The 72,089-nt window shown below is 35.3% G+C and overlaps 4 protein-coding genes and 1 pseudogene across 4 annotated transcripts; 3 read left to right on the top strand and 2 right to left on the bottom strand.

The window, feature by feature from the left end:
- Positions 1-2,208: 2,208 nt before the first annotated feature.
- Positions 2,209-3,409, top strand: LOC120188061 (syntaxin-121-like). Its single transcript, XM_039191597.1, has 2 exons — positions 2,209-2,784; positions 2,901-3,409. Exons 1-2 carry the CDS (start codon positions 2,229-2,231, stop codon positions 3,341-3,343), a joined length of 999 nt encoding a protein of 332 aa, XP_039047528.1. The 5' UTR covers positions 2,209-2,228; the 3' UTR covers positions 3,344-3,409.
- A 2,642-nt stretch (positions 3,410-6,051) lies between these two features.
- LOC120188063 (RNA-binding protein CP33, chloroplastic-like) lies at positions 6,052-8,184 on the bottom strand. The gene is made up of 4 exons (XM_039191598.1): positions 7,707-8,184; positions 7,499-7,600; positions 6,444-6,752; positions 6,052-6,361 (listed from the first exon to the last, which is right to left on the bottom strand). The coding sequence occupies exons 1-4, from the start codon at positions 8,100-8,102 to the stop codon at positions 6,230-6,232; spliced, it is 939 nt and encodes a 312-aa protein (XP_039047529.1). The 5' UTR covers positions 8,103-8,184; the 3' UTR covers positions 6,052-6,229.
- Positions 8,185-12,447: 4,263 nt separating this feature from the next.
- Positions 12,448-14,641, top strand: LOC120188034 (putative phosphatidylglycerol/phosphatidylinositol transfer protein DDB_G0282179). Its single transcript, XM_039191584.1, has 4 exons — positions 12,448-12,659; positions 12,890-12,991; positions 13,436-13,596; positions 14,518-14,641. The coding sequence occupies exons 1-4, from the start codon at positions 12,560-12,562 to the stop codon at positions 14,623-14,625; spliced, it is 471 nt and encodes a 156-aa protein (XP_039047515.1). The 5' UTR covers positions 12,448-12,559; the 3' UTR covers positions 14,626-14,641.
- Positions 14,642-17,958: 3,317 nt separating this feature from the next.
- Positions 17,959-20,920, top strand: LOC120187985 (calcium-dependent protein kinase 26-like). Its single transcript, XM_039191557.1, has 7 exons — positions 17,959-19,012; positions 19,253-19,396; positions 19,508-19,660; positions 19,972-20,087; positions 20,159-20,326; positions 20,431-20,655; positions 20,734-20,920. The coding sequence occupies exons 1-7, from the start codon at positions 17,974-17,976 to the stop codon at positions 20,839-20,841; spliced, it is 1,953 nt and encodes a 650-aa protein (XP_039047488.1). The 5' UTR covers positions 17,959-17,973; the 3' UTR covers positions 20,842-20,920.
- Positions 20,921-22,111: 1,191 nt separating this feature from the next.
- LOC120188018 lies at positions 22,112-70,699 on the bottom strand (annotated as a pseudogene).
- Positions 70,700-72,089: the final 1,390 nt, after the last annotated feature.

The raw sequence follows: 72,089 nt of genomic DNA, 5'->3' as shown, positions 1-72,089 counted from the left end.
CATGTAAATTGTAATAGTAAATATAAAAGAATGTACATATGGTCCCAACTTGTATAAAATAACAGACTTAAACAAGCAAGTATATTTGAAGCATGGCGACCAAGGGTTGAAGCTTGAGACCTGTACTTGATTACGAGTTCAAAACACGTTATCATAAAAAAGAAGCAAGCATCCTTGCAATCCCATATCATGCTGTTAAAGCTGACCTAATTTTTCCTATTTGAGAACATAAGAAGCATTAGAATATTATAGCAATAAATATTTACGCATGCCATAGCTATGTCATTCTAACACTTCATAAGTACTCATGTCCAAAACATGCAGATATGAGAACAAGAACATAAACATCTAAGAACCCTCCAAATCTTAAGAAAACTCATGTTGGATGTATCCAACACTAACATCCGAGTCTAAAAAATATAAAATCAGTAATGCATATGTGAATCAACGTAGTTATGGATGTATGTATGCAGGCCACACAATATAACAAGTGGAAAGGCTCCTCATTAGAGCAAGTTACAACATAGAAACTTGGCTTTCTGCATGTTGATCAATGTTACTCAACTATGAAATCTCCTTAAAGGACAAACAAAAAGTTCAAGACGAGTAGAAATTAAACCTGAAGCATTTGCATGAACTTTGGATGTTGCTCTAATAGTTGGCGAAGTTTTTCTTGGTCCCTCAACAAAGACTACATTCAGAAAGACTAAAGATAACTTGTTATAGAAAAATATCAAACAGATGCATTCTCTTTTCATGTGGTTATAATTGCACGATACGTACCTGAATAGTTTCTAGAGACTGGAAGTACTCATGTAAGGACAATCCAGAATCTTGTTGCTACTGTGACATACCAACAGCTCGCGGTGGATCTTGTGGTTGCACAAGCTCAACTTGCAGCTATTGTGCTAAATATTCAGGCCGTTGAGGCTGATAATAAGGATTAACAGGAGCAACATGAACTTGTTACAGCATCTATAATCCAGTAAGGATGCTAAATTATATGGGCTAGATGCAAATGGAGGTGTTGAAGGAAGTGGCAATGGAGGTCTAGTAGTTCCATTAGGCGAAGGCATAGATGTTCTCATAAACTTGGAATTCGACAAGGGATGAGAAGATTGTAACAACGAAAGACTGCCATTAACTAAAGATAAATAATCGGATTGGACCTGCAAGAAAAAGTTGAAACTTTAGAATGTGCAAGAAAATAATCAACCGACAGAGGTGAAGAACAAATGTCAGGCTGGAAACTTACAAATGAGAACTACTAGTTAATTAGGAAACTTACAGGGTGGAGGCGACATTGGAGGCAAAGATGTGTTGACTGATAAAGTAATTAATAATCGTAAAAGGTGGTTCCGGTGGTGATTTCGGTGGTTCTAGTGTGTTGGTTTAGTTTTCATGGTTTAGAAGTGTTTGTCCTTTTGCCCTCAGTTGCATGACTACTTATAATGCCATGGACTTGTCTTCGTCGAGAGTTGTTATGTGATTGGTGCTGATTGGACGTCCTAAGGAGTGTTGGTCTAGACTAGAAGACCATATGTATTAACACGTGGTCACTAGTAATCATACACAGGATGTAATATGCATACACGAAGGTTTGCATAATTATAAATAATTAATATATTAAATCAAAATATTGTTAAACTAGAATTTTGTTAGCTTTTCGCTCATTTTTAGTTGTTAAACTAGAATTCAAACTCTTGATTTCCCCCAACAATCCTAAAATCTTTCCTAAAAAACAACCATAAAATCAAAATATAGGAGAGGAAACAAGTTACAACCAAATCAAATCAATTATCCAGAATTTTCACACACACGCGTTTTCCTAACCAACATTGAAAAGTTACGCAAACAGAAAGAATATGACTCGGTTCCCGACTGACTCAGCCGTCACCTTCGTTTCTTCCACTTTCCATGATGTTTCCTCGTCCTCATTTCAATTCCGTCCTATTTAAACCAATAAAGAAATTACACAAATCTGCATGCCTATTTCATCTTCTCCCTCCCCATTTTGACTGCTTCAATCTCCTCTTTTGTTTGAAACTCACCTTCTTCAACCTTCAAAACCTCTCTTTTACGTCATTTCTTCTCCATTTGAGCTTCGATCTTCAATACCCTTTTTCTTAAAATCTGATTTAATAAAAGGTATTCGTGTATATGATTTGATAAACCCAACATATTGCACCCATCAGTCCCTTCTGATCCTGTTTTTTGAAGCACTGAAGATGAACGATCTTTTCTCTGGCTCTTTCTCTCGCTTTCGAAGCGAAGAACCTTCCCCTGATCACCACGTAATCGAGATGACGCACTCCTCCTCCACCTCCGGCGGTGTTAACCTCCACAAGTTCTTCGAAGATGTGGAGTCCATCAAAGACGAGCTCAAAGAACTCGATCGGCTGAACGACGACCTCTCGTCGTCTCACGAGCGAAGCAAGACATTGCACAACGCGAGAGCCGTGAAAGAGTTGAGAGCAAAGATGGATGCTGATGTAGCCATGGCTTTGCAAAAGGCCAAGCTAATTAAGGTGAGGTTGGAAGAACTTGACCGCTCCAACGCCGCCAGCCGGAGCTTGCCGGGGTTTGGTCCGGGTTCTTCCTCGGACCGGACGAGGACCTCGGTTGTGAACGGGCTGAGAATGAAATTAAAGGATTCTATGGAAAGTTTTAGTAGGATGAGACAAAAGATCTCGTCAGAGTATAGAGAAACTGTTCAAAGAAGGTATTTCACGGTCACCGGAGAAAACCCAGATGACAAAACTCTTGATCTTTTGATTTCGACAGGTCAGTTTAATCTCTCTCTTTTTTTCCAGATTTTTTGATTAACCATGCTGTATTTGCAGTTGTTTTGCAAGAGAAATGTAAAATCTAATGTTGGGAACTTGTGTGTGTATTTGCAGGAGAGAGTGAGAGTTTTCTGCAAAAAGCCATTGAAGAACAAGGGAGGGGTAGGATTTTGGACACGATCAATGAGATTCAAGAAAGGCACGACGCCGTTAAAGATCTGGAGAAGAATCTGAGGGAATTGCACCAAGTGTTCTTGGACATGGCGGTGCTGGTTCAGGCTCAAGGTGAGCAATTGGATGATATAGAGAGCCATGTGAACAGGGCTAATTCATATGTGAGAGGCGGAGCCGAGAAGCTTCAAACCGCTAGGAATTACCAGAAAAACACCCGGAAATGGACTTGTTATGCCATCATACTTTTGCTGCTCATCATCTTGTTTGTGGTGTTGTTCACTGTTAGACCATGGGAAAACAATGGCGGCGGCGGCGGCCGTGGAAACAATAGTCCAACGCCAACGACACCTGCTCCACCACCACCACCTCCGGCTACTGCTTAATCATAGGTTGATATGTTAGCTATGCGGTATTGATCTTTGGGATTCTGAGTTTTTTATTATACATTCTTTCTTCCCCGTAAATAGTTCTTTTTTCTCCTTGTTGCTGCAGATATGTATTGTTTAAGAAATGAATACTATTATCATTATTATTGTATAGTTCATGGCTGACCTGATTCTTGAATATACATATTCGGCTTTCTTATATTTTATTTTATTTAAATGTACATGATTAATTACTTTTGCTTCAAAAACAAGTAAAGTGGATGTAGTTTTTATATTTTATTTAATTGAAATTTTTGTTATTTCATTTTCTTTTGGTATAATTATTAGTATATGATATATTGATCGACTAATCTAGATCGGGTATTGTAGAGGTGAGGACGACCATTCTAATCCAATTTATTCCATTCGTAATTATTAAGATTCAAACTCCTGACCTCCTGACCTTGCTTAAGGGATATAATGACTCTATTTTTTTAATTATTTGATGAGCAACTAATGGGATTATTTAATTGTCTATGAATATGTAATAAGGTTGAATATTATTTAAAGTTTTAATATAAAAATAAGTGTTCAAAATTATATCATTTTCTTAGATAAAAAATTAATTTTTTGATGCAGGGGGATCCGAGACAGATGATGATGAGCTGTCAGATTGCACGTTGATGGCGCTGAGATACCATGAGTTGGCAGATCAGCGCAAATGCGGGAATTGATTGTGACATGTTCCTTATTGGGGTCGTTTTGAGTATGTTTCAGTCTTTTGGCCATAACTTTGGCTACAGGTGTCAGAATCGCGCATAAGACACCAATCCGGAAAGCTCTTTTCGACGCGCACGCTCTCCACATGAGCTACGCTCCATGTGGCCTTTTTTTCAACCTCAAATTCTGCCGTTTTCCCCCTCCGAATCACTAGATTTAGTTATTTTTTACTATTTATGGTAATATTTCGATTGTTAATTAGGAAGTCAATTTAAATCCGATTTAGACCGGATTTTTGGGAGATTGCTTATTTTATTTCGAATTTCAATTTAGAGTGATTTTCGGGATTTTGCTATTTTTGGCAAAATTCGAATAAATACGATTTTTGCTATTTTTGGCAAAATTCGAATAAAGACGATTTTTTTTGCTATAACAGTCCGGCTTGTGGACTGCTTTTGAGATAGTTATTGATTTTATAATATTTTATTAAACCCTAGAGACTTTTTTCTCTGGTTTTTGGGCGAATTTTCTCTTGTGAATCGTCTGTCGGAGCTAGCCTACAGGATAATCACTATTCTGTCTGGCGTCATTTTTTTATGTGTTTAATGTCACAAACATTATCATTTTAGGTGTCTCAACTGTAATGACCATATTTTATTAAGTGACACATGTCACGTTCTAGTAATTTTAAAAAATTATCTAAAATAAAAAAAATAATATTATATTAAAAAACCCCAAAATTTTAAAAATTTAAAAAAAATCCCAAAACTTTCAAAATCCTATTCTAATCCCTAAACCCACATCAACTATCTTTGTCGCCGCCGAACCTCCACGAGACTGCAACTCCACCAGACTACGAATTAGCTGACAAAAAAATCACTAGAACATGAGCCAATCGACGTGACCTCAACGAACTTACAAATTGTGACACCACACTATTTCGATGGCCAATCGACGTCAAGGATGACAACATCTGACTAGGAAGATGGTAAGAAAAAAGTCGATAGTGGTGGGCGTGACCAACAAAGGAGGTAAGGTTAGGGTTATAGATTAGAGAATTGAGTTTTTTTTTTTGTAATTTAAAAGAAATTAGGGTTTTATTAAATATAATAACATTTTTATTTTTTGTCAAAATTATTTGAACATGAAACATATCACTTAACGGAGTTTTTTAACGGTCGTTAAGATCATGACACCTAAAATAGTAATGTTTGTAATATTAGGCACCTGAATTGATCGAAAAAAATTTAGACACCTATTAAAAAAAAGGTATAATTTGAATACATATTTTTATATCAAGACTTATTTAAATGAAGTTTGTAATATGATTTATTCATTAAATAAAATTATGTATAAATTGATATTATAATTAAGGTTCTTGATAATAATCATGCTTTTTTAATCAGACCATTAAATTAATAATATAATGTAAAATATACATGCTATATACTTAATAAGTTAATGACATGTACATAGCGTTATCGCGTTTTAATTTCATTTTGGGTTACAATAAGCTTTTGGATAAACTACATATTGAGTACCTAAACTATTATTTTTATTCACTTTTGACATTTAAACTTTATTTTTTTCAAAATTATAACTAACCTTTAATTTAAGTTTCATTTTGGTATTTGTCGTTAAAAATTCAATGAAACTGTTTTCTTTGTGACATTTTTATAGGTAAATTATATCATTCATCATTCAACTATCTTCTCACTTCTATTTTGATCACTGAAATTAATTTTTTTACTTTAATCACTTAACTTCCAAATTACTCCTATTTTAATCACTCTAACTTATTTTATTAATATAATCAAATGAATTAAAGGAAAAAATTGATACAATTAAAAAACAAAAAAAAAACTTATTTGAGTTTACTACGAGATAAAATTACCTATAAGCATAAAAACAAAGAATCGAAGTGGATTAGTGAGAAATTATTCTTTATATATTGTCATATGATGCATAACACAAAACACTATAAAATAACATATATTTCAAAACTTAAGAGTAGAGTGAATCATCTCCCTTTGCTCTATAATTTATACATGTAACACATTTCTAAACAGTTCTTGACAAAGGGAAATAAAAAATGATCACTTTCGACTCATAATCTGCAAGTGAACGGCAATATATCTGCATGATCTTCTTCATTAAAACCACATATTTGTTTTTGTAAGTCTATCAAACTGTGGCACTTGAAAGCAGTTCGCTGCTTTCGATACTATTTTCGGCATCTCCTTCAGTTTCAGTAGAAGGAGTACGGGGTGCTCTATCAGCAGCCAAATTTAAACGTAGAGGTCGACCTTCAACTTCCTACAAGTATGAGCACAATGGAACGTAAATTAAAAGGTTAAACAAACTTCAATCATGGTTTTATTCAGTAACTGAGTCTTACCACTCCATTCATGGCACTTAGAGCGGCCTCGACGGTCTCGGCTGACTCGAAAGAAACGAATCCAAAACCTCGAGATCTTCCTGTATCCCTTTCGTAGATGACTTTAGCACTCAACAAGCCAGGTTGGGTAGCAAAAGCATCCCTGAGACCTTCTGAACTGACACGCCAACCTAGGTTTCCCGCATAGATCTTGTAAGGGCTGTCGATAAAGCTGGTATAACCTCTACGAATCCTTGGTCCCATTACTTCCTTCTCACCTCCTCTTGGAACCTCCGGGAAGTTCACCTTCACGGTCCGACCTCCGACTTGCTGTTAGCAAATAGAAATGAGAACTTACCAGCAACTCAAAATGGATTAATCCACACAAATGATGCTCCAAAAAACAAAAAAAGAAATGCCCTTCAACTGTAAACCTAGCTAGCATTCACCAAAACTTTCCAGTACATAAGCAAAATTTGGAAAGGAACACAAATGAAATTTATACAGAAAAACCATGGCAATCGCATTCATTCCCATCCATCCAAAACTAGAACCAGATTGAAAAATACATAGATTTTGATGAAACAGTGTTCTACATATCGAAAATAAGAGAGCTCTTCGATTCTAACCAAAACTAAACCGTTCTTGGCAGCCAAGTAAATCAATTCCACCTCACAGAGACTTAAAGTCTGGCAATTATCATTTAGTCTTATTGAATCCAATGTCGAGGATCGAAGAGTATAGGATCTTTTTTTGTGTGGTTTCAGGAGTGTCAATGGTGGAAACCGGAAAGTTCTGAGTGGCGACAACTAGTAGAAGATGAATTATGTAGGATCAAAACATTAGTTCTTTAGAGCAAGATTTGGTCATAGTTATCCTGAGTTCAGATAATGGTTAAAACCTGAATTCAAACAGCAGTTCCTCTAGCAATAAACACCGAGTGGTTTAGTCAAGCAATGCAAATAAATTAGTGATAAAAAGCTATTTATGGTCTTTATGTTTATACATTCATCATATTTCATTGGGAATCAGAACATCATATTAAGGTTCAATCAATGGTTAATATATTAACTTACAGATCCATCAAACAGCCTAATTGCTTCTTTGGCCTCATCAATGCTCCCCATTGTTACAAATCCAAATCCCCTGCTCCTATCCGTGACTCGATCATAAACAATCTATTGAACAAGAGAAAGCCATAAGCAAAAAGAAGAAAGAAAATCAAATAGTATAAACCAAAATTGAATTGAAAAGAAAAATATTTAATTAAAAAAGAACACAAACCTCCACTTTAGCAACACGACCAGCCTCACTAAAAATCTCAGATAACTCGGAAGAAGTCATTGAATAAGGTAAATTCCCAACATACAACTTCCCTTCATCACCACCAGACTCCAAAACCTTTTCTTCAGCTTCCTCTTGGATTTCAGTTTCTGGGTATTGTTCTTCAGTGCTTTGGCCATCTTCGGTAACTTGAACGCTGTCAAAAGAAGCTGAAAAGCAAGGCAAACGTGGAAGAGATAAAGGAAGGGGATTAAAGCTTTGGGTTTTGAGGTTGAAAGATTTTAAACGCTTAGAATTGAGGATTGAAGGAAGAAAGTGGATGGGTTTGGTGGTATTGTAGAGTGAAGAAGATGCAGCTGCAACCGTTGCTGCCATGGAAAGTGTAGGAGCTGACATATTTCTGCAAAACAAAGAAGGTGAATGCAAGAGGAATGGAGGGCCAATGGAACTATTGAAAGATATGGGATATTTTGAAGGGGAGAGACGGATAAGGTTCCGACAAGATTTGGTTTAGTATTTCCATTTAAGTTGGTCCAGAATTCGGATTATAGACTTTGGGTTGGGCCATTACACGAACTGAGCCTAATAAAAATATGGGTAAAGTACACAATGGTCCACCGACTATAGGATATTATTTTGTTGAGTCCCTTGACTATTGAAAGTTACAAAATGATCCTTTGACTGCATGGTGTTGCTTTGTTGAGCCCAACTATTAAAAGTTACAAAATGATTACTCAACTATTCATATGTTCCAAACTCATTTTTTTATTAAAAAAATAACAGTCGTTTGAACTAGACATTAATGTGATGATGTGATATAATAAAATCTGACCCCATAACTGTTTCAACTGTATAGTCGTTTGAGATTTTGAAATCATATTTTATCATTTCCAGCCAACAAGCTAACGTCCAACTCGGACTATCATCATTTTTTAACAAAAAAATAATGAATTTGAAACATATGAATAGTCAAATAACCATTTTATAATTTTTAATAATCAGAGACTCAACAAGGCAACGCCTTGTAGTCGGAGGAACATTTTGTAACTTTCAATAGTCAGGAGACTCAACAAAGCAATGTCCTATAGTCATGAGACATTTTTGTACTTTACCCTAAAATATAAGCTCATTATTTTTTAATTTGATTTAATTCAACAATAAGTCCTTCTAAATTATACCTTTCTGAGTCAAGTACTTAAACTATAATACATTATTTCATAGACATGTTATCATTATAAACACAAACTTAAACTGTCAAGGCAATAGGAGATTATATGCTAAACTGCCCAGGTAAATAGAGGACATATCCAACGTTTAGTTTACGTTTAAAATTTGATACTCTGTCATTAAAAAAATTAACAAAACTACTGACATCATATTTTTTAATTTTTTAATGATGATGTGATATTACTTTATGATGACACATAAACATCACCATTAAGGTTTTAATGGTGGGTACCGAAATAAAATCAAAACTAAACGTTATGTATAGTTTTGAAAAAAAAATAAAGTTTGAGTATCACAACGAAATAAAAGTAATAATTTAGGTACTAAACGTGTAGTTTACCCATTGATCAAATACCCAACATTATTAAGAACGCATACCTCCATGGTGATATTGAAGAGGAAGCTTATATGGAAGATCCTTCTGGTTTTAAATCCAAGAAGAGAATGATGTGCATATTGAAGAAAATTCTTTACCAACTTAAACAATTTGCGTGATCCTAGTTTGAGAGATTTTTCAAATCAATGATCTCACTAGGATATAAGCAAAGTCAAGGTGATTACACATTATCTATAAATAGGGGTGTAAATGAACATAATATTCGATGAATTATTCGTGAATTGTTCGTATAACGTTCGTTTATGTTAGTTTGTTAAGCTAAATAAATGAATATGAACAAAAATTTTATGTTCATTTAATAAACGAACGAACATGAACAAATGTGTGTTTAGTTCGTTTATGTCCACGAACAAGATTATTTATCAACTTGTTCGTTTATGTTAATGAACAAGCTTGTTTATAAACTCATTTACTTTTTATTTTTTTACATTTTAATTATTAGTGAATGTATGGACTAAATTGAACGCATGGTGAAATTTGGAGTTTAAACTAGTGGCATAGTTTTACCATTTTTTAGCTTACAAATAAATATATTCGCGAACATATAAATTAACACTAAACGAATATTAAACGTACATGTCACGAACGTTAAACGAACATGTTCACGAACACTAAACAAACGGACATGAACATCTTAAAAAATAAATAAACGAACACGAACACAATACTAAAAATTTAAACGAACATAAACCGAACATAAACACCTTTAAAAACAAACAAACAAACATGAAAATACCCTTATTCGTTAAATCTCAGTTCATTTACAACCTTGTCTATAAAGCACTCAAACTTTGAATAGGTTACAACACTTATAGTGTTTGTAGATGATGTCATAGTTATGGATAATAACGTTGGAGTAAAGAACTTGAAAGTATATTTGTTGAAATAATTTGGAATAAAAAAAATTTTAAAGTTAAATATTTCTTAGTCATTAAAATAGCACTTTTGAAGTAAACAACTTTTGTCTTTTAATAAAAATATATACTTAATTTATTGAAAGAAATCAACAAAATGAATTGTAAACTGATTGCAACACTAATTGAGTTAAATCATAGGTTAGGTGATGTGAGAAAGCAGCCATGGAGGCTGAGAGTGATGAAAAGCAGGTAGTATGAGTTGGAGAACGGCAGTTGTGGGTGTTTGGATTTAGGTTTAAGAAATAAGAAAGTGAAAGGAAAGAACTAAAAGTATTTTTATCGTAACCATGACTTGTATCAATTACAAACCAAACTTGGGTATTTTATAACCCAAATATAACAACCCAATAACAACTCAAAACAGATTAATAAACTAACAACTAATTATAACTTATTTCTAACAGGTGATACATCAAAAGAACCTATGGTGGATTGAGAATTCTATCAAAGATTAATTGAAAAATTGACATACTCGAACTTAAAATCTCTTTTTATTTAAACATTATGTGAACTCATTATTATACTAAAAATATATACGTATACCGATTACACAAGATTTATCAACATTTGAGTATTATATAATCATAAATGAAACTCTTATAACCAAAAGGAGTAAGAAGTAGAATGTCATAGTAAGATCAAGTGATGAATCATAATTTAGATCAATGACTTTAAGAGTACGTGAGTTGCTCTAAATAAAGATAACTATATATAACTTAAGAATAAAGTGAGAGGGACATATGGGTTTTTACAATGATAATAAATTAACTATCAATATTGTTTACCGTTAGAATTTGACCCGGATTTGATCTAATTCAGATTGATTGAGAAAAGTAGGAAACCTAGTCTAGTTGAAAGTAAGATTTTATTTTATGTTAATTGAGAGTATAAAACATAATTTAAGTAGATTTTTTGTTATGTAAGTTTCTTTTATATATAAGTAACTGTCCATAAAAATAGATATTATAGATTATGGTTTGAAGACTGAAGTCAAGCTTTTCATGGAGATTCATATTGTATTATTTTATTTATGATATTAGTATAAATTCTCCTCTTCTGCATGTGATTTTTTCGAAAGAATTTTTCACATAAACTATTAATGTCTATCTTATTGTGTGATAACATTATGTTTTAATAAATTAGTATCAGAGTATCCAAATTATTTATCTTGATCACAATAATGACGTTCTTAAAGTATAAAATTTCATTGTTAGATTGCATAACTAAATTCACGTTATAATAGGTGGAGGTATGAAAATTTGTAAGGGCTCTCCCATTGTGATGAAAGGACATAAAAAATATGGAAAGTTTTATGTTCTACACAGTTTAATAATTTTTTAGATAAATTTATTATTTTCTCATTCGTGTCAGATAATGGCGTTATTGATTAAAACATCTTGACTGAATAAAAAAGAAGATAATTTCGTGTTTAGGAAGATAAATGTAGGTATAATGGTTTTAAGAAACAGAACAAAATTCAATTTCACGAGCATAATGAATTTGAGAAAAAAAAGAGAGTCCAATTTGTCACTTGAATTAACAACGAAAAAGATATAATTGACATAGATGATTAATATCGTATTGTGCATAATATTAATCGTGATGGTATAGTTGTGAGCAAAGTTGATATTCATGATAACTTTATCAATGTAAAAAGTAAATTACCTTATACATCTAAACTTAGACAAAGTTTGAATTCAATTGACAATCGCTTTTGATAAATATTTTTTTACGAGATTTTGTGGAAGAAACGAAGAATATATTTTGAAATTAGAAAATTTGTTTGTTAATGTAGATAATAAATTTTTATTTAGTTTGAGTATTTCATCGAATTTGAGATTTTTTCTCAAATTTCTCATACATTTAAATTCCATCAAGCTAAAAATTATTAAAATTTAATCCGAATTCGATAAAACTTATTTTGATTGATAAAAGTTGAAAATCTAATTTAATTAAAGAGTACAAAATTTATTATATTTTATAAAAAATATAATAATAATAATCGTTCACGAAACCGACAAGGACAGCGGTTTTAATTTAAAAATAAAAGATACCCTTCACCTAACGGTCTCTCGCCAGTCTGGTTCGTTGAAGTAACAAATCATATCCGTTTATCTTCCTGACAAACACAGATCAACGGTCCAGATCTCTTCGAAAATCAATTCACAACCTTTCTTCCCAAGGCAGACTTCCCTGTTCATACCAGAACTCTTCTCTCTTCCAATAAACAGAACAAATCCTCAAAATCTCCGCAAATTTAAAATTATAAATACATAAAACCCAACTTTAGTTTTCTGTAAAATCGAAACCAGATGAAGATGATCCAGTGCAACCGGTTTATTGCACCCATCTTGCTCCTGTCGTTGATTCTAGTTCTTCCCTTGGCCGTCGCCAAAGACGTTAAATATTGCGGTCAGTGTCTCTAAACCCTAGCTTCGCTGCTTTTGTTTTTGAAATTGAAGTTTTTTTATTTTATTTTGCTAATCGATGAAATTCTTTTAGTTTATAAAACGTTATCGTGCGTACTTTAATTGAACAACAAATTTATTTATTGATACTGTTTTTATTTATTATGAAAATAGTTTTCAGTGCTAGAAACAATTTTTTTTAAATCTGATAAACAAAAATGAATTGTAAAACAGATACGCAAGCAGAGTATGATGTACAGGTTCAAGGTGTTGAGATTTCGCCTAACCCGATCGCCCGGGGAAAGGCCGCTACCTTCAGTATCGCTGCAACAACAGGTAAAAATCAATGTTTTTCTATAGTCTCTTTGTTAATTGATGATAGATGTTATTTTTTTTTGGTACATTAATGATAGATGTTATTTTATGCTAGAAGAAACCATATAAGTTTGGCACTTGCAGAATATGGGTATAGTTAGGGCACGGAAGCAGGATTTTATGCTAGAATATATACAATTTTAGAGACAAAATCAGATTATCAATAAAAAAAATATAAGAAAATACTTAAATTATATGAAAATTTGTCTGACGGCCACCAGCCTTCACTCGGTCTATCTCAGGGTATGGCGGTATGATCCTCCAGATGTATGGAAGAACTTTGGAAACTTGTGTATATTTGTGTTAGACACATACTGATGATGGTGTTTGTCATGTGTAACCTAAATCTGTAGTGTTTTTAGCTTTTAATTGAAGGTGAGCTTTGTTTTCTGTAATGATGTACAGGTGCAGCGATAAATGGGGGGAAATTGGTGATCGAGGTTTCGTATTTTGGATGGCACATTCACAGTGAGACTCATGACCTTTGTGATGAGACATCTTGCCCTGTGTCCACTGGTGATTTTGTGGTTTCTCACTCTCAAGTTTTGCCTGGATATACCCCTCCTGTAAGTCTTAAACTTTAAGTTCTGATTAATCGTTGCTGGCAAGTTGGATTTTTCTTCTTTAATGTTTGCACCAATGTTCTTGCATATGCATTAGAGTTAAAATGCCTTGTTTGAATTTTTTTTGTCTAGTTTTGGGGTGATTATAAGATAGTATCTATTAATAATCTTTTTTAATCATTAACAACACACACACCTTACAAACGCAATTGTTCGAACTCAAGACCTCAAGAGAGAACAACACTTCCTTTAACCACTCAGTTCACTCAACGGATTTAGCAACAAAGCAATTAAAAGGATTGGAGATCAAAATGAAAATTGAACAAAGTCAATATGGATGGTCCTTTCCTTCTCTTTTGATATATTTCATGAAAATTTTGGACTAGTACTTCATAATTGCTACATTAAAACATAGGAAGATAGGTGTTATGTCATGTGATGGAGCTTTCCCTTCATTTGCTCTTCTTATTATTAAGCTTGGAAATAAGTCCCCCCCATTCTTTCTTTACTGTTCTTTGTTCATCATAATATGATAAAAGTTCTATTTTTCAAGATTTTCATATATGAGACTATGACTAAAAGGTTCCTCACCATCTTCATATTTATTTTATTTCTCTTCAAACAACTGCTAGTCGAGAAGTCTAAAATTTGCTTTTGTTCATGTGATTCGATCACCAACAAAATCAAACAATTTTAATTTCAATTGGCTACCTATAAAATAGAGACGAATGTAAAATTTTATGCAATGAGGGTAAACTTTCATAAAGTTATTTTAGAAAATATAAAAAAAAACTAAACTATTTTTTGACCGCTTACGAATACTCCCTCGGTCCATCTCTGATATGGAAGTCAATGAGATGTAATCTGATAAGGGACTTCTCACCATAATCAACCTTTGATCTGATAAATTTGAACGTTGTGCAGGGCTCATACTCTCTGAAAATGAAGATGTTGGACGCAAACAAACATGAGTTGACATGCATCGGGTTCGATTTTAACATCGGGTTCGCATCATCTGTGGCTGATATTTGAACACTAGAATTTGGAACAAGAACAATGCCTTTAGAACAAAATCCATGTATATGCTGTATGAATGTTCTTATCATGCACGTCTGACTTTGATTGCTGTCTTGTTATTACGAAACGTTTGAACTGTTATGTTGGTTATGGTAAATTGCATTGTTGAACGAAGCGGTTTTCTCGTCTTTATTATATTATTACTAGATGTGATGTAGGATATAATAATTTTTTGGGTAAACTAAACGTTTAATATCTTAACTATCACTTTTGTTCTGTTTTAGTCACTCAACTATTTTTTTCAAAATTGTACTTAACATTTAGTTTTGGTTTAATTTGGTCATTTGTCGTTAAAAAAAATAATAGAATTGTTAATGTGATATAATTTTTAAATTATAATTAAGATATCAATTTGGTAATTTTATAATTTTTAAATTATAGTTTTAAAAGAATTTTGAAACCATAAAAAATTCTTAATTTTTTTAGGTTCTTAAATGTAGATGTATTTATTGTATATCCTGAAATCCTATTTTTTTTTATATTTATTGTTTATTTTATTGATGGTGTCCACCTTGAAATCTGAATTTCTTTATATTTGTTGTTCATTTTACTGGTGGTGTCTACATGAAATTTTATTGGTGTCTGTCTCATACAAAAAATTTGATATTATTATTAATACATATGTGTCCACTCTGAAAAATATTTTTGAATCCGTCATTGGTTGATGGAGTGATAATCATATGATAACCCGATTTGTCGATGGATGAGTGATAATCATGTGATAACCCAATAACGTTATTGATCATAATTTACCTTTTCAAATATTAAAGATAAAAATGTAAAAGAAAAATTAGACATTACCATCCAAGGATGAATTATACTGTTATTCAATATTAGACCTTATCATTCAATAAGGATGAACCAACATGTTATTTGGTTATCTTACCACTTCATAAACTCAATCTAATGCATCGTACATTATGAGTGAACATGACATATCAACATACATCAGTAAATCATATATAATTACATTATGATTACGATAAATGATAAATGCATACATCAATATTCCTTACTCATGCTTATCATACAACACATATATAATTTACAACCATGCACTAAGATGATCCAATAGAAAATAAACACGATATTTAAAATATCATATCATAGTATTCAAGCATACAACATACATATATAGAATCAAATATATGTAGCACTAGGTGAGGAACACACTTCTCACACTCTACAGTATTGAACACCCCAATACATTGACATTATACAACGCATCAAGTATTTATCATCTTCGTCGGAGACTAGGTTTTTTGTACTTATTAGTATTGGTATTGCATTTAACTATTTTAGTTTGGTATTAATTGGTTTTTTTCTATTGTGTCGCGACATAGATATTGTTTTCATATGACAAAAGCAATACTACGTAATTGCACTTAGTCCTCGTAGGGTCTTTTTGCCCCTATACTTTCTAGGGTTTTATTTTGGGGCAAAAGACTCCTCTATAGATAGAAAACATTAGTTAACACACTATTAACGTTTTAAAATAGCGGACTTTTTATCCTAAAATAAAATGCTGATGATCAAAATGCTTTAAAAAAAGAATAGGGATCAAAATGACTATTTTGATAAAATTAGAAGTTAATTTTGATATTATGCCTTTACATTATCTAAAACCAATTATACACAGAGATGAAACTATGCTTCGTCTCGGGCCAGTCCTCCCCATTGTTTTCTTATTGAAAAAGTGCATGAGTAAATATTAAATTAGACTTCTTAATTTTAATTTATTTTAATTTTACCTTTCATTTTATGGTTGATTATACTTTGTACCTTTAAGTTAGTATATTAACTCTTTCTTGATCATACATAAATTATAATACATTGCATTGTGGTCAGTCGTAGCAAATATGGATAGAGAAAAGAGTTGAAATCGCTAGAATGATAAACATAATATCATATTGTGATGAGGGTTTCAAATCGCAGCCGCGATCGCACTTTTGGTCATTTCATGTTTACCGCGATTACGGTCATGGTGGGCGCTATTGCGGCCGTAGCGCTACTGCTATTTCGCAGGCGCTATCGCGGTCGCGGACCCGCTATTTGAAACCCTGATTGTGATAACTATTTTTATATTTTATGGGGTAAATATAAGACAATATCTATTTAAAGATAATTTTTAACCATTTGACATTGAACGTTTACACCCTTGATATTTATGGTGCTTGAACCCGAGACCTCAAGTAATAGTTATTTAAATTACGAAAATACGCCAAAGAAATATAGTACTAAAATAGCTTATAGACAAAGAAGAAATAAGAATAGCATTATCCATCTTTGACCAATTAAACCTAATTCCACACTTTTGGGATTATTGGTTATTTTTTTTTCTAAATTTATACCTGATAAAATTATTATAATTTAATATTAAATATTTAGATTCACTTTTTTTAATCCAATTAATCTAGGCCAATAACATTTATTATTCTAAAAAATCACTAACATTATTGATACAATTGTTGTAAGTGATATTTTTCTTATATTTTAATATATGATTAACCATAAATTAAATCCACTTTATTATTTTTAGCCACTCCGATAACTTAGTTTAAATAAAGAGAATGTATATATATTATTTACTTCTTATTTTTATTATTTACTATAATTAGTTTATTAATTAAACTTAAAGAATAATCTCAGCCGTCGATGTCCATTTAGAGTCAACAATCTTATTGTGATAAGTGGAGCATACAATCGTATTGTAACGGAAAAACCTGTCTTCTTTCTTTTCTTCTCATCTCTGTTTTTCATTTTCTTTCTTTTCCCTCTTGAAAGGGGAGAGGAGAAAAGGAAAAATAAAACATTAAAAGCCACTGTTTATTCTTTGATTACTGAAATTAATAAAAGCCTCAAATTCCCTCTTCTTCCTTTCCCTTCCCCTCCTTTCCATTTGCCATTTTTTTATGTTTTTTTCATTCTTTTTTGTGTGTGATTTGAGATAATTGTCTTGGTTTGTGATTGTTTATTTGCATCAGGTTCTTGAATTTTTTTTTGGTTTTTTGTTTAATTGGGATTGAAGGGTATATTAAATTTGTTATTTTGATGCAGTTGTTTGGTTGGATCATTGGTTTTAATTGCATCGTTTTTTCTTTTGTTTTCCGTTGTTGAAGGTGTAGGGAGGGTGATTTAGATTGGCGAAAGCTCCGTATTGATGATATTTTGCAGAAGCCAAAACAACTATAAGGATCAAGCAGAAGAGGAAATGAGGATTTATATTGTTACAAATATTGGTTGGTTTTAGATTTGTTGGATGATTGGAGAAGAAGATTAAGGTGTGAGAGATTTTTTTTCCAGATGGGAGGTGTTTGTTCAATTTGCGGTTCCAATCCAGCCGAAGAGGAAAAGAAAAATGAAAACGAAGGCGAAAACGCCGAAAATAAAGAAGGCGAAACAGAAGCCGAAGCCACTGCTGCTACTGCTGATGCCAACGCCGATGCCGCCGCCGGCGAAGCTGCGGTTCGAAAGGACCCTCCTGAAGAGATGAAGATTGTTAAGGAGGAGAAAGGACCAGGAGAGGAAATCCAAATCCAAACACAAAATTCGAAAATGAAAAAGCAACAATCGACGGTTTCGATGTCTATGAAAAAGCAACAATCGACGGTTTCGATGTCGATGTCTATGCAAAGACAACAATCCAAGGCTTCCCAAAGGCAACAATCCAAGTGTAACCTTCAAAGACTTGAATCCAAACCATCAGAGATTGCAGTTGCAGCGGCAGCAGCCGTGGTGGCGGGGACGGCTAACAAGGAAGAGCCTAAGGGCGAAGCCGCAAAACCTCGGAAGCCTCATAATGTGAAGAGGCAAGCATGTGCAGGGCTAAAGGTGGAGTCTGTGTTACAAACCAAAACAGGTAATTTGAAAGAATATTATAACTTGGGGAAGAAGTTAGGGCAAGGCCAGTTTGGGACAACTTTCCTCTGTGTGGAGAAAGGTACAGGGAAGGAGTATGCTTGTAAATCTATTGCCAAAAGGAAACTTGTAACTCCAGAAGATGTTGATGATGTCAAGAGGGAAATTCAGATAATGCATCACCTGGCAGGCCACCCTAATGTTGTCACCATCAAAGAGGCTTACGAGGATTCCGTGGCGGTTCATGTCGTCATGGAGCTGTGTGCTGGCGGAGAACTCTTCGATAGAATCGTACAGAGGGGGCATTATTCGGAAAGAAAGGCAGCTGATCTAGCAAGAACTATAGTTGGTGTTGTGGAAGCTTGTCACTCCATGGGAGTAATGCATAGGGATCTCAAGCCTGAAAACTTTCTTTTTGTCAATGAGAAAGAGGATTCACCCCTGCAAGCCATTGATTTCGGATTATCAATATTCTTCAAGCCTGGTACGTTCGAAATTTTAAACTGATGTAACAGTTTAAGTGTATAATCTTCATTTTCTGTCAGACATCTCAATATACATAGATGGAAACAAAGCAACTAGTAAAGCACTGAAGATTAAAACCAAATGAAAATTTAGAATTCTTGTAGGTATAGTTTGAATATGATATTCAGGATTGAATGCATAGCACTTTGATGCATATCAGATGGTGCCATTTTCCTGATGAAGGTCTTTAAAATTTCAGGGGAAATCTTAAGTGATGTGGTTGGAAGCCCATACTATGTTGCACCCGAGGTTTTGCGGAAGCATTATGGTCCAGAAGCCGATGTGTGGAGTGCCGGGGTGATCGTTTACATTCTCTTAAGTGGGGTGCCTCCTTTCTGGGGAGGTAACAGATCATCAGTTGCCATTTCTGTTTCTGAAACTTGTGAACTTTGCACTTTGAGCACAATTGGTCTATTTCTGTTTGTTTCATTTGTTCTTTTCTTTTTATGTGCAGAAACTGAACAAGAGATATTTGACGAGGTTTTGCATGGTGAACTCGATTTCACATCTGATCCTTGGCCTAACATCTCCGAAAGCGCAAAAGATTTGGTGAAGAAAATGCTTGTCAGGGACGTGAAAAAGCGGATAACTGTACACGAAGTACTGCGTAAGTCTCTTTTACTAAGCAGCAAGCTAGCATGAGTATTAGAGAACTTGTATGTTGGTAACATGGTTGAGGCTTGTTTTAATTCTCAGTCGATGTTCGTTTTTCGACCTTTCTCATGTACTTTGTTGATTACTAACACCTTTAGGATCATCTAGCAGGCATTAATTTCATTTATTGCTAATTCCAATCAGCATCCTTGCTCACAATTGCCATGGCATAGTATTACAAGACTTAGTTTAACTAGATGACTCTCTTTGGTGTTTCACTATGGAGTTTCAGGAATTTGCTGATTTCATTCTGGTTCCTTTCAGGCCATCCTTGGGTACAGGTCGATGGGGTGGCTCCGGACAAGCCACTTGATTCGGTAGTCTTGAGCCGTATGAAGCAATTTTCTGCAATGAACAAGCTAAAGAAAATGGCCTTAAAGGTAAGCTTTTGCCTCTGAAACAACTTTGGTCTATAAAACTTTGGTCTTAGCTCCTTTTCATTTTTTTTCAGGTCATTGCCCAGAGACTTTCTGAAGAAGAAATAGCTGGGCTGAAGGAAATGTTCAAGATGATAGACGCAGATAGCAGTGGACAAATCACATATGATGAGCTCAAAGTTGGATTGAAGAAATTTGGTGCTGATCTTGATGAGTCTGAATTCCATGCTCTAATGAAGGCCGTAAGTTCCATTTCAGTTATCAAGATCATGATGTATATTCATAGGTCGTTTCTACACATCTAACTAACCTAATTTGATCCTTTCTGTTTGCTCTGGAAACACAGGCGGACGTTAACAATAATGGCACGATCGACTACGAAGAATTCGTAGCTGCAACATTGCATCTAAACAAGATCGAAAGGGAAGACAATCTCATGGCCGCCTTCTCGTATTTTGACAAAGATGGCAGTGGCTACATTACTCAAGATGAGCTCCAGAAAGCTTGTCAGGAGTTTGGTATCGAGGAGATCCACTTGGATGAAATGATCGGAGAAGTCGACACGGACAACGTAAGTCGAAATTTACGCATGATGCTTATTTATCATTTGCATGTATGCAGCAGGACTGATTTTGTTGTCTTTTTGCAGGATGGTCGGATAGATTACAATGAATTTGTGGCGATGATGCAGAAAGGGAACCCTGAATTTGGTAAGATGACACTTCTAACCAATGGGGTTAGAGGGATTGGCACATAGTCGACGAAATACAATCGTTTAGGGCCTTCTAATTTAGTGGTTTATTCTTTTGTTTTTTTTTTTTGGTTTTGCTGCCCCAAAACACATAAAAGTTTGAGGCTCATCATTCCATTCATTAATTCATCAGGACCCAATCTATTTGAGTTTCCTTGATGTTCCTGAAAATGTTTGTACATTTTTTCTTCTTCTTGAAATCCCTGCTGCATTGCCTCCTTTTCTTGTTCATCCATTTTTACACTATAAATATAATAATAAAAAACCATTTTCTTGTTTTCCTTTTATTAATTGTAACTTTATTGAGTGGTCTTAATGATAAAAGAGGATGTTGTTCTTTTTAGAGAATTCGGATTCAAACAGCTGTAAGATGTGTGTGTGTTTTTATTGGTTAATAAATAATATGGAACTGAGCTACAATTAGATCATATTCTTCAATTAGACCAATTGTACGGAGTTTTTGGATGTTGGAGCCAACAAAGGGCCAAAATAGCTTCATCCTCTCTCTCTCTCAACAATCTACCATATAAATGAGTATATTAGGTCATCATAACATACAATAATCACCATTATTGAAAATTATCGGAGGTGATTATTAATTAAGGATTAAATTATAACTTTTCAAGAATTTTGGAACTTAAATATAAATAATCATATATTAACAAATTTAATATTTTAAAATCATAAAATATCACTTAATAATAGAATTAGCCTCAAGTGAACTTGGAACATACAAATTACACTTCTATAATACTTGTTATTAACTATGGATTCTATGATACTTGTTATTAACAAATTTAATATTTTAAAATCAAATGAATGTGAGAAAATAGATAATTTTCCAAAAATGTAAAATAAGATAATAATTAACAAATTAGACCATAAATCTTGCCAATTGACTTTGAAAAGCTTCTCCCAAATGATAAAATAGTAAGACATGAGAATTCGTTATAGAATAAATTATGTATTTAATCATTCAATTATTAGTATGATTTTATTTAGGTTATCTAATTATTTTTTTCAAAATCATTCATAACATTATATTTTGATTTAATTTTGATAATAGGTTGTTAAAAAATTAACAAAACTACTAACATATCATTTTTTATTTTTTTTAATAATGATATGACATTAACTTATGGTGACATGTTGATATCATCGTTAAATTTTTATCAATAAATGACCAAAATAAAACAAAACGTAACGTTAGGTGTGATTTAAGAAAAATGTTGGATAACTAGATATGAACGAATAGTTGGAGGAGTAGATAACTAATTTACCCTTGGTTATATTTGGTAATAAAGTTGCGGTGATGGGGTATTCCAATGTGGTAGAAGAAAAACAACATACCTCGCCTCTGCTTTGAGGCAACCTTAACAACTGTCGGTTTCCTAACACTCTCACTCTCTTCTTCCGGGAATAAGACTCCATCAACCCCTGCACCGAAATCCGGCCATCGATAAATATCAGGGTCAAACAAATAAGTCGAACCCTCACCATGTCCGATTTTCACTGACCCGTCAGCTTCTTCACCCACCACTTTATGCGGCAAACGGAGGGTGTCATATCGGACTTTCCCAAACTTTCTCACCGCATTGTACATACTCTCATCCGTCTGATATTCGGGGATGATGTGATAATAGATATTCTGTTCCAGAGCCTCTGGTTTGCTCAGCTGATCTGTAGTGAGCTTTGCCATGGCTTCATCGTTTGGAGCTAACATTGTTATTAAATATCCTTCGGAAACCAATCTCCCTATTTCCGTCGCTAAGGAAGTCAAATTCACTAGAATATCAGCCATTTCGTTATACCCGTCGTAATGTAATAAAGTTTGGATGAAATCCTTGACTTGGCTCTTGTCATCGAAATGATGGTGCTCTCCGTCGGTCCCGGAGCCGGCGCTGACGCTAGGGATGGATATGGAGCCATCGTGTCGTAGATTGGGAGTACCGGCAATTCTCTAACTACCATCGGAACTGGCTTCTTCAATTTGTTGGTACGAGGATCCACTTCGGGTAAGTCGGCAGATATTGCCCGCAAATTACGTCAGTTGTTGAAGTCTTCCATAACAGAACGAGGAATGATAAGTTGTTGGATCTCGAGAATAACACCGTCAGGTCGGAACATGTCGTCGGTTCGGATCAACTTGACTGAGTCGATAGTCTTTGTGGTCATTGGATTTGGAAGTCAAGTGTAGATGGTCGTTGCTGATGTGTTAAGAGTAATGATTCATTGTTCAAGATTAGTTATTCAGTTACAAAGTTTAGTTATTCGGTTACTAAGTTTGTTGTTCACGTATAGAAAACTATTTAATTGTTCAGAAGAAAGTATGATGTTTTTGGGGTTTCTTTTCAAGATTTGTTCATAATCTTTCATGGCATCAGAGGTCTTTTCCAAGAATGGCGAAAGGAAACACTGTGACAAAGCCTTTTACAAACAAGACTATATCCGTTAGGCTTAATGATTCAAACTATCTATTATGGAGGCAACCAGTATTGTTTGCCATAGAAAGCTTAGCTCTTGTCAACCATGTTGACGGAACGGAACTCTTGTTGTGCCACCGCAGTATGTTTTTAATAAAGGTTCTAAGGATGTTAATTGTGAGTAAGTCACATAAGCAATAAGACAATGCTCTATGTTCTTGGCTTCTTTCTTCCATTAGTTCATCGATATTGTCGTCTTTAGTGAGTTGTAAAACTGCGTTGGATATTTGGGAAAGAATTCAACATCTTTTCTCGGTTTCTTCAACTACAAAGACAATTCATCTTCTTTTCTCTTTGAAGAGTCTTCGAAAGATAGATTAGAGGATGAAGGACTATTTAGTTCAAATTCAAACTATATGCGATAGTCTTGTCGCCTGTGAAAATTCGCTAACTGAAATCATGCACATTTCTGCAATTCTTTCTAAGCTACCGTCGGAATATGAATCGATAGTAGCTGTCATAATCTCAAGTCAGCAGCCCTATAGGATTGATGGTGTGTGTGATGTTCTTCTTGATACGGAAACTCGACAACAAGAATTCTTGAGTCAATTTGTTTCGATTAATATAGCTCAAAGACCGGTTCATGAAGGGACCGTGATTAGGTAAAATTCACAAAGTCCATATGGTAATACAATAGGTCAAGTGTATTCTGATCAAGGTGTTTACACTAACTATGGTAATCAGGTAGCTGTGCACAACAACACCTATAGAGTTACAATCGGTGGTTCACCAAATTCTTTACCAAAAATTCTTCAAGATCAAGGCTTTTCGTTAAGACTTCATAATCAAGGCTTTTCGTTAAGACTTCATAATCAAGGCTTTCGCCCTCAAGCAATGTTTCCTTTATATCACTCTAATAGAGGTGTCGAAAAATTCAATGATGATGCAAAATGAGGACTCAATGCATGTGGTAAACTCAGAATTAAATGATGTAAATAGTACTACTATTTCTGATGGATTTGGTGTTTATGGGTATAGAGATGTGGCTCGGTATCCACACTCTGAAGCCACCACCCATTTAACCCCTGATGCATGTATTGTAACTAACTCTATTCCTTATTTTGGGTCGGATAAGGTTTCATTCGCAAATGTTATGACTATTCCCATCTCAAAAGTTAGCGAAGCTGTGTTAAATTGTCAGTCAAAATCTATAATTTTAAATAATTTGCCGCGTGTTCTTACTGTAAACACCCTTTTTTGTCCGGATCTAAAAAATATTATCTATTATTATTATTATTATTACTACTACTACTATTAATAATTATTTTGTTTACATATTTTTGCAGGTCACTTGGAGCCCAATAGCAGACAACATACAAGCCCAATTATAACAATTACCCCAACCAACCCGGTTACAACTCAACCCAGACCCAACTGGAATCCGACCCGACCCAGCATACCTGAGGCCCATGATTCGTTCCTTTTCATCTGACCCGACCTGACTTACCTAGGGTTTCATCATAACCCTAGGTAGTTGTTGTCGCCGCCATCGCTGTTGCTCCTGCCAGAGTTGTCTCAGTCGGTCGCCAGCACCAACACAGTGACAACCATCAATCAACTTTTCAATCATCAATAAGCTAAACCAGTCAGAGAAAGAGAAATGTGGTACAATGATATCCCGAGGGGATTAACCTCAATATATCACATGCAAGAGAAGATGTCAAGGGAGGAGGGGAGAGATATTCAGAAATATTGGGGAACCAAAAGAAAACCCGAGAGATTTTTTCAAAACAGAAGAAGAAAAAAACTGAAAAAAATCAGAGAGAATCAAAAGGAAAAAAACTAAAGCAAGAAACCAAAAGAAGAAAGAAGATAAACTTACTTTGGTCGGAGGAACGTCGGGAAGCCAAGGGGTCGTCGGAGTTCCACGTTTTTTTTGAAGATAAAGACTTAAATCTAGGGCTCTAGGAATGTTTTTAGGCTAAACTAGTTTAGGGTATGAGTTGAGGGTGAAAGGAGGAGCATTTTGGGTTGGTTAGTGCTCTTCGGCCGCCGTGAACTGCCGTGAGCTCCACCGGCGGCGGCAATCTCTTTCTTTCCCGACGAGGGGAAGTTGAGAGAGTCTGGTTCTCTCTGTCTCATCTGGGTTGGATGAAAACGAGCAAATGAGGAATATTACTTGTTTTGGCATTTGTTTGTTATATATATATATATATATATATAATACGAAACGACGTCGTTCTGAGGAAGGGCTTTCAGTGTGTGGGTTAATTATAGTTTAGGTCCCTCATCGTCAGTAACTTGGTGTTTTAGCCATTAATGAAATTTGTGATGTTGTATTTCGAGCATCTATTTTTCAATATTTTTATTTAAGTCACTAGTTTATATATTATGCTATGTTTGATGATATTCGAATTTGGCCCTAAGATTTATGCATATTTTATTTTGGTCACTGATCTGGTATGAATGTTTAGGGTTTAATTAGTATTTAATCCTTCATGTTTCTGATTGAGTTTATTTTGGTCCCCAATGTTGTTTAAGGTTTATTTTCATTTCCAGTTCCTATATTGTTTAATATATTCGATATTAGTTTTGGTTTGTTTTTATTTGTGATTCAGCCTTTCAAATTTCCGTTAGTAACATTTTGGTCCTTAAATTTTCAAATGTGTTAATTTTGTTATTTATATTTTGATATGTAAATTTTCTATTATTTTGTTTTAGTCCCTTATGTATGTATATATTTCACATGTTATGTATTTTATGTACAACAATAAATGAATAATATTAGTTTTATATTATAAATATTTTATTTTATTTTATTTTTACATTTACAATTATTTTTATTCTCATCTTATTTCCTTATTTAGTGATATGATACTCAAATGTTTTTCAAGAACAACTATTTGTAAAATGAGCGTGGAAAGTTTCACTTGGTCGAAGTGATGCGATTTGATACGAAATTTTAACAAAATGTGAACTTGAAATAAATCAATTTTATTTTGCTAATTAATTCATTTCGTATTTTAAATCGAACAATGCAATGCATGTTTCTCTAAATAAAAATTTATTTTATTTCATGTAAATGTCGATTTTTAGTTTATATTCGATACATATTTTTTTAGGAGGGAATATTCTTTACGGAAAAAAAATAGGCGAGATAGCTTTCCCGATGGAGGATTGCTAATCTTAAGATTTCTTTTCAAGTTAAAGAATTTGCCCTAATTAAACAATTTGAAGCAAATTAATTAAATTGTAATAAATGGATCGTATTTTAATTTTATATTTGATTCCTAATTTCCACTATTTACGACAACGTGTAAGTAATTCAGTACCAATTTTTGGGCGTTGTGGGGGTGCTTACCCTTCCCTACACGTAATCGACTCCCGGACCTATTAAATCAAATTTTTGGTAAATTCAGACAAACTTTTGTATTAAAAAACGATTTTGCTTTAAATTGTTTTAAAATACATTTTTAGGTATTCGACCTACCTAACCCAAAGGTGATGCAACTCCTATCTAATTTCATCCAAATTAATTCCAACTCCCCAATTTTAAATAAAAATCATAATTGTTTTTTTAAAATAAAATTTGTTTTGTTTTCCAAAAAAAATGGTCATGACACTTGCTATTAAAAAAGTTACTTTTAATTTCTAGGTTTACGAAAGAAAATAATGTTTCTATAGAATTTTATCCTAAATTTTGTGTTGTGAAGGACTTGAAAACTCAACAAGTGATTCTACGAGATTTGGAAAATGAAGGTTTATACGAGTTATCTTCTATTGATGGTGTATAACGTGTTAACATGTCTACTACTTGTTCTAATGATGCTAAACGTGATTGCATGGCTTCTACCTATTCTTCTAATGGCGCTGATGTTAAAGATTATGCTTGCTATAATTCTACGCTAGTGTCCACTTGTGAAGTTCCTACCACTGTTGTTACAAGTCTAAAGGCTACTAAGAATATTGAAACTAATTTTCTAGTGTTCTAAATGCTCTAATGTTGTAATACAGTTGTTAGTGAGCTTGAACTATGGCGTAAAAGACTAGGACATCTTTCTAGTGAAATTTTAGCTAAATTTCTAAAGGCATGTAATATCTCTAGTAATAATAATACATCATTTTTTAATGAGCTTGTCAGTTAGGGAAAAGTCGTAAACTTCCATTTCAAAATTCTTTGTCTTCTTAGGATCAGGTTATGCTCATGGCACAAAAAAGGGTCAAAAGTGAAGCACAAGCTCAAACCAGTGGAAAGGATTTTTCAATGTCTTCTTTGAGTTGCCAAGCATCTTCTTCTTCATTGCAGGGGGTTAAACGTAATTTTGCTCAAGAACAACCCGCTTCTTCTTGAAGCGCCAATGATAGCACATAATCTGGAGGCAGCAAGTTAAAGAATGCATATCACATGGTAACTCTATCAAAGGTAGGCATTTTTAAACCTAAGGTGTTTCATACTGAAGTAACAACAATTGAACCAAAAGATATTCATCAAGCCATCAAACATAATGATTGGCAAGAAGCGATTGAAAATGAGGTCAATGCTCTTATTCAATAAGAAACGTGGGATTGATACCTTTACCTTTTGATCGATTTCCAATAGGGTGCAAATGGTTATTTAAATTCAAACGAAACCCTGATGGAAGTGTTTTCGGTATAAAGCTAGGTTAGTTGCAAAGGGTTACTCAGAACAAGCTGGTTTCGATTACAAAGAAACATATAGTCCAATGGTAAAACCTGTGACAATAAGAGTTTACTTAGTATAGCTCTTAGCAAAGAATTGGTACTTAGACAGATTGATGTAGACAATGCCTTCTTAAATGATGATTTAGTTGAAGAAATTTATATGAAACAACCATATGAATTTGAGAAAGTGGATGAGAATGGAAATCAATTGGTTTCCCAGATAAAAAAAATCATTATATGGTTTTAAACAAATTCTTCGTACCTGGTTCGAGAAGTTTAAATCATTTCTTTTGAAAATCTTTAGTTCACTGCATCTTGGTACTTAGTATAGCTCTTAGCAAATAATTGGTACTTAGGCAGATTGATGTAGATAATGCCTTCTTGAATGGTGATTTAGTTGAAGAAGTTTATATGAAACAACCATATGGATTTGAGCAAGTGGATGATAATGGAAATCAACTGGTTTCTCAGTTAAAAAATTCATTATATGGTCTTAAACAAGCTCTTCGTACCAGGTTCGAGAAGTTTAAATTATTTCTTGTTGAAAATTTTAGTTCACTGCATCTTTGACCGATACTTCTCTGTACTATCACGAATATAATGGACAAAAAATCTATATCATGGTATATGTTGACGATATTGGGGCTATTGGTGATGATGCCAAAATAAGTTGATGCAGTGATCAAGAAAATCAATTATGAGTTTCCTTTAAAAGACTTACTATTCAACTTGTTGAACTAGGAGTAATTCTTAGTCAAAAGAAACATATTATAGAGTGTCGTAACCGTCCTTCGAGTGGGTCCGAAATTAGGCTTCGACTTAAATAAAATACTCTAGAGCCACCACCGATCATTTTTTTTAAATTAGGTTGATCAAACACCTTAATTTATCATCTTACATGATCTGCGCTTTACCAGAAATATGTCGGGTTCGGGAGTCGGTTACAGTCAAGGAAGGATTAGCACCCTTGCACTGCCCTTTCGAAACTAATTTAATTTCCCGGTTGTCTTAATTGTAAAAATTAAAAGTTAAATTAAAATTTAAAAGTTTGATCCGAACTACTTATCATTGAAGGATTTGAAATTGACCAAAAAATATAAATCAAATCAATTTTAATTATTAAAGTAAAAAAAATTAAATTAAGAAAATATAAAGTAAAAGAAAACTTTAAATTAAAAGGGTTTAAATGCAACAAATTTAAAATTAAGGACCAAAATGTCAATATTTAGATGCTACAAGAAGAAATAAAAAGTTAGGAGGGATCAATTTGTGAAATATAAGAAAATTAAACAAGGATTAAATTGAATAAACTCGAAATTCATGGGCAAATTTACAAAAGGTGACCAAAACGAATTACGCATCAAAAGCTTCGGGACTGCAGAAATAATTAAACTATTTGCTAATTATCCTTCGGTCCCCTATAAATAGCCCAAAAATCCTAAAAATATCTTTCTATTTCATTTCACCCAAAAACTCTCTCAAACCAAGCCTTAATCAGCCATGGGTCGACCACACTCCGGCGAAGCCCCCACCTTATTGGCCGCCGGCCGTCGCTTCGGGTGGTCGGAAAAACCAAACTCACCTAAAGCGCTCTCCCCAACTCAGAGAGCCCGAATCCGAGGCTAAAATCTCACAAAAACCCCCGAAAAGCATAGATCTCCGTCTAAAGTTTCAATTTTTTACCTTGAAAACCAGCATCCCTTCAAGTTCCAACGACTCCTCTTCTCTCGAGCCAAAACTGATGCAAGCACTGATATTTTTTTACTTTTTTTTTATTTTCGAATGTGGCTCTTGGTTGATTTTGTTTGTTGTGTAGTTTCGATTTCTTCATGTTCTTTCTTGTTCGACTTGCAGGGGCTTTTATAGTCGTTCTCCGGTGGTTATTCGACCGAAAAATACGGGAGTGTTCCCCTAATTTTCGGTTTGCTCGGATTTTGAGGATATATTTCCCTCTTTGCCGAGGGTTATAGAGACGTGGTTCTTGTTTGCTCCGATTTTGCTGTGATTTAAGATACCGTAAATCTCAACCGGTTGGTCACTGGAAATCGACCCGAGATTTTCGGTGCTGCCTCACCAGCGCGTGGTCCTCACGCGCTACACCATGTCGCACCCTCACTAAGTATAAAACCCTAGTTTTGATCTTGGGCTGGGTTAGGCCCCCTAACAAGGTTTCCTGGGTCAGGCCCCCTAACAAGGTTTGCTGGGTCAGGCTACCGGGTTAGACCTTGGACTTGGGCATTTGGACCTTTTTTACTGTATTAGACTTGGACCCTAAAAAATAAAAAAAATAATATAAAATAATAATAAGCTTAATATATATATTTTGAAAAGGAAAAAACTATATAATATATTATATTTTCAAAAATAATATGTTTTCGAAAATTATATATTATATATTCTTCCAAGAATATTTAAAAACTATATATACGTTTTTGAAATATGTTTTCAAACTATATTATATATGTTTTTCAAAAATGTTTTTAAAACCATATTATACATTTCGAAACTATTTTAAAAAAATATTTATTATACGTTTTCAAAAATAAGTTTCCAAGAACTATATTATATATTTTTAAAAACTATATTTGAAATTATTATGTATATTATGTTATATGAAAAAAATCCCCGAACGAAAATAAGTGTCTACAGCTGCTCCTTTTTGCCAATTTATTGTGTAACGAAAATAGGGCAAAGATACAATGAAACATATTTTCGTTCGGTAAGTAGAGAGTCCAAAAGAGAATTTGCTCCTATGAGTCTGATATCTTTCTCTGTGATTGAAATTCAACTTATCGAATATCTTCTGCCACGGAGTTGAAATTCGACTTGAAAATTCTAATAAATCATGGATCCCTGTTGTTGAACTGAATTGCGGGTGACTCCTTCGTCATGAAGTTGAGTCGATCTTGGGTGCTTCGATCATGATATCCTTCACTGTGAAGTTGAAATCTAGTTCAAAGCATGAACTGGAAAATGTCTTATTGTTGCTAAATCGTAATCAACCTTGGTCTTTTCCTTGGCTTAAAGATCACAGTTTCAAAATTCGACCGGAAAGTAGTTCCTTGCTGCTACCATGTGGTTGATATGCACTCGAGTTGAATGGAATCGAACTCGAGAGTTTTCGTTGATAGATAAAATTTCTCGTCTTGAGCTATACTGTAAATTAGGCTGAGAGATAGCTCCTTATTGTTGCAGATGACTCATTTGTTGTGAAATTAAGTTGATCTATTGGCACGATATCGTTCTTTGTGAAATTGAAATCGTGGACGTCTCTTTCATTATGAAATTGAGTCTAGATTAAATAAACTTGCCTTGGGTCAGATATCATTCATTGTGAAGTTGAAATCTAACTTGAATAGGATGTATTGTTTTTAATTTTGAGCTTCCTTTGAATTCAATATTCTTGAAATTGACTCTAAAAAATCTACAAAATCACGCATATATGCGATGCTATGGACGAAATATTCTTATGCATGCCTAAAATACATATGTAATATGTTCTTTTAGGGTTTAAAGAAAAATCTCAATATCTTACGGTCATTTCAAAAAACTCTTGATTCTGAAATCTTGAATTTATGATTCTTGATCTTGTATTCTTTGGTCTTTAACGGGTTTTAATCTGACACCCACTCTGTGAGTTTGCAAAAAAAGGTTTACTTTTAGTCTTGATTTAAACAATGCCTTTCAATGAACTAGAACCCATTATCTCGAGTATGGTGCATAAACCTTTATCGACTTTCAAACACTTGTACCTTTCAGAAAATCTTTGTAGAGTAATACGCACTTGTCTTTTCAAAATTTAATAAATCATTCTTATTTAAATTCAATCTAATATGCTTAAAAGGAATTGGTTTTTTTAGAGAAAAACCCATATTTATTTATGAGGAAAAAGGATAAAGAATATATGGCAAACATTCTGAAAGGTAATACATAAAAGAAATACAAGTAGATGCCCTAGATCTCGACAATGCAGACGCCTTTGAACTGACACACCGTTAGATGAATTTTGAGTACAACTTTTGTCAAGGGGACTTAGAAGATGTGACAATGTTCAGGAGAGTACAAAGCTCCTCTGAATTGTTAGGTCTACAAAAGACTTGAATGCCGTGATGCTTTACTGCTTTGATCCAGGACCCTTTCCATGTGCAAATCCTTGATCATTATCCAAGCTGCCCTTTCGAGTTTTCAACTTGGATCTATCATTGGTTTCAATATGCCCTTTGAGGGTTTTCATCTTGGACCCACCTTATTTTTGTTATTATTTTTTCTTTTTTATTTTTCAATTTAGATTACCCTTTCGAGTTTTCACCCTAAACGTTTTTTTGCTTCAACTTAGGGCACCCTTTCAGTTTTTCCCTTAAGCATTTTTTTGGCTTCAACTTAGGTGCCCTTTTAGGTTTTCCCCTAAGCGAAATATTTCTTGACTGCATCAAAATTAACGGGATTAGGTAGTTTCGGCACGTCCATTTTAATGAGGATCAGTGCTCCTCCAGAGAAGGCATTTTTCACTACATAAGACCATTTGCAATTTGGCATCCATTTTACTTTGAAGTCCTTTTGAATTTGCCAAATCCTCTTTAGCATAAGATCTCCTTCATAGAATACTCTTGGGTACACCTTCTTATTATGTGCTTGAATAATTAATTTTTGGTAGAGTTGACCATGATGAATGACTTTCAACCTCTTTTCTTCTATTAGGTTCAATTAATCATATCGAGTTTGCATCCATTCTGCACCATCTAGTTTAACTTCTGACAAAACTCAGAGTGACGGGATCTCTACCTCAATGGGCAATACTGCCTTTATCCCATATGCTAATAAAAATAGGGTTTCCAGGTTGAAGTTCATACCAAAGTTCGGTAAGCAAACAAAGCCAAAGGCAATTTCTCGTGCCAATCATTGTATGTCTCAGTCATTTTCTCCACTATTTTTGATATTTTTGTTTGCTGCTTCTACCGCTCCATTCATCTTCGGTCTATAAGTAGTAGATTTGTGATGCTTTATGATCTCTTTTTTCAAGAACTTGCAAATAATGGACTGAGTGACACTGGCATATGATGTAGATTTCACCCATTTGGTAAAATAGTTAATTGCTACAACAATGAACCGATGACCATTTGAAGCTTTTGGATGGATTTGTCCAATGACATCCTTTCCACATATAGAAAAGGGTCACGATGTTGTCATTACGTGAAGAGGTTGAGGAAGAACATTTATTTTATCCCTATAGATTTGGCACTTATGATATCTTCAAGCATAATTGATGTAGTCCTCCTCCAATGTAGACCAGAAATTTTTGCATCTCATAATTTTTCTTGGCATCATATGTCCATTTGTATGAGTTCCACAAACTCCATCATGTACCTATTCCAAGATCATCTTTGCCTCTTTTGCATCTGCACATCTTAACAAGACTTGATCATGACTTTTATTGTATAAGACTTTCCCATCAAGAACATATTCAGCCACCATCCTTCTGATTGTTCTTTTGTCAGTTTCAGTGGCTTCTTCTGGATAGTTTTGATTCTCAATGTATTATAAGATGTCATGGTACCAAGGTTTGGTATCTTTTATCTCTTCGATTTGGTAGCAATGAGTCGGGTACTCATATGATTGCATGTCAATTGGCATCATGTTAGATTCCCCACCAGCCTTGAATGCTGCTGTCAATGTAGCTAAGGTATCATCCATTTGGTTTTCTTCTTTAGGCACATAGTGTAAAGTGACTTCATCAAACTATTTGAGTAGATCCAATATGAGTTTTCTGTATTCCACCAATTTTACATCTTTTGTCTTCCACTCTTCTTAGAGCTGATAGATTACTAAGACAGAATCTCCATATACCCGTAAGGTCTTTATATTCTGTCCAATAGATGCTCGAATCCCTAAGACACAAGCTTCATACTCCGCCATGTTGTTAGTGTAATCAAAGTTCAATCTTCTAATGAACGGATAATGATTTCCTTTGAGTGAGACCAAGATAGCTCCAATGCCATGTCCTAACGCATTTGATGCACCATCAAAATGCATTTTCCAGGAGTCACATGTGGAAATGCTCGTTTCTTCTAAAGATATGGCCATCAAATCTTCATATGGGAATTCGAAGTCTAGTGGTTCATAGTTTTTAGAGGTTCTACTTGCCAAAAAGTCAGATATGGAACTTCCCTTTATAGCCTTTCAGCTCACATATTCGATGTCAAATTCAGATAATAACATCTACCATCGGGCTAACCTTCCAAAGAGAGCATGCACACCCATCATGTACTTAAGTGGATCTAACTTGGAAATCAACCAAGTGGTGTGGTACAACATGTATTGTCTGAGCCTTCGAGTAACCCAGACTAAAGCGAATCAAACTTTTTCAATATGTGAATATCTAACCTCGCAATCGGTGAATTTCTTTCTCAGGTAGTAAATGACCCTCTCTTTCATTCTGGCCTCATCATGTTGGCCCATGACACATCCCATTGAATTCTCAAAGATGGACAAATACAAGAATAAAGGTATGCCCTGGATGGGAGACATTAAGACATGAGTACAAGATAAATACAAGAATAAAGGTTTGCCCAGGATGTCAGTCCTCATCCCATGTTCCAGAGTTGTTCTTTCGAAGAAGGTGGAAAATTGGGTCGTACTTGTCGGTCAGCTGAGATATGAACCGCACGATATAATTTAATCTACCCAGAAAACCTCAAACTTCTTTTTATATTCACGGGGGAGGTAAATTCTGAATGAATTTGACTTTATTTGGATCAATCTCAATGTCTTTCCTGCTAACCATGATGCTTAACAACTTTCCAGATGTTACTCCAAATATACACTTGTTGGGATTTAGTCTTAACTGGAACTTCCTTAATATTTGGAAGAGTTTGTGCCTTGACAATCATGTCGTCCACATAAACTTCAATTTCCTTGTGCATCATGTCATGAAACAAGGTAACCAAAGCTCTTTGGTATATTGCCCCAGCATTCTTTAATCCGAAAGGCATCACCTTGTAGCAGAAAGTTCCCCACATTGTGAAGAATGTAATTTTTTCCATGTCATCTAGATGTATTTTAATCTGGTTGTATCATGAGAATCCGTCCATGAATGAAAAGAAATCATTTATTGCTGTGTTGTCCACCAAAATATCTATGTGTGGTAAGGGGAAATTATCTTTAGGACTTGCTTTATTGAGGTCTCAGTAATCGACATATCGGTAATTGACGCAAATGCACACTTTTCCATCCTTTTTTGGCACTGACACTATGTTAACCACCCATTCTGGATACATGGCTACTTGAAGAAAGCCAAAGTTAAATTGTTTCCTGGCTTCTTCTTTTATTTTAAGGAGTATTTTAGGTCTCATCTGCCTTAGTTTTTGTTGTATGAGTTTGCATTATGTCCTAATGGGTAATTTGTGGACTACCATATCCGTGTCTAACCCAGACATGTCTTGATATGACCATGCAAACACATCTTTGTACTCATGAAGAAATTTTATCAAGTTTTTCCTTGTTTTCGATGAAAGTGTCATGTCAATTTTAACTTCCTTCTTTTCCTCTTTCGTGGCCAAATTTATGACCTCGATTTTCTCCTCACGTGGTAATATTTGTTTGTCTTCTTTCTCTACCATTCTTAATAAATTGGAAGGTGTGTTGCACTCTTCTTCATTGTCATATTCATCAATTTCCCCAAGACAAATGAGTTGCTCATAATCCTCATCCGGGTCATAATCATCATTGTCTGCATCATTAATATCTAGGGACCTGAAAGGGAAATGAGAAGTGAAATATGTATAAGCGAGAGAAAGGCATCCCATATAGAATGAAGAAAAATTAATCACGAAAGAAAAAGAAAAAATAGAAAAAATATTTGCCAGAAAAGAAACTGCATCTTTTATTGAATGTGAATACAAAAATTAACCATTTAAAAAAGATAACCTATTACCCCGAGTATAGGAAAATAGGGAAAGTTTGAGTATTACTCTAAAATAAATTTGTAAACCACAAGTAGTTCTTCAGCCATCCAATTGTTAAGTACAGAACATGGTGGTAACAAACAAATTCCGGATCTACCAACATCTTCAGTGTTGTTCGTTGTTATGGCATTGATGCTCAAGTTTTTCAAAACAACCTCCAAGTCTAGTAAGGTCATTTCAAACACATAGCCACCAGATCTAAATGTGTCTTGGAGAGGAGGGAATATCATTGGTTCCCATTGAATTTCATTCTCGATCAATCTTGCCAATCTTTTTTCTCGGCACTTCCGAATTTCTTTTCTTTTCTGTTGGTGATTGGGATGAAACCCTAGCCCAAATTGGTCTAACTTTGTGACGGGAAAAACAAGATCAATTCTTCTCTGCAAAAGAACTTCAAATCTTTTTCCTGTCTTAGCACATTTTCCCAGGTTTTGTTTTAGCTCCATTTTGGTGCATTATGAGAACCGAGGTTTGGAAATCTTTCCACATTTAGCCACGAATGTGGCATTTACAAATTCCAAGGAACATAATAAACATTCTAAAGTGTCCTCATCCACCTCAATGTATGGGGCATCAGTGGTCACACTTTCCATTATATATTCCTCAGCGTTGATGATAATAAGGGTTCCATCAATGAAAAACTTCACCTTCTGGTGAAATGTTATGACATCGCCCCATCTTGGTGTATCCATGGCCTCCCTAAAAGGCAGTTATAGGAAGGCATAATCTCCATCACTAGGAATTCAATGTTGTAAGTGGCAAGTCCAATGGTTAGGGGTACTTCAATCTTGCCAATTACCTCTGTCTTTGTCCCATCAAATGTTTGGACCACACTCTGGCATGCTCGCATGTGGCAGGTATCTATTGGTAGTATTTTCAAAGTGACCAGAGGTATCACATTCAGAACATACCTGTTATCAATTAACACACTTGGCAAGGCATGTCCCTTGCAGTAAGTTGTAATGTGCAATGCTTTAGCCTGGCCTCTTCATCTGGATGAGATCTCATCATCAGAAAAAAGAGATAAGATTGTCAGCCTGAATGTTGTTGACCAGACTGTCCAACTTGTTGACTAGTATGTCTTGTGGTACAAAGGTCTGATTCAAGACTTTCAGTAGTGCATCTCTATGTGCCTCCGAATTCAGTAGTAGTACCAACATCGAAATATGTGATAACAAACTGTGTAGTTGCTCTACAACATTGTATTCACTATGCTTTAGGAATTTCAGAAACTCCACTGCTTCATCCTCTTTAATAGGTTTATTTACCACTAGTTCGTCTCCCTTGAATGGCTCAAATGGTCTTTAGGGTGGATGAACTTCCTGGGAATAAAACTTCCCACTTCTAGTAGCGTGCCTCACTTCATGAGCACATTCTTTCATGGTGCTTACTTGGCAATCGTATTTCCTAGGAACTTAGCGATTGTCTTTATAGGGAAAAGGTATGGGTGCTACAATCACTACCTTTGCTAGTGCCTTTTCTATCGACTGTACCTTAGGGGTGATTATCAAAAGGCACCTCACTCCATATCCTTGATCAGATACTTCTTCAGTTGCACAAATGTCTGCTTCCAGAGTGTGTTTGTTCTCTTCATAACATTCCAACTCTTTTCTATCCATCATCAGCTGGATCAAGGCTCTAAATTATGGACATTTATGCATATCATGTCCCTCTTCGTTGTGATAGCAGCAATAAATGCTACATGTATCCTCTGTTGCGTCAGGATATGGTGCAAGAAATCCTGCCTTCACCATTTGTCTCTATACCTAAGCCAAATATGACTTTACTTCAGAAACACTGGTTTTAACTTTCCTGTTTTTCTCTTTTGTGACTGCATTAATCCCGACATCTTGATGATTAGGCAAAGGATTTTATGCAATATTTGGCGCTTCTGAGTTGTTGAAGTAGATCTAATTCTTGTTGCACATTCTCTGTACGATCCTCTTGAATGCGAGGCAGTTTTCAATATTATGCCCTAGAATAGCGCCATGATATTCGCAATGTGCGTTCGCATCATACCACCTGGGGTATAAGGGCTTCATAGGTTCCACCGAATACGATGACACTACATGAGTGTAAAAGAGTTGCTGATAAAATTCTTTGTAAGTCATGGAAATATGATCGAAATGTTCATTTTCTATTTCTTTTCTGGGTTTCCTTGAATCTTGTCTAGAAGTACCTGATGGTACAGCTGCAGTTGATTTTGGGTTAGAGATTGCAATACCTTTGTTGGCGTTGTAGGTGTTGATGTAGTTCATCTCTCCATCCCTCTTCTTAATAGGAGGTTTTTTACTAGACTCCATTTCTTCGATCTTGTCTTGTTTTATGGCCATTTCTATCATCTCCCCGGCCATAACCAATTCAGAAAAATTTCCAGATATGATTGCAACCAGGTGCCTGAAGTAAAGAGCCTTCAGTGTTTGCACAAAGAGCTTCATGGTTTCCTTCTAATCCAAATGTGGATGATCTTGCACAGCTAAATCTCTCTATCCCTGTACATATTGTCTAAAACTTTCATTATGATTCTTCTTCATACTTTGCAACATAACTCGATCTGATCTCATATCATTTAAATGTTTGTATTATTCCAAGAATTACTTGGTCAGATCATTCCAAGTCATGATATGAGATCGATTCAGCTGGTTGTACCATCATATGACTAAACCAGACAGACTCTCCTGGAAGCAGTAAATTAAGAGTTTGTCATTTTCTACATATCATGTTATCTTTCGACATAACATGGTAATGTGATATGATGGGCAACTGTTCTCATCAAACTTTTTGAAGTTTGAAACTTTAAATTTTGGAGAAAGAATCAAATCTGGGACTAGCCTCAACTCCAAGGCATCAACTCTATAATAGTTGATGTCCCTTTTAACTATTTTCATCTGATCTTCCAACTGCTTAATTTTTTCTTCCATTTTCTTTACTTTGTCGTCTTCATCAAAATCTAGTATATGACAATCATCTGGATTATTTTAAGGATTGGATACAGTAGTTTTTACTTTTACGGCATACGAGGCTTGTGTTTTTGCAGTGGATGAGTCTCTTTGAAATCCTGGTAGGATTCTTAATGAGTACGAGGTTGGTGGCATGATTACTCCTTCAGATCCCCTACCCCGAGAGTACTTGCCTGATTTAAACTCGATAACTTTGCGATGATTTGATCAATCAAAGACTCTTGGCTTTTAGTGATTGATTCCAAAGTGTTTTGATTATTCTGACTTATTTTCTCTTCCAGCTCTCTTTGTAACCTTGATCGCTTGTGAATGTATATGCTAAGGCAAGCTAATCTGTGCAAGTATACACAATCGATGCAAGTAATATAGTAGTGAGTGAGTATCGTCTCCAGAGGGATTGAATTAGAAATATCTTTTCACCATAACTAGAACTAATTCCACAAATTAATCCTACTAAGTATTAAAGCTAAGAACTAATATTAAGGAGCTAAGAATAATGATTTAATGATTTCAGACAATTGTGGTCGAGACAAAGAAAATATGTAGACAGATAAAACAAAACAAAACAAGTATTGGATTAAATATAATGCAAACAACCTCACATATTCAGACGTGTCACAGAGAACTGATGCTAAACCATTATCTCGGCAACAATTATTTTAAGCCCAGAATGAATTATTATGACTCACTAAACTACCCGACATGATTACTAGGTATTCTTAGACGGTTACTATGTCAATACCTCTTGGCATTAACTATAGACATTGTCTTAACCTACTCTAGCCTTTATCCCTTTTAGTCATTTGAAACTCACTCCTTATCTCTAAGGTAGACAAGTTAGAACTTCACCATCCTGGATTCATTCATTTGCTCACGTTGATCTCTCTTAATTCTCTCAAATTCAGGAATCGCTTTCTAGACAAAAGGCTATCTCTCGATGCTCTTACAATGCCAATACATGTTTTACCAAAACCCCAGGTGATCTCTCAATGCTCTTACAGTGTTAAGGAAAAATATTTAAACTATGAGGAAAACAGTCATAAGCAAACATAATTCATCATTCATAAACATAAAATATTATTCAGGCAAAACAAAGTTTAACACCAAGTAAAACATTCATGGTGTTATCAAAGATCATCCAAGATTAAACCGTTTAATACAACCCCAAATAAAATAAGAGTTTAAGAACAAAGGAAGAACGACTCCAAAAAACGGGGGCTCTATCGTGACAATCCTGATCAGCACAACACCTGCCTTGGTGATCACCCTCTCTCGAGGCCTGATCACTGCTCTGCTATCGTCTGGCTATGGAGGACACCAAGGAAGACTGATGGGTAGACGGAGGGAAAGTACTGCAGTTGCTTGCTCACGCCTAATGTAAAGCTCTTCTTTCTTCTTCTTGCCCTTATTTTCTTTTTGCGGCTACGACTGATAATTATAAGGAGAATCTCCTAGGGCTTTGTATGCTTTTGGAGTTTCTTTAATTAGCCATTATTAATTTCCCAAACTTAAAAGGGAAAGGTTGGCGGTTGTCAGGATATTCAAGGCTTGCTTGCACGTGAAGCATGTCATCCGACTGACATGTGACATAGGCGGTTTCACCACATTTGCTTCAGACTTCTTTAGATAAATCTTACCTCGGCGAGATAAATCTACTCCTCATGTTCTCATCTTCTCCATTGGACTTTGCAACTTTTCATTGTCACAACTGAAATGTTATTCCTCTGTAGAATTCCTGCACAAACACAACTCAAACAACCCCTTCTCCTCAGCAACATCAGTTAAGCCAAATAAATCTTACCTAGGTAAAACTTATCCACCACAACCTATATATAACTAAATGCAACTAAAAATGCAGTGCATACTTTGTTTAGACGAGCAATAACTTAAGTGAAAAGACTAGAATTTAAGTCTTTTTACGGAGTTATCACACCCCCAAACTTAAGTTATTGCTTGTCCTCAAGCAATGTATAATAGCTAAAAGAAAATCAAAATTGTCATGGCAAAGCATTATCAAGAACATCATCAGGTTTGAGATTTCATCCCTCAGTAAAAATATGTGGCCTCAACATGTTCGACAGTCATATTAGTCAAGTCCCTTCCCTAGTCAGGATCCTTTGTTATTGTGTGTGCGTGATTGTAATTAGTCTATGCATAGAGGTACTTAAAAAAAACTTAAAGTAAGCACTTCTAGGTTGTCAAGGCAACAAATTATTCATCAAGCTTAGTTTATACTCCTAGTTATTTATCAACTTTTATTCTCTTTATTCACACTTTTTTTATATAGGAGAGTCAGCTCATCACAACTACCGTTCCACACTCTGGGTGAAAGGGAGCATACCTTCTACCCCCAAGCTAGTCGGCCAGAGTCATCCTGTGACTACTTTCATTCACTCATATGCCTTGGCTATGCCTTTGCACAGAGTAGCCCCTTTGTATTTTGAGTTTTCAAGTTTTTAAACACTAGAGAGTTTTTAACTTACCCTTAGAATATTTTTGAAGTCTCGGCAATTAGAAAGTTCTTTCCTAAAAATTTTACAGATTACCTAGAGCAAAGACAACCTACAATCGTGTTTATAAGTTTTAAAGGATCAAACCTAGGGTTGGTTCTCTTCTTCAGACAGTCTTTACAATAATTCTGGCCTAGGCAATAAAATTTTGCATTCATCATTGGGCATCCCTAATTAATTCCTAACAATAATCCTAACCTGCTTATGTCATGAAAACCAAAATTTTCAACCAATTAACATCAATTACTATTTAACAAAGTATGGCAGAATGGACAACACCTCCCCCAAACTTGAGGGATCCATTATCCTCAATGCATGAAAACTACACTAAATGTTGTTATATGCAAATGCGAAAAAAGAAATAAGAAAAAAAACAAAAAACTACAAAAACTTACTGTGGTGGTGTGGCTTGACTAGACGCCCTCGTGCGGAATCGTTTGAGAGGGGAAGAGGTCTTGGATCCCGAGTCTACTTCTTCTAGCTGAGAAGGAGACGGTTGAAGTATACGCCCCACCGTTCTCTTGTATCGCTTGTTGCTGGTCGAAGCTCAGGCTGGAGTGGACTGCTCGGTCGCGGGAGTCGGTTGTGCTGGAACTGGTGGTGGACTAGGAGCTGCTATTGGGGCTAGTGGTGTTGATCAAACTGGGGATGAAATAGGATCCTGCTCAGGCTGCTTCGGTGCTAACGTGAAATCTTCATCAGTGAAGAAGTGAGGTGGAGTATCACTGCTGCTTTTGGTGGTGGAGAAGGATGAGGAACTGAGGAACTCCTCGGTGTCACCGTGGATTTCTTCTGGTACGGGTGGGACATGGGTTGCCAATGGTGGCACATCGGTGGGCACCTTTGGTGGAACGTCTGGAGGGACATAAGATGTCGAGGCATAGAATGTGATGCCGCCTGCATTGTAGTTGAGGATGACACTGAGGAAGGTTGGCAGTCTGATCATTGTGGTTGGGAGCAACTCCTTGATGAAGGCATTGAGTTGCATGTCCCTTGCCTTGGCGTATTCAAAGTAAATTTTCATGTGGTCCTCCAGGCACCCAATCTTTTCACGCGTCTCACGCGTGTGCGTGACTACAGCGGCCATTCTAGCCGCGGCAACCGATTTTGCTCCTTGCTCCAGATCCTCCTTTGGGTCATCATCATTGAAACTCATCAACTCGGGGACCTTTTTCTTTGTAATACCCTCATTTGGTTTGATGAAGTCTTCGAATGGTTCCTCAGGAACCTTTTTCTTTCTGCACAGTGCGGTTATAAGGTTTGGGAACAGTAGGTTACCATGGTTCTTCTTGGCACGGTCATGGATCTGCTCAAAGATTATTTCACCCACATCGATCATCCTATCGTATATGATCGAGTGCAACAGCATCAACTGCTTGATGAGGACAGTGGTGTTGTGGGACATTGGCATCAATTTACTTTTAAGAAAATGGTTCCACAGTTTCACGTGTGGTTTGAGGGCTCGGTGATCTACTCGCTTTCTTGTGGGGGCATTCCCTTCGAACTTGGCCTACCCAAAACATAAATCCTGTAGAAATCCACTGTACGTTTCTTGATCTGCCTCGGCCACAAATCTCTTGTACTGGTCATCCACTTTCCCCAACTTAAAGTATTTGTTAAGTGCAGAAGGGGAAAAGCGAATGAGTTTTCCTCGAACATATACCGTGTGGTTGGAGGTGTCCACGAGGTGGGTATAGAACTCCGTCACCATTGATGGTGCTATGACGTTAGGATTACGAGCAAACTTCTCCCAGTTATGCTTCTTTATGATGTCCATCACCTCAGGGCCAAACCGCTCTTCTCTATCGGCTGGAAAAATGAATCCATCTTCCAAATAGACTTGGCGTTGCTGAATGGTTTTGAAGCATGCCTCTACTTTGGCTGTTTGGAAACGTTCAAAACTCTATCTAGGGGCTGGGGCCGGTCTCGATCTCACCATTTTTCTTTGCTGATCTTAGTGGTGGCAATGGGGAGGTATTTTGAGAGAAATAAAATAAATTTTTTGGTTTGTAAAGAAAGAAGGAAACACGATGAAAAAGAAGAAGAGTGGGTAGTTTTTTTGGAAAGTGATGGGTGGTTTCTGGGCATTTTGGTCTTTACACTGTGGGGAAAATATTTCTCATTAAATGAGAAATATTTGATAAGACATAAAGGGGAAGAAAGGATTTCTTTCCCTCTTTATTCTGTCGCCAAATCACGTACCCTAGGGCTTCTTTTTTTCCTTCATGCACGCTTCAAGTCCCCATGCTGTCACATGTTCCTTGCTCGCCTACAATATGAAAGAAGAAAATAATAAAATAAAATGGATTAAAGCATAAAATAACTTAACTTATTTATATACAAAATTCAGATTTTCGTTGCCTAGGCAACTAATATTTGCTCAATTAAAAAAGTAAAATCTTGGGCATCATGTGCCAACGATGCTGGTTTGTCGCGCATGACTGGGGCTCCTTTGTACTTCTTGAGTCTCTTCCCGTTCACTTTGAAGATGGAACCATCGTTTTGGTTCTGAATTTCAATTGCTCTATTTTCATGGGCTTGGTGTACGATGAATGGTCATGACCATCGTGGTTTTAGCTTGCCTGGGAATAACTTAAGGCGTGAATTGTAGAGCAATACTTGTTGTCCAGAATAAAATTGCCTCGATAATATTTTTCTTTCATGCCATCGTTTTGTTTTTTCCTTGTAAAGGCGGGCATTCTCATATGCATGTGCTCTAAATTCATCCATCTCGTTCAGTTCCAATAGTCTTGTTTCTCCAGCAAGCTGAGCATCCATGTTATATCTTTGATGGCCCAATAAGCTTTGTGTTTGAGTTCAACCGGTAGATGACATTCCTTTCTATAAACTAGCTTGAATGGGGATATTCCTAGCGGTGTCTTGAATGTAGTGCGATAAGCTCATAGTGCTTCATCTAGCTTCGGCGACCAATCTTTTCAACTTGGGTTGACCACTTTTTCGAGGATCTGCTTGATTTCTCTGTTAGATACTTCGGCTTGTCCATTTGTCCGAGGGTGATTTGCCATAGCAATTCTATGTCGTACTCCATATCTTTTTAGTGCATTGGCAATCAATTTATTATCAAAATGTGTCTCTTCATTGCTAATGAGAGCTCGTGGTGTTCCAAAGCAGGTGAATATATTTTTGTGCAAAAACTTCAACACCGTCTTAGAATCGTTCTTAGGTGTTGCAATGACTTCAACCCATTTTGATACGTAATCCACTGCCAAGAGAATGTACATATCTCCGAATGATGTTGGAAAAGGTCCCATGAAATCTATGCCCCATACGTCGAAAAGTTCGATCTCTTGAATGTTTTGCCATGGCATCTCATGTCGTTTTGAGATGTTTCATGTACGTTGACATCTATCACATGACTTTTAGAATTTATGCGCGTCTTTGAACAGGGTTGGCCAATAAAATCCTGACTGAAGCACTTTTGCTGTTGTTCTCATCCCACCAAAATGCCCTCCATATGGTGGCGAGTGGCATTGGAGTAGGATATCTTGCTGCTCTTCTTCCGGAATGCACCTTCAGATTATTTGGTCTCCGCAATGCTTGAATAGAAATGGTTCGTCCCAGTAGTAATGTCGCACATCATGTCAAAATTTCTGTTTGCCTTGGCTAGATAAATCAAGAGGAACAATACCACTAACAAGAAAATTAATGATGTCAGTATACCACGATGCAGCCGTGACAAATAATATTTTCTCATCAGGGAAATCCTCTTTGATATATATGATGTTAGGATAATCAGGTTTGTTATCTAGCCTAGACAAATGGTCCACCACTGGATTTTCTATACGTTTTCTATCCTTGATCTCTAAATCAAATTCTTGCAGTAATAATATCCATCGAATTAGTCTAGGCTTTGCATCTTTTTTATTAATCAGATATTTAATAACTGAGTGATCTGTGTGCACAATTACCTTAGTGCCTATTAGATATGGCCTAAACTAATTGAATTCAGATACTACTGCTAAGAGTTCCTTTTCAGTGGTGGTATAGTTCACTTGAGCATCATTAAGTGTTCGACTTGCATAGTAGATAACATGAAAATTTTTACTTTTTCGTTACCCTAGCACTGCTTCGACTGCACAGTTACTAGCGTCGCACATAAGCTCAAATGGTTCGTTCCAGTCTGGTGGGATAACTATTGGCGCTACTGAAAGCTTTTTCTTCAAATCTGTGAAGGCATTCAAACAATCATTAGTAAACTCAAATGGATGATTTTGTTGAAGCAAAAGATATAAGGGTTTAGAGATTTGAGAAAAGTCTTTTATGAACAGCCTATAGAATCCTGCATGTCCAAGGAAACTGCGTACTCCTCGCACATTAGTAGGTGGGGGAAGATTTGCAATTGCATCCACCATGGCTTTGTCGACTTCGATGCCATGGCATGAAATTTTGTGTCCCAATACTATTCCTTCAGTTACCATAAAATGTCATTTTTTCCAATTCAGTACTAGGTTGGCTTCTTCACAACATTTCAACACATTGGATAAATTATCGAGGCATCGGTCAAAGTCATCACCCGAAATGGAGAAGTCGTCCATAAATATTTCCATGCACTCTTCCACCATATCTGAAAAGATTGCCATCATACATCGTTAGAATGTAGCTGGAGCGTTACACAGTCCAAACGACATTCGTCTAAATGCATAGGTACCATATGGGCATGTGAACGTTGTTTTCTCTTGGTCTTCGGGTGCTATGACAATTTGGTTATACCCCGAGTATCCATCGAGGAAGTAATAAAATGCCTTTCCCGCTAATCTATCCAACATTTGATCGATGAAAGGGAGGGGAAAATGATCCTTCTTTGTGGCTTTGTTGAGTTTCCTATAATCCATGCATATGAGCTCGTGACTGTTCTCGTGGTGAGTAACTCATCATGCTCGCTTTTAACCACGGTTACACCACCTTTCTTTGGCACGCATTGGACTGGGCTAACCCATGAACTATCGGATATAGTATAAATCACTACCGCATCCAGCCATTTTATTATTTCCTTCATGACAACCTTCTTTATGATCGGGTTTAGCTATCTTTGGGGTTCTACTGAGGTACTGTGGTTATCTTTAAGATTGATTTTGTGCATGCATATGGTTGGACTGATTCCTTTCAAGTCTGCCATCGTCCATCCTATAGCTTTTTTGTGTTGTGACAAAACATTCAACAAACGTTTCTCCTGTTCGGAGGTTAGGTTGGTAGAGATTATCACTGGTAAAGTTTCATCAACTCCTAGATAAGCATATTTCAAATGTGATGGTAAAGTCTTAAGCTCCAATTTCGGTGCAAGTTGTGAAGATGACTCTTGAGATTTAACTTCATCATAATCTAAAGGTTCGAATTTCATACCTGACCTATGAAGAAATCTCAATTGGTCATTTGTATTTCCTTCGCATCTTGCCTTGGTATCACTTTCAGGGTGTTCAGTGTACAAATTTTCGTTGTCGTAGCCATGATTGTCAGAACCGTCTTCTGAAAATATTTCGTTAGGGCCAAAGTTTTTTGCTTCATGTATTTCGGTTGTAGGTTCATGGTACAAATTACTGTACTCATCGAGCCTTAGGGATTTACCTCATCCCAGGATTACCTTTTCTTCAATCCTATTAATGCATTGGCATTCCTCTGGATCGTCTGCATATTTCATAGAGTTGAATACATTGATCGCGACACTTTGCTCGCCAACTCTCATGGTGAATTCTCCTTTTTACAGTCTATTAGGATTCTGCCTGTGGCTAAGAATGGGCGTCTAGAATGATTAGTGTGTTTTCATCAGCTTCGCAATCCAAAATAAGAAAATCCACTGGAAATACGAATTTATCTACCTTTACTAGGACGTCTTCAATTTTGCCCTCGGGTCACACATAAGACCGATCAGCTAACTATAGAATGACCGAGGTGGGATGGGCGTGATACCTGTCTAGTTTCATGAATATCCATTTTGGTATCAAGTTTACACTTGATCCCAAGTCAATGAGAGTTCGTCCGATGAAATCATTACCAATGGAACATGGTATTACAAAGCTGCCAGGGTCTTTTTGCTTTGGTGGGAGTTTGCTCACTGCCGAGCAGATTTCTGTTGTCGTGGCGACACGTTCTACCTTCCTTTTATTTGTAACAATTTCCTTCAGATACTTGGTGTAGACACTAATTTTTTCCTTTTTCTTTATTATTATTAATAATATGTATTATTATTATTATTATTATTATAAATTATTACAAAGCAGGCCCAAACCCGAAAGTCCAAAGAGATACAAGCCCAACCCAAATCCATCCAACCAAACCTTAAAAACCAAATTAGGGTTTCCATCATTTCTAGCTTCAGCTCACAGCCGTTGGATCTGGCCTTGATCCAATGGCCCAGATGGTCCCAGTAGGAAACCCTAGGGTATCATCACCCTAGGGCCACATCGCTGCCTCCTTTGCTCCACCACCCCGCCGCCTCAGGAAGCTGTTGCCATGCCTCGTCGAAGATTCCAGCGGCTGCCACGTCTCGTCAAAGATTCAAGCGGCTGCCACGACGCCCTCCACATGTCAAGCTCTATGGTGAGTCACCATCATAGCTATGGTGACTCACCAAAGAGCCCCTTTTGGACTGGTCCGAGCAGAACACCGGTGAAGGCTATAAAGCCATCACCAAACCTGCGAGAAAAAGAAGATAAGGGAGGGAAGCAACAACGAACAGAAACGACGAACACCAACAACAAGCATCAAAACCAAAGAAAAGAAAAAGGAGAGAAGAATAAGAACTTACCTTGTCAGAGAACCCCAAACGTCAACGAAGAACTGAAAATACCGAAGGTATTTTCTTAGATCTAGGAAATTACATGGATTTTTAGGGGAAATGGAGGCCATATTCGGCCTTAGGGTTAAAATAGGGAAATTCATAGCTATTTTCTCGAGTTTCGACGGTGGTCGGCGGTGGCGATCGGCATCGGAACTTGACCGCCAGCTGGTGGCCAGTCAACCTCCGTTGGGAGGTTTCTAAAGAGAGGGTATCTGTTTTGGGGGGAAGGTATATGTGTAATTTTCTAATGGGAAAACCCTTTCCGCAATCATTCAAGTTTTATAATTTTACGTTTTAGTCACTGGTATTACATTTATGAGCATATTAATATTGTCTTCACATTTTATTTTATTATATTTAGTCCTTACCTATATATTTATATGTTTAAGGTAAAATATCATGATTAGTCCTTTTTAATTTTATTTGTTTTTATTTTAATCTCGATTAATTAATTATGGATAAATTACACTGTTAACATTAGAATTTTATAATAATTCGAATTAGGACCTTTAGGTTTTATATTTTATATTTTAGTTACTGATTTTTTAATTCTTTTCATTTTTGACCATGAATTTTAATATTTTATATTTTAATCCTATTATTTTAATTTTATGTGTTTTAGTCACTATTTAATTGTAATGTAATTTATTATCATTTCAATTTCAATATAGTACTTTGATTATTATTTTATTTTATTCTAGTCATATTAATATATATAAATATATATATTAATAAGTATTATTTAATTAATTTCACCAATTAATTAAATAATAATATTTATTTATTTTTAATATCAAAGAAAATGGTAGTCTTAATATAACTAGATGTCATATTCTGGTATTTTAAAAATAAATTAAATATCCTACTTATAAAAATAAAAAATACATATTGTTTTATTTAAATTATTTTCTTAGGAAAAATTATTATTTTTAATATTTATTTATTTTTCAAATATTAAGAAAGGGCAGTCTTAAAGCAACTATATGTCATTTTCTGATGTTTTAAATAAATAAATATTTTATTTATAATTTATAAAAATTATTTAATATTTTTTCTTCCTTATAATTATCCGATTAAAATACAAAATAATAGGATTATAAATTAAATTTATATTTGAATTCTTAAATTCTAATATTATAGATAATTTATAATCGACAATGATCAATTTTGGGCGTTGTGGGGGTGCTAATCCTTCCCCAAACGTAATCGACCATGAATCCCTTTTTATTATTAAAAAGAATGAATTTTTGGTTAAACATACACCAGTTTATCTTTTAACCGATGTTTTCTTAAAAACTCTTTTAAAAGATGTTTTTTTAGGTATTCGACCTACCTTACTCAAAAAGGTCGATGGTGACTCCCAAAATATTTCATAAAAACCATTTATTTATCCACATTATTTTTCCCGCCAAAGTAAAATTTCGTACCCGGATGAAAACCGGTTACGACAGCTTGGCGACTCCGCTGGGGACCATGGTTAACCTAAGTCAATTATATGTTGTCTCTATAATTAGAAATTGAGAATCCAATTTTATTTATTTTATGATTCTTTTGATTTCTTTCAATTTATTTTATACTCTTGTATTTTATTGTTTTTTAGATATAAATTTTTGTGTGAAAATTTCTCCTCACACACAACACATGCATTGCATAATATAAGCTTTATAATCAAGCTTGTCCCTTTTAAGTGGGAGTGAAAGCGACGACTTCGTGAGAATTTATTCTCCGTGTCTAGCAAGTAACTTTCGGGGCTCATATGCTTTATGTCTTCCTGAGAATTTATTCTCCGTGTCAGGCATAGGGAAATGTGTCCCTTCGAATTGAACTCGGTCCGCTTAAGTCTGTGATGGACTAGAATTGAGGGTTTGGCAGCCCAAGGGAGCACCAACAAGGACAGTTCGAGTACCTTTACTCCTAGAACTGAAACCCTGCATATAATAAACCTTAGAAATTCACCCGATCTAAGACAAGACTGAACCTCTGTCCGTAGGTGTACACAAAGGAGAAATAAGATCTAGCTTTTAATTTATTTGATTTTATTTTTTCTTCTAAATAAATGCATGGGAACTAGTAATCATGCGGTTATGTTAATTTTTCCAAACAAAGCATATAACTAGAAAGCATGAGATTAGGATTTATATATCATATATAGGATTTTTTCTTTTTATTAATTGGTACTAACCAATTTATTTGTTCCTTTCTCATTTTTTTATACATATTGATTTCTTTTGTTTGCATTACATGATCATGGAATAACCAAAAGGTGTTGACTTGAAAGACTGTTCATCAAATTGAAAAGTTTTCATAAATGGACAAAAAGTTTTATGATCAAACAAAATATGATGCATCCAAGGAAAGACATCCTGAGAAACTCCGAGGATAGAAGCGAGCTATGCACACAAAGATCTTGTTATATTAATACCAAAAGTATTCCACAAAGATACTGTTAGATTGATACCAAAATCATTCTATGGTAAAAGTATCAGTCAGGGCATTCAGAATAAAGGAGGTTTTTATGAAGCTCAAGCATGTTATTTGAAGGATCAAAACAAGAAATTGAGCACAAAATGGAAACCATGCATGAAGATTTCCAGAAGATCAATCAAGCCTTTCAAAATGCTAGCATAGAAAACACCCCATAAGAGTGGATAATAGGGGTCACCAAACTGAAAAAGAACTACAACATATATGAAGATCTTGTCAAAGAACTTCTTGAACACAAAGGTTCTCTTATAAGGGAAAATGAGCAACTCCGAGAATTGACACAGAAGATGAAGGAAAAAGATAATGTCATGGAAGAAGATGCCATCCAGACAAGCAATATGACCCATAAGCTGATAGACTTAGCTGACTTTACAAGGAATTGAAGCAGACTGATAATTCAACTGTTGAGCATGAATGGAAACTAACTTGGCTTTAGAGAAGTTAGAAGGGAAAGTTATCTCCTATATGTAAAGTTTTGTTAAAGTTAGGAGTAAAAGTTATCCCCTATATGTAAAGTTTTGTTTGATGCACCGAAACTTTTGTGTTCAATGAAATATGTTTTAAGATGATCACTCTTGAGTAACACCTTTTCATACATGCATTTGCATTTTGCATCTTTACATTTTCATTTTGTATTTGTACTTTTATGTTTGCTTTTGTATTGCACTTTTATTGTTACATTCACATATTTACATTTGTATTTTCATTTTTCATCTTCGCATTTTTACGTTTATATTTACATTTTCATTTTTGAATTTGCATATTTGCATAATTACATTTTGTTTCAAACTATTTTACATGCATTTAATCATGAAAACATGGGAATAATTAGTGGGGAATTCCCTGACAGAATTTTCGAAATCAAATTGGAGTTAACTTGGTCTTCCTAAAGAAGGATAATAGCCATGAATGAGATTTTAGCAAGGGTTGGTAGAATCGAGAAACTGCAAGAGCAATTTATCGAGACACAACAAGAGATGACTGATCAAGTAAAAAAGTCCCAGGATGATTCAAATGAACAATTAACCAAACTGATGGACCTGATGAATGTTGTGATCCATGGTGAGAAACCCTTAGAGGCTCCTGTTGTGAAAGATTTGAATGGGATTATGAATGATATAGCCAATGCAATGGAAACAAATGACCAAGAACTTTTCAAGAGATGTGGAAATCCAGTAAGGCTTCCAGAAAAGGTGACAGAGATCAAGTTGAAGCGAAGTATAGAAGAGGTTCAAAGGCCATTGAAGAAAGCTAAGAAAGGAAAAAAATAAAGTGATACCTCTCATTCCAATTCCAATCTCATGTTCAGACGTGTTACATTTTCTCTTTGAAAATGGTCTTATAACATCAATTCCTCCTATAGCTTATTCTTGGCATCCAAGTTGGCAAAATGTCAAAGAATTATGTAATTATCATTCTGGAGATTTCAGTCACTCTGCAAAAAATTATATAACTCTGAAATTAAAAATCCAAAATCTTATAACAGAAGGGTTGTTATGTTTTAAAGATGGGAAACCTAAGCGCCTAAAAAACTAAGAACTGGTCAAAAAAGAGAAATGTTCGAATTATTGTCTGTCTCGTGATGTTGGTCAAGAATCAAACATTCAAAGAAAACATTTTGGTCATCAGTCACAAGGTCTTTAAGAGAGCAAAGTAAATAATTGTAAGGAGATAGTGATGTCAAGGGAAATTCTACCCAAGTTTCCTTCAATTTCGTGCAACAAGTTATGCCCTGAGTTACTCAAAGCCCAACTTATTGCCCCATGTCAGGCTAAACCTTTATTTCCTCCTTACCCTAGATGGTATAATGAGAAAGTCTTCTATGACTATCATACTGGAGCACGAGGGCACTCCATCGAGAATTATGGTAACTTCAAACGAAGGGACCTTTTAGTTCAGGAAATCATAGAAGTGGATGTTAATAATCAGTCTGTTTTGGTCAATAATTGGGAATCAAACCCCAAAATAGAGTTGATAGTATCAAAACAAGTGAAGTACATGCTGCAGAGGACGAGAAAAATAAAGTACTTGAGTCAAAGATAAAACATTCAACTCTCAATACTTCTCTAATTATAAATGATAAAGAAGTAAAAGGAGAGGTAATTCGAGACTGACCCATAGGCTTAAAAAGGAATGGGGCATATGTAATCCAGAAGACACCTCAGACACATATATCAGATTTTCTGAAAACAAGTGAGGCATGAGACAATTTAATGAGTCTGGAAAATACTACACCAATCATGGTTGCAATAAGTATTCAGAAACACGACAAAAATGTCATCACCAAGGATATTTGTTCTGGATTTAAAATTGAGCCCAATCTCCAGTCAGGGGAGAAAACGATGATGATGGAAATTATTCAAGAAGAAGGAAAGAGTTGTGTATCTGAAGGTTTATCCAAAGAAGTTGACACAAAAGATGATCAAGAAATGTGGGGAAAATAAGGATGAAAATCCTGGGCCAAGTACACACCCAACATTCGAGGAATGATAGAGCAAGATAAAATAAACAAGTGGAAGTTGTTATCTACCACTGTAGTACTTTTCTATTTTCAGCATCCTGTTTGAACTTGTTTTTTGTCCATTTCTCCTCCTTTTGTGCAATAAATAAATTTATGTTGCTTTTAAGGTTATGAGCATTTAGTCAATTTTGCAATCTAGCAGTTCTTTGAATATCAATTGGATTAAAAAACTCTTAATGATTAGAGTTATAATCTTTGACAAAATATCAGGATTGAAAACCAGAAAAACAAGGACCCTTGACCTTACCTCAGAAGAAATATACCCAAATACTACCATTTCCAAAAAAATGAGAGAACTTTCTCCAATGTAAGGAATTAGGCAAAAGGCTTGGTATTTACATATAAAGGATATACAATGTGGGGCATCTTGTGTAACATTGCAAAGCTGACTAGATTGTTTTTCTATTGATGAAGTTCGACGATGAAACTTTGACAAATCTAGTCTAAAGTCATTTGGTAATGAGATTTTCTGAATTCCACCAGCCACCTAGGCTATAACAGGTTTTTCAAAAAAAAGAGTCATATATTCAAAGAATGACATTGATCGGATATTTGGCAGTTCGGTGTTTGCCCCACTGTGATTGTCAAGTCAAAGATATTGTGATGAGTTGAATCCTTTAATTAGTCCAATGAAGGCTAATGTAAAAAAAAGAGTCATATATTCAAAACATGACCTTGATCGGGTATTTGGCAGTTCGGTGTTTGCTCCACTGTGATTGTCAAGTCAAAGACATTGTGATGAGTTGAACCGTTTAATTAGTCCAATGAAGGCTAATGCCAATAAAACTGAATTCAAATAGTCAAAATGACAAAAGAAGACCTGTTATAGTCTATTTCACACACGTACACACAGAAATCTGGTTATTAGATTGATGTTTTCACATTGCTTTATCAAGGATTTCAGAGAATTGAAATGGAAGTATTCTAGAAGGTCTAGTAACCATTATACCAGATTGTGTCATTTTGTACGTGTCCGGTTAAAATACCAAGTCCTTAAAGCGAGGTATGTGACAATGTTCACAAAGAGAGAGGGGAGTGACATCTTAAATAGATGTAACCATAGAAAAGAGGAAAGCCATCCTGAAACTAACCCATAAATCTTGATACTTATCAAAGAGCTATAATTCTCAAACATTAAAGAATTGTTGATTCTTTTGATATTCTTTAGATTCATGGTTATGATTTGATTCTATTTTGAATCTGTGATAGGCAACACTTTACAAAATTCTTTCATTCTTTGATAAAGAAAGGAGAAAAACATTTTCAAACAGGACAGTCTCAAATGAGGAAGGTCCTTGAAGCAAGTTGTTGTCTATTCTACCTCTATTGGAGAGAAAAAATAAGTGATACCAGAATGATGAAGCCTTTCACATTCTTGAAAGTAAGTGGTCCAAGAAGCCAAAAAGTATGGAGAATTGAACTTGTGACGCTCTCCTGTGACATTATTAGCAATTCATCAAGAAAGATTACCACTTCTCTCATGTTGACGGCGATAAGCATCACCAGACAACTTATTTTCCCCAGCCATCAATCCATTTCCTAACAGATCCTCCAATCACATAGACATAAGTCTAATAAGGTGTATTGTGGGAATGAACAAGTCCACCACCTACACTCTGGTTATACCGTGATACTGGCTCAAGTCTTGATACATCATTGTTGCCTCTTCCATGCCAATCATTTTCCTTGTCAAGATTGTTGAACTTGAATTTGAGAAATTATAGGGACAAAATAAGATCTTGGATCAGATTCTACACTTGTAGGCCTTTCATATTAGATAACATTGGTTACAGGATTCCAAAAGTAGAGATAACCAATTTTACCATAGACTAAACATTTCCATGGTTTGGGAAGAGTGGGATCTAGCATTTTTATCTTGGACAAACAGGAAAGAAAGTTGTTATAGCAGCCATTGCAAGAAAAGACGCCAATAAAAATCCTCGAATCTATTATGGTGATGTCTATTTCTTCCGGTAAGGTTGTTACATCGGATGCCACCGACAACAAGGTCGAATCTGCCAAATCTACTCATCAATTACTCCAACAGATCAACATTCAGTTCTTGTATATCTGGCTTCAAAGGTATGTCGAGCTGGTAGAGGGTAACCTCTGCACCACCGATCCCAGAGAAAAGAGACAGGACATTGATGTACCTGGGGAACATGTCTCTTAAGACCGAAAGATAATAAGCCACTATGTCGACCTGGAATAGATTACTAAGCTATTTATATCGCTCTGTCCAACTAGACCCTTTCATATCCAGAAGATGATCACCTCATTCATAAGAGGCATATATCACATACATTTCTATCAGAATGATTGATTACTTCTTAAAGTTTGTGACAACATGAATAGAATTCCTCAAGTTACTTAACAACTACTGTTTAGTGACACCAGAATGAGAGTATTCAAGATAAACATATTTGGGGCACGAATAAAGCCACAAGCAATGCATTGTCGAAATTGGACCTCGTGGGGATCATGATATTTAAGTCAAACAAACATTGGGAGTAAGCCTTACAATTTAGAATGTTGGGGTATTTTGAAGGCCCAATTCAGACAGATCTATGTGGAACATCTTGAAGGCCCATTTCAAATATAAATAGAATATTGGGGCATCTATGTAGGGTATTTTGAAGGCTAACAATAATATGAATATTTGGGCATTCTTGGAGGCTCATTTCAGCAAGAAGTAAATATTGAGACATCTCAAAAGCCCATTTCAGTCAGAAATGATTCATGTGAGGCATTTTGAAAGTTTATTTTGAGGGCTCATATCAGCAAGAAAACAATTTTGAATACATTTTGAACATTTATATCAACAAATGTTGAGGCATGCTGAAAGCCCATTTCAATCAGAAATTGGAATTTTGGAGCATTTTGAACGTATGTATTAGCAAATGCTGGGGCATGGTGAAAGCCCATTTCAATCAGAAATTGGAATATTGGCGCATTTTTAACGTATGCATTAGCAAATGTTGGGGCATGCTAAAAGCCCATTTCAATCAGAAATTGGAATATTGGCACATTTTGAATGTTCATATCATCAAATGTTTGGGCATGATGAAGGCCTAAATCATGTGGAAAGATCATTTCTTTGAGCAAATATTTCCAATGAGACAGAAAGGCGTGAAGAATAAAAATGGTGAAACAGTGACAGTAGAATTGATTACACATAATTGCTTCGTTCATCAGGCAGTTACATTATGATCATGTTATTGAACAAACATTTACTCAGCAAGTATGGTTTCAAATACTCAATCTTTTTAACCATTTGTCACATGACAACGTGTTCTTTGTTAAGCTGCATCACGGTTGCATGGATAAAGATGGTCCCCATGTAGACCATTCTATCCAGGATTCAGTTCCTCAAAATCTCGACTTTGAATTTTGTATTCTGAATGTCGGTGATGATTGGAAATATTTCTTTGAGATTCATGGCAGTTAGTTTCAATCATACTGTTGGGGCTACGAAGCTGTTTTTCACAATAACTTTTGCTTACTTGATGACATTGAAGAAAGAGGCTTGGGCTTACGTATATTAACCTTATTCCCGTTGTTACTGGGGTTATCATTGCCAATCAGGGTGAACTGAGTTTTTATCTATTTTGTTTATCATGTGCGATTCATCTATTTTGTTTATCATGTGCGTTTCATCTACAGCAGCAGGACTTCCATGGACCTCTCTCTGTACATGGATCCTATAGCTGATGTGTTTCTACTTCCTACAACACTCATTATGGAAGAAAATATGATCGGTATCACACTTTCCCTTGCTCGAGATGATATCAAGATCAGTTGGTATCTCTTATTCAATTCGACACTAACATATTTTATGAATTTGACCAACTTTTTGGTCATGAAACACACCAACATCCCATTTGTATTCCCACTGAGTGTTGTTCTCAAATGGTCTTGTGACATCATACAAAAGCTTTGAACACTATGCAAAGAGCTTCACTGGAAAACATTTGTGCAGAAGGCACAAGAAATGATGAATATGTTGTCAAATATTTTACGAACATTTGTTTAAAAACCATATGAGATGATGAATGTGTTATCAAATGCTTTACGAACATCTGGGCAGAAGCCACGGGAAAGAATGAATATGTTGTCAAATATTTTACGAGCATCTAAGTAAAATCCATATGAGATGATGAATGTGTTGTCAAATGTTTTACGAACCAGTTATTCTGATGCTGAACCAATGTTGCAATCATATGGCATTTTCATTTATAGACCTAAGATGAAGTTTGTATTCTTCAACCCCAAGGTTAGAAGTGATATATGATGAAGATTTCTTTTCACAGAAGGGAAACTGAAATTTTAACAACAAGAAACTAGTGGAGCCAACTAAGATTGAATAATAGGTTGTTGTTAAACATCTCGACATGATATGGTCCAAGTTATCTTATTCGAGATTTGATTAGGTGTGGAGACATGAAAGGAATTAGGATAAATCCTCCTTGTGATGTGTTTTAAGAGTCAAAACAAACAGACGATGATCTTCTAATTAATTGCTATTGAGTTTAGCATATCTACATCTACATTCTTCAAAGATGATAGATTCTCTCTTCAAAGATGATAGATTCTCTCTTCAAAGATAATAGATTCTCTTTTTAAAGATGAAAACTTTATTGGATTTCTACACAAGTCCAGATGAAGAAAACTGATGTTATTAAAGACAAAAATGGGAACATCAAGGTCATAATTCTGACTACGACAAGAGTTCCATAAATGAAACATTTTTTCTAATACTTAAATGAAACAAAGAAGACACAAAGATGCAGATTGATCAGATGGTTCTTCAGAAATATAACATAAGTTGCTACACTGATATCCGAATGTAACCCTGGTAATAAATGATCAAGTGAAGGAAGATCGAGTTCACCACTTTGAAGTCAAATGAAGATTGCATCAACATTCATGCATTTATAAGAACATCATTTGCACAATAAACAATGCATTATATTGATACATTTGATTGCATTCAAACATAAAGTATTACAGATCTTCGTATGAAAAAGAATATTCATGATGACAAATACCTTACAAGAAGAAGGTAGAATTCAAAACCTCAAATTCAGGAATCATGCAAACATCTGAAGATAGATGGACGCAATCCACAAGAATGAGCATTATTTTGAGATTGGGGCATGTTATCCAATCAACATGTTATTTTGAAAAATAATAAGAAAACGATTTCCAAAGTTTCTCATTTAATCTTTTCTAAAAATGAAATTGTTTAATAGTAAGAAAACGATTTCCAAAGTTTCTTACTTAGTAAACTATTTCCCACATCTGTAAGTCCTACAGTGCAGGATGTTTTCAAAAAGCCTTCGGGAGCTTTTTGATGTTTTCAAAACCTTCGGGTCATCTGTAAGCCCTTCAGTGCATGATGTTTTCAAAGCCTTCGGGTCATCTGTAAGCCCTTCAGTGCATGATGTTTTCAAAGCCTTCAGGTCATATGTAAGCCCTTCAGTGCATGACGTTTTTAAAGCCTTCGGATCATATGTAAGCCCTTCAGTGCATGATGTTTTCAAATCCTTCGGGTTATCTATAAGCCCTTCAGTGTATGATGTTTTCAAAGCCTTCGGGTCATCTGTAAGTCCTTCAGTGTATGATATTTTCAAAACCTTCGGTTAATCTGTAAGCCCTTCAGTGCATGATGTTTTCAAAGCCTTTGGGTCATCTGTAAGCCCTTTAGTGCATGATGTTTTCAAAGCCTTCGAGTCATCTGTAAAACCTTCAGTGCATGATGTTTTTAAAGCCTTCGAGTCATTTGTAAGACCTTCAGTGCATGATGTTTTGAAAGCCTTCGGGTCATCTGTAAGCCCTTCAGTGCATGATGTGTTTAAAGCCTTATCTGTAAGCCTTTCAGTGCATGATGTTTTCAAAACCTTTGGGTCATCTGTAAGACCTTCAGTGCATGATGTTTTTAAAGCCTTCGGGTCATCTGTAAGACCTAAAGTGAAAGATGATAAGACCTCAGGGCCATCCACAAGACCTACAGTGCATGATGTTTTTTTTAAAAAAACTCAGATCCATCTGTAAGACTTACAGTGCATGATGTTTTCAAAGCCTCCGGGTCATCTGTAAGACCTACAGTGCAAGATGATAAGACCTCAGATCCATTCATAAGACCTCAGGGCAAAATGTTTTCAACATTTCCATCGTACTCAAAAGAAGCCAAATGAAAAAAAAAATTATTGTCTTTTTCGTCTTTGCTCTATTCTTGTTAACACAAGAATGAGCAAAGAGGGGCAGCTGTAGACACTAATTTTTTCTTTTATCTTTTATCTTTTATTATTATTAATAATATGTATTATTATTATTATTATTATAAATTATTACAAAGTATGCCCAAACCCGAAAGCCCAAAGAGATACAAGCCCAACCCAGATCCAGCCAACTAAACCCTAAAACCATATTAGGGTTTCTATCATTTTCAGCTTCAGCCGCCTCAGCTCACAGCCATTGGATCTGGCCTTGATCCAACTCCCAGATGGTCCCAGCAGGAAACCCTAGGGTATCATTACCCTAGGGCCACGTCGCCGCCTCCTTTGCTGCCACTACCCCGCCACCTTAGGAAGCTGCTGCCACTCCTCGTAGAAGATTCCAGCGGCTGCCACGACGCCCTCCACACGTCAAGCTCTATGGTGAGTCACCACTATAGCTATGGTGACTCACCGAAGAGCCCCTTTTGGATTGGTCCGAGCAGAACACCGGTGAAGGCTATAAAGCCATCACCAAACCTGCGAGAAAAAGAAGAGAAATGAGGGGAGCAACAACGAACATCAACGACGAACACAACAACAAGCAACAAAACCAAAGAAAAAAAAAGAAGAGAAGAAGAAGAACTTACCTTGCCGGAGAACCCCAAACATCACCGAAGAATTAAAAATACCAAAGGTATTTTCTTAGATCTAGGAAATTACAGGGATTTTTAGGGGAAATTGAGGCCAAATTCGGCATTAGGGTTAAAAGAGGGAAATTACAGGGATTTTTAGGCGGTGGCGATCAGTGTCGAAACTTGATCGCCGGCTGGTGGCCAGCCAACCTCGGTGGAAGGTAGAAGGGGTATATGTGTAATTTTCTAATGGGAAAACCCTTTCCGCAGTCATTCAAGTTTTATAATTTTACGTTTTAGTCACTGGAATTACATTTCTAAGCATATTAATATTGTCTTCAAATTTTATTTTATTCTATTTTAGTCTTTACCTGTATATTTATATGTTTAAGGTAAAATATCATGATTAGTCCTTTAATTTTATTTGTTTTTATTTAATCCTGATTAATTAATTATGGATAAATACACTGTTAACATTAGAATTTATAATAATTCAAATTAGGACCTTTAGGTTTTATTTATATTTTAGTTATTGATTTTTAATTCTTTCATTTTTGACCATGAATTTAATATTTTATATTTTAATCCTATTATTTAATTTATGCATTTTAGTCACTATTTAATTACAATGTAATTTTTATCATTTCAATTTCAATATAGTACTTTGATTTTTATTTTATTTATTCTAGTTATATTAATATTATATTAAAGTATTATTAATAATTTAACCAATTAATTAAATAATAATATTTATTTATTTTTAATCAAAGAAATGTCAGTCTTAATATAACTAGATGTCATATTCTGGTATTTTAAAAATAAATAAATATCCTACTTATAAAATAAAAAATACATATTGTTTATTTAAATTATTTTCTTAGGAAAAAATATTATTTTAATATTATTCATTTTTCAAATATTAAGAAAGGGCAGTCTTAAAGCAACTAGATGTCATTTTCTGATGTTTTAAATAAATAAATATTTTATTTATAATTTATAAAAATTATTTAGTATTTTTCTTCCTTAGAATTATCCAATTAAATACAAAATAATAGGATTATAAATTAAATTATATTTGAATTCTTAAATTCTAATATTAGACAATTATAATCGACAAGACCAATTTGGGCTTTATGGGGGTGCTAATCCTTCCCCAAACATAACCGACCACGAATCCCTTTTTATTATTAAAAAAAATGAATTTTTGGTTAAACATACACCAGTTTATATTTTAACCGAGTTTTCTTAAAAACTATTTTAAAAGATGATTTTTAGGTATTCGACCTACCTTACTCAAAAAGGTCGATGGCGTCTCCCAAAACATTTCATAAAAACATTTATTTATCCACATTTTTTTCACCAAAGTAAAATTTCGTACCCGGACGAAAACCGGTTACGACACTTGGCATAGGAAGGCATTGCTCGATGGCTTCGAGTAGGGGCACATGATACAAACTGGTCCAGAACATCAATGAATTTCTTGAACTGGATGTCATCATCATGTTTCTTCAACCGTTGAGGGAACGGTGGTGGAGGTCTACACGACTACTGATGGTGCAGGGAAAGCGCTGGCCTTGACCATGAATTTCTGTTATCCGATTGATGCTTTTCTGAGCCTTACGTCTTTCCTTCTCTTCATGCGCTTTCTCTGTTCAGCATTCTCAGATTCCTCATCCGGTTGTGTTACGCCTTGGCGAGAATTGTTCAGCTGTTCTCCCCCAAACTTGTCATCTTGATCAACTTGTTTTCCTCTCCTTGTATAAGTACATTGCATTGCTCTTCCTCATGATGCTTAGTGACTTCAGTTCACTAGGGAGATTTCCGTGTGGGCGAGAATGTAATGTCATGGCATGTTCCTGCATCAAGGTTTTTGTAGGCGCCATAAAATCTTTTGTCAAGGCCATGAATTCTTGCAAGGATAATTCCAATGAGTTAATATTGGAATGAGTGTTAGAGGAAGAAGTTATACCTTTGTTGTTCTGCCAGGCTGCTGATGCTGATTCTGAATATGCTGATGGTCAGAATGATTTTGTTGTGGCCTGTAATTTGTGGCTTGATTGTTGTTGTTCCCTTGATTATTCCACGAAAAATTTAGGTGACGTTGCAAGTTTTGACATATTGGTTATGGCAGAAAGTTGGGCTACTACGATCTTTGCTTTCGAATTCATATGCTCCAGAGGTTTTTCTGCCGGTTCCCAATCTTGCACTTGGAAATTGATAGTCTTATTTGCTATCTGTCGAGGATGTCAAAAGCTTCTCGGATGATTTTTCTAGTAGGGTGCCATTTGCTGAGGCATCTAACATCATTCGAGTTGGTGCATTGACTCCATTGTTAAAATATCACCAATTGCGTCCAATCATGAAATCCATGCTTAATATATTTGTGAGTAACTTTTATATCTATCCCAACATTCGTACATTGATCATCATCGCCTTGGCGAAAACTCGCAATGTCATTCGATTCATATTGGACGGATTATATCGGAGTAGGAAACTCTTGCATAAATTTGCCCATGACTCCATTGATTCGGGAGGAACTCCGCTGAGCCAAGCTCTTGCTCTATCACATAAGAAGTAAGGAAAAAGCTTCAGTTTGAGCACATCTTCATGTACTCCTTGTTGTCTAAATTAATCGCATACTTCAAGGAGCATACACATGTTGTCTAGCGTCTTCATTGGGTGTACCACCAAATTGGCGATAGAGTTCAGCATATTAAACATCACCGGTTTGAGTTCAAAATGAGTGGCTTGTATCTCAGGTGCCACTATGCCAGGATTGAGGTCATCGAGAATTGGTTCAAATGATCTCGTATCGCTCTGGTCTTGCAACTTGATCTCCTAAATCTCCCATGTCATTTTGCATTTGATTCAATTGTTCTCTGGTTCTTTGGGCACGCAACCTTTGTCTGAACGATTGTTCAACTTCAGGGTCAAACGGTTCCAAAGGCTTACAAGCAAATCTCAAGGTCATGCAATAATAAAAACCTATAAAAGAAAATAATAAACTACGTTAGACTAAATAATTATAAAGTGACGCAAAGAACTTGTTATGGCTGGAAATTTCGTCAGTTGCCAATCCCTGGTAACGGTGCCAAAAACTTGATCGCCTGTGAATGTATATGATAAGGCAAGCTATCTGTGTAAGTATACACAATCGATGCAAGTAATATAGTAGTGAGTGAGTATCGTCTCCACAGGGATTGGATTAGAAATATATTTTCACCACAACTAGAACTAATGCCACAAATTAATCCTACTAAGTATTAAAGCTAAGAACTAATATTAAGGAGCCAAGAATAATGATTCGTGATTCAGAAAAGTGTGGTCGAGACAAAGAAATATGTAGACAGATAAAACAAAACAAGTATTGGAAAATATAATGCAAACAACCCTCATATTCAGACTGTCACAGAGCACTGATGCTAAACCATTGTCTCGGCAACAATTATTTAAGCCCAGAATGAATTATTATGACTCACTAAACTGCCCGACATAATTACTAGGTATCTTAGACGGTTGCTATGGAAATACCTCTCGGTGTTAACTATAGACGTTGTCTTAACCTACTCTAGCCTTATCCCTTTTAGTCGTTTGAAACTCACTCCTTATCTCTAAGGTAGACAAGTTAGAACTTCACCATCCCAGATTCATTCCTTTGCTCATGTTGATCTCTCTTAATTCTCTCGAATTCAAGAATCACTTTCTAGACAAAAGGCTATCTCTCGATGGCTCTTACAATGCCCAGACATGTTTTACCGAAACCCCAGGCGATCTCTCGTTCTCTTACATGTTAAGGAAAAAATATTTAAACTATGAGCAAAACGTCATAAGCAAACATAATTCATCATTCATAAACATAAAATATTATTTAGGAAAACAAAGTTTAACACCAAGTAAAGCATTCATGGTGTTATCAAAGATCATCCAAGATTAAACTATTAATACAACCCCAAATAAAATAAGAGTTTAAGAACAAAGGAAGAACGACTCCCAAAACAGGGGCTTTGTCGCAACAATCTTGATCAGCACCACTCCTGCCTTGGTGATCACCCTCTCTCAAGGCTTGATCATTCTCTACTAAAGCACTGCAGTTACTTGCTCACGCCTAAGGTAAAGCTTTTCTTTCTTCTTCCTTGCCCTCCTTTTTCTTTTTACGGCTACGGCTAGTAATTATAAGCAGAATCTCCTAGGGCTTTGCATGCTTTTGGAGTTTCCTTAATTAGTCGTTATTAATTTCCCAAACTTAAAAAGGAAAGGCGGCTGGCGGTTGTCAGGATATTCAAGGCTTGCTTGCACGTGAAGCAGGTCATCCAGCTGGCATGTGACATAGGCGGTTTCGCCACATTTGCTTCAGACTTCTTCAGATAAATCTTGCCTCAGCGAGATAAATCTGCTCCTCACGTTCTCATCTGCTCCATTGGCCTTTGCAACTTTTCATTGTCATGACTGAAATGTTCTTCCTCTATAGAATTCCTGCACAAACACAACTCAAACAACCCTTCTCCTCAGCAGCATCAGTTAAGCCAAATAAATCTTGCATATGAAAAATATCCACCACAACCTATATGTAACTAAATGCAACTAAAAATGCAGTGCATACTTGTTTAGACGAGCAATAACTTAAGTGAAAAGACTAGAATTTAAGTATTTTACGGAGTTATCAAACCTCAGCACGTTCTTTTCGAGTTGAGCAATCTTTGCTTCCATTTTCTTCTTCTTTGAACGAGTATTATGAGTATGAGGTGTGTCCAATTCTTGGGGGTAGTATGTCCAGTGTTTGTTCCTTTTTTTGATGAGACATTTTCTGTTAGTTAATGTGAATGTAAAGAAATGAAGAGAAAAAAATCAAATGCAAAGTATATAAATGCATGCATGAAATTTTTGAGGAACTGATCCAAAAATGTGTCTGTTATTATAAATAATCTTTATTGGGACAAAAGTGTTATTTCTTAAGAGACAAAAACATCTTAAAGGTACATTCTGACTAATTTCTCTAGACCCCTAACGTCTTCAAATAGGTTGACAAGTCTTCTTCCTTCATCTGTCACTGGTTGAATACCTTGTCAGACCACTCTGCTTCTCTTGCCAAACCATGCAAGTGATGTGCTACTTTCTGTACTTGCTATAAGAAGTCTCGAATGACCATATCTCTATCTTTCACCCTTTGCTGAGCTTGATCCAAAGAAAACCACTGAAATCCCATCAAAGAGAACTATCTGAAGCTCGTTTGATTGTTCTTAAACTTGTCCACAGTGGCCTCTAACTCAGCTATGGTATTGTCATCATGTTCTTGCTGTCTTTGAAGAGATTTGAAGAGACCCCTCCAGATCAGTTATTTAATCTTCAACGTTTGTTCTGGTGTTATCTTTCTAACAAACGCCTTTGGGAAGTCTTAGCTGTCAGTGTCTCTTTTTCATCTTATCATTCGAACTTCAGGTTGTTGGCTTCAAACTTTCCAGTATTCAGAAGATATTTTAGACTGGATTTGTTCTGAACTTATTCTTGATACCCCTTTCTTAAATCTTACAGCTTAAAGTAGACTTTTCTTCTATCTTTTTCTAAATTGTCTTCTCAATCCTTCTGAGTATTGGCATCTAACTTCCACTGGATATTTCAGCCTCAATTTCCCTTAGCCTTTGTTTCAGCTTCCTTTTCAGCTTTGAATTTTTCTTTGTATCTCCAATTCGGAGAGAACCGATTTAAGATGCGCTTCCATGGTCCGAGTATCTTCATGATGGCACGGGAATGGTGTCATTCTTTCTTAACTTCTTCCATTCCAAATAATCTAGAGTAAGAATGTCTTTAGCATCCACAACATCCATACGGAATATCTTCCCATGACTTAGCTACATTTGTTACCTTCTTCCTGTATTTGTCCTCATGGTATGCAAATTCCGATCCAAATATTCCATGTGTAGTTGGGACAAACTGGTGTGTCCCATACTGCCAAGTGCCAAAATTGGAGAATATCCGACTCCTCCCCATAATTCAGTAACGTTATGATTTCTAAGTCTCTAACATCAAAGGATGTCACTATGGGTTAACCAAGGGGCTCTCCAGACAATGTCCTTGTCTTGAATGCGTGAATAACTTTACCCATTTTTCTTTTGGGATGCCTTCTTACCACCTTAGTGTAAGGAATTCCCCCAAAGGAGAGTAAGTGATGTTGAATAAGCGGTAAGAAATCCCACCAGTCTTCTAGAAATGACTATGGATCTAAACCTGGAGAAGTTGTGTGCACCCTATAAATCTTCATCCCCTATCTTTCTGTAATGGTTGAGTGAACGAAAAGTTCAGCTAATATTTTTGGTGTCAGGTTCACTCGCTTCGATAGTTGTTCGAACATTCCACCACATTCACCTCGATATGTCCCAAAGTTTTTGGGGGGATAACCAAGTCGTAGAAAACTATTGCAAAAAGGTCTATCGTCTTCCATTCATCTGGATGATTCTTCATTAGTGCTTGATATGGGTCCAAGCAATTCCCTCTCCTTTACCCTGTGATGAATCCAATCAGTTACCCATTTTCATCTACCCCTGCAACCTTTGTCGACCAATTCTTGAAAGATTGACATTTGATATGCTTGGTGTAGAGCCGGTCCATTCTGATTCCTTCACAATGTAGTAAAGTAGTATACTCTTCGATTGTGGGCATAATGTCTTCTTGATTAAATGTGAAACAACTATACCCCGGATTCTAGAATTGCACTAAGGCTCGAATTAGGGGCTCATCTATCTTGACATAGAGTAGAAGCGCGATATCACCATATCGCTGGCAGAAATTCTGTTTTGATCGTTTTTCCAACTGTCCCACATGCTCCGCAATTCTGAACATTGTTCTACTTAAGGTTGACAGAAGTAAACCAGCCAGATCTGACACATAGTTACCTTGCATATTGTCTCCCTTTTCTTTCTGAGTCTTTTCTGACCATAGTCGACCTATGCGTTTTTCACCTCTTGCATCCCTTTTCCATTAATGTAAATTATTTGTGTTTAATGAACACTTTTGTGGATCCATCACCTCTTTTAAATGATGCAAATGATGAAACAACGGAAAACAAAAAAATAAAAGGGAAACAAGTTAGTAGATAAAAAAATACTAATCAAAATAATAATGAAAGTAAAAGTTCTTACCTCACATGATATCTACCCCACATGTTTTTATTCTTACCCGGACATGATTTCTATTCTGAATGTTAATTTTTGAGCAAATCCTAACCGCATGTTTTTCTAGTTCGCATGCTTTGAACATAAAGTAAAACAGGAAATAACTAAAGCATCCTAGGTTTGGAATGGAGTTTTAAGGTGGGCTCTAATTCCTTGTAGTCTCCCGGTTTAAGTTCTAAAAAAGGTACCCGAGTTCTCCTTAATGGTGCCCCCTTGGGCTTGCCAGACCCTCACTCTAAGCCCATTACAAGCTTGTGTGAACCGAGTTAAACTCGAAAGGATACATTCTCTTATGTCTATACGGAGAATAAATTCCCACAAAGACATAAGGAATATGAATCCCGAAAGTTACTTGCTAGGCCTGTACAGAGAATAAATTCACACGAAGGCATCGTTTTCACCTCAACTTATGAAAAGGTTTAGTGCTCAGGTATAAAGCCTGAGACAAATTTTGAAAATATGAAATCGTTGAAAAAACATCAGTACAACTATTTATTTGAAAAAAATAATAGAAGATAAATAATAAGGATCGAATAGCTAAATTAAAATTTAACCTTACAATTTTCACTTAAGAAGACAACTAGAAATTAATGTTAGCATGACTCACTTATCTGTCCCCAGTAGAGTCGCCAAGCTGTCGTAACCGATCATTTTTTTAAATTAGGTTGACCGAACGAAATTAATGTTAGCATGACTCACTTATCTGTCCCCAGTAGAGTCGTACCAGAAATATGTCGGGTTGGAAGTCGGTTACAGTCAAGGAAGGATTAGCACCCTTGCACTGCCCTTTCGATACCGATTTAATTTTTCGGTTGTCTTAATAGCAAAAATTAAAAGTTTAATTAAAATTAAAAGTTTGATCTGAACTACTTACCATTGAAGGATTTGAAATTGACCTAAAATATAAATCAAATTAATTTTAATTATTAAAGTAAAACAAAATTAAATTAAGAATATAAAGTAAAAGAAAAACTGTAATTTAAAATGCAACAATTTAAAATTAAGGACCAAATTGAAATATTTGGATGCTGAAAGAATAACAAAAAGTTGGAGGGGTCTATTTGTGAAATATCAAAAAATGAACAATGATTAAATTGAATAAACTCGAAATTCATGGGTAAATTTACAAAAGCTGACCAAAACGAATTATGCATCAAAAGCTCAGGGACTGTGGAAATAATTAAACTATTTGCTAATTACCCTTCGATCCCTCTATAATAGCCCAAAAAATCTTAAAATTTCATTTTATTTCATTTCACCCAAAAACAACCCCCTTCTTCACAAAACTCTCTCAACCCCAAGCCCTAACCGGCCATAGGTCCGACCACACTCTGACGAAGCCCCCATTGCACTGACTGCCGCCGTCCTCCTTTCCCCAACCCAGTGAGCCCGAATCCGAGGCCAAAATCTCGTAAAAAAGCCCCGAAAAGCATATATATATATGCCCAAAGTTTCGATTTTTTTACCTTGAAAACCGGCATCCCTTCAAGTTCTGGCGACTCCTCTTCTCTCGAGCCAAAACAGACGCAAGCACTGATGATTTTTTTACTTTCTTTATTGTTTTCGAATGTGGCTCTTGGTTGATTTTGTTTGCTATGTATTTGATTTCTTCATGTTCTTTCTTGTTCGACTTGTAAGGGCTTTATAGTCGTTCTCCAGTGTTTTCGACCGAAAAAAACGAGGTTGTTCCTTATTTTCGGTTTGCTCAGATTAGGGATATATTCCCTCTTTGCTGAGGGTTATGGAGACATGGTTCTCATTTGCTCTGATTTTACTGTGATTTGAGATACCGTAAATCTCGGTCGATTGTCACCAAAAATGACCCGGAATTCTCGGTGCTGCTCGCAACGCGTGGTCCTCACGCGCTACTCCATGCGGCACCTCACTAAGCATAAAACCCTAGTTTTGATCTTGGGTTGGGTTAGGGCCCCCTAATTGGGTTTTGGGTTAGACTACCGGTTTGGCCTTGGACTTGGGCCTTTGGACCTTTTTTACCGCACTGGACTTGGACCTAAAAAATAATATAAAATAATAATAAGCTTAATATAGATTTTTTAAAAGGAAAAAATTATATAATATATTATTTTCAAAAATAATATGTTTTCGAAAATTATATATTATATATTCTTCCAATAATATTTAAAACTATATATACGTTTTCGAAATATGTTTTCAAAAATTATATATATGTTTTCAAAAATGTTTTTAAAATCATATATTATGTTTTCAAAAAGAAATCAAAAACATATATATACGTTTTCAAAATGTTTTTAAAACCATACGTTTTCAAAAATGTTTTTAAAACCATATATTTTACGTTTTCGAAACAGTTTTTAAAAAAATTATATATATATGTTTTCAAAAATGAGTTTCCAAGAACTATATATATATATTTTTAAAAAACTATTTGAAATTATTATGTATATTATGTTATATGAAAAAAAAAACCCGAACGAAAATAAGTATCTACATAGTTGTTGGAAAAAAAAGATTGTAGATACAACCCCCCACACCTAAACCTATGGTTATCACACCTATCTTTCTTTTTCGATGATGATCCATGTTGGATGCTACGTTATAGGCAGTTATGGATTCTTCAAAATGATGTATCGCTAGATCAACATTCAATTTGTATCAATAGGTTAGTCAATTTGCAGTCACCTTTTGACAAGCATTGGAATGTAGTTAAAAGAATTGTCAAGTATCTCAAAAGAACCATGGATCATGGTTTACTTTTTAGTACACATCCAGTTCTTGCAGTATTAGTAGGATAGTTTCAAGTCAAGTTTGTTCCTGTTGTGGATCAAATAACGGACGTCCTTACCGATCCCTTGTCAGCAACATTTTTTGTTTGACACAGAGAACAACTCAAAGTTTTATTCAGCAGATGAATTAAGATTGCAACATGTTAACAACGGTTTTCTACATCAACAAACAAAAAAGTTTTAGGAATGAGAGAGAACGAAATTAAAACTCAAAGAAAGAGAATGATATGAAGTATGTTAGAGTAATGATTCATTGTTCAAGATATTCAGTAAGTTTATTGTTCATGTACATAAATATGTAATTGTTGCGAAGAATGTATGTTATTTTTTAGGTTTCCTTCCAAGATTTGTTCATAATCTTTCAAGAGGGTATGTGCTTCCGGGTCTGAATTTGGGATTGGGCCATTGGTGGGATCCAACCCGTTTGAGGGTAACGTGGAACTTAAAAGGGTTTGGAGTGAGTTGAGATTTTGGGTTCCAGCAAGAACCGTTCGAACTCAGGGACGAGTTGGCGCTCCAGGGCTTCAGTAAGAGGAGCAAAAATGTAATATTGTGCTTACCATCTGTTTCTTCAAGAGCTTGGAGAAGCCTTGTCAACGAGTTCAACTAACTCAATGTAATGTGAGTCATGAAGATTAACGAATACCGAGTTGGAGTTTATCTGATCGGATTTTCTAGATGGTTTAGTGGCATTGCAGCAAAGGCAAAAAGAGATAAAGAGTAAGATCTTGAATGAAAACACCATAGATGAAAGAATCCATGACGCTTAAAGAAAACTGAAAAAGAATCAAACCTAAGATAGATGGAATTTGATGATTAAAGGTTTGGGGAAGAATCTTGTAAAACTAAAGAGTATTACATTATGTAAGGGATCATAACTTATAATTTATCTAATTATATATATATATATATATATATATATATATTATATATATATCAAATTGAATTATTCTGTAATAATTAAATTATTGATATTTTAAATAAATTGATCAAGAGTTCATAAAATGTTTGAAAATTGAAAACTATTAATTAATTCCTAAATATAATGTAAAATGGATGAGTCTACAATGAACATCACATATCGATGTGCATGATATATATGATAAATTTACAAATGATCATTAAAATACAGTAAAATGATATTTTTAGTCATTTAACTTTCAAAAGTTATAGAATAAGCATTAAGCTTTAGATTTGTTAAAGAAAATAAGCAGCGATCCTTAACTATCGTCAAATATTTGTTAACATGATCACATTTTGTATGTCTCATTTTAAACTAATGTATGTATGTGTGTATGTATGTATGAGTATGCGGTGTGATTAATGGTATGTTTTTTGTATGTTTATAAATAGTTCTAGTAAGCATGTCCAGTAGCTTAGGGATGGCCACTTAACCCGAACCCAACCTGATCGGGTCGGATTTTTTAAAAAAAAATTCGAGTTCGGGTCGAGTTTTTTTAAGTGTGATATTCAGGGGGTTTGGGTGAAAAATACCCGACCCGAAAAAATACTTATAATTTTACCTTATATATTTAGGAATAATTACAATAATACCCTCTATATAATTTGTTTTTCAATTAAGTCACTGTTTTTATCGAATAAAAATAATTTTTTTTTATTTCGGGTCGGGTTTCTAAGTCATATATTCGGGTCGGGCGGGCTCGGGTGGAGGTTCACTTGTTCTCAGGTCGGGTCGGGTGGACCAAAAACCCGACCCAACCGAACCATGGCCATCCCTAAGTAGTCTAATGTATGATAAGTTTATTAGTATGTAAATGTTTAAATGCCAAGTATATCTAGGCATGGAATGTAAGTTATTAGGAAGTATTTGATCAGCATAGAATGTTTTGAAGATGTTTGTCGGGAATTTCTGAATGTTTTCTACTAGAAATATCAAAATAAGTGGTTATTGTACATGTCTCAAGGTTTTGAAACTATAGCTCAGAGTTTCAAAATTCAAAGATTGAATTTTGACACTCAAATGCTAATAGTTTTAAGAGTATCAAAATTAGTTTTAATATTTCAAAATTTTGAAAAGGTTTAGGCACTACTTGTTGAGTTTTGATACTGACTAGATGAAATAAGAGCAATGACTTCTTTAGGCCTTCTAATTTTCATGATTTACTTTCTACTCT

This window comes from Hibiscus syriacus, unplaced genomic scaffold, assembly GCF_006381635.1.
Source record: "Hibiscus syriacus cultivar Baekdansim isolate YM2019G1 unplaced genomic scaffold, ASM638163v2 tig00116937_pilon, whole genome shotgun sequence".
Taxonomy (NCBI): domain Eukaryota; kingdom Viridiplantae; phylum Streptophyta; class Magnoliopsida; order Malvales; family Malvaceae; genus Hibiscus; species Hibiscus syriacus.
This window is presented reverse-complemented; position numbering and strand designations above follow the sequence as displayed.

Bases quoted from the DNA above. Each gene is read 5' to 3' on its own strand.
- LOC120188061 (XM_039191597.1), top strand. From the start codon at position 2,229: ATGAACGATCTTTTCTCTGGCTCTTTCTCTCGCTTTCGAAGCGAAGAA. The intron at 2,785-2,900 runs GTCAGTTTAATC...GTGTATTTGCAG, and splicing joins TGATCTTTTGATTTCGACAG to GAGAGAGTGAGAGTTTTCTG.
- LOC120188063 (XM_039191598.1), bottom strand. From the start codon at position 8,102: ATGTCAGCTCCTACACTTTCCATGGCAGCAACGGTTGCAGCTGCATCT. The intron at 7,601-7,706 runs GTTTGTGTTCTT...CTTGTTCAATAG, and splicing joins GTCGTGTTGCTAAAGTGGAG to ATTGTTTATGATCGAGTCAC. The intron at 6,362-6,443 runs GTAAGACTCAGT...TCATACTTGTAG, and splicing joins TAAGTGCCATGAATGGAGTG to GAAGTTGAAGGTCGACCTCT.
- LOC120188034 (XM_039191584.1), top strand. From the start codon at position 12,560: ATGAAGATGATCCAGTGCAACCGGTTTATTGCACCCATCTTGCTCCTG. The intron at 12,660-12,889 runs GTCAGTGTCTCT...ATTGTAAAACAG, and splicing joins CAAAGACGTTAAATATTGCG to ATACGCAAGCAGAGTATGAT. The intron at 12,992-13,435 runs GTAAAAATCAAT...AATGATGTACAG, and splicing joins CAGTATCGCTGCAACAACAG to GTGCAGCGATAAATGGGGGG.
- LOC120187985 (XM_039191557.1), top strand. From the start codon at position 17,974: ATGGGAGGTGTTTGTTCAATTTGCGGTTCCAATCCAGCCGAAGAGGAA. The intron at 19,013-19,252 runs GTACGTTCGAAA...TTAAAATTTCAG, and splicing joins ATCAATATTCTTCAAGCCTG to GGGAAATCTTAAGTGATGTG. The intron at 19,661-19,971 runs GTAAGTCTCTTT...GGTTCCTTTCAG, and splicing joins AACTGTACACGAAGTACTGC to GCCATCCTTGGGTACAGGTC.